General features: G+C 41.9%; 2 protein-coding genes across 2 annotated transcripts; one reads left to right on the top strand and one right to left on the bottom strand.

Annotated features, from left to right (window-relative positions):
- Positions 1–9,391: 9,391 nt before the first annotated feature.
- Positions 9,392–23,123, top strand: KLF9 (KLF transcription factor 9). The gene is made up of 2 exons (XM_057372469.1): positions 9,392–10,249; positions 21,105–23,123. The coding sequence occupies exons 1-2, from the start codon at positions 9,781–9,783 to the stop codon at positions 21,335–21,337; spliced, it is 702 nt and encodes a 233-aa protein (XP_057228452.1). The 5' UTR covers positions 9,392–9,780; the 3' UTR covers positions 21,338–23,123.
- Positions 23,124–29,442: 6,319 nt separating this feature from the next.
- On the bottom strand, positions 29,443–71,709 carry SMC5 (structural maintenance of chromosomes 5). Its single transcript, XM_057372483.1, has 24 exons — positions 71,523–71,709; positions 70,066–70,207; positions 68,916–68,968; positions 66,665–66,827; positions 65,364–65,498; positions 64,629–64,769; positions 61,749–61,910; positions 57,272–57,343; positions 56,182–56,437; positions 54,813–54,967; positions 52,197–52,310; positions 51,136–51,230; positions 50,799–50,931; positions 49,389–49,562; positions 49,097–49,266; positions 43,466–43,589; positions 42,156–42,278; positions 39,345–39,470; positions 38,428–38,523; positions 37,968–38,072; positions 37,645–37,764; positions 34,701–34,880; positions 34,510–34,605; positions 29,443–31,756 (listed from the first exon to the last, which is right to left on the bottom strand). The coding sequence occupies exons 1-24, from the start codon at positions 71,633–71,635 to the stop codon at positions 31,616–31,618; spliced, it is 3,189 nt and encodes a 1,062-aa protein (XP_057228466.1). The 5' UTR covers positions 71,636–71,709; the 3' UTR covers positions 29,443–31,615.
- Positions 71,710–72,089: the final 380 nt, after the last annotated feature.

Below are 72,089 nucleotides of genomic sequence, written 5' to 3'. Positions count from 1 at the left end.
TCATCTTAGGGTTATGATAGTATTTTTCATATTCTGAGGTGAACGTAACAGTTAAGAAAAYGTTAAAGAGCAAGTTAACATTCTTAACTGATTCTTAAATAAAACTTGTGCAGATACAGACAAACCTCAAAACAGGACCTACTATCATATTATAACAGGGATACCTTTTTTTATAAAATGTAATGCAACTAGGAGGATGGGTTTAAGCTCCGAGATATATATCTAGTCTCTCCATTCTCCCTAGAGATGATTTATGATAATGTGGTGCAAATATGAAAGCACAGGCATAGATCCTAAAAGCTGAAATAGTACCAGGGGCATGAGCTGTATACTCCACAAGATCCCTTCACCTGTACCAGTAAGCACAGAAGACTTAATATGAGGACATTACCCAACAGTACCTGAATTTATGAAAGGAAATTAACATGTTGTCTTGGTTTAAGATAGTTGAGTGGGACACTTTGAGTTACCTCCCCTTAGTAAAAATTATTTACCTCCCCTGAGTTTTAACCAATCCCTTTCCACCAATGGGGAGTAAYAAATATGAGCATATGTAAGTGAAAAAAATAACTGTTTACTAGCAAGCAGAAGGGGGCAGCTAAGGTGACCACATCGAGCCGGGCAGCTCTGCTTCTCCCAGCATGGTGCCGTGGCTGCAGATAGGTGTTACAAAATTGAAACGATTTTTGAATGTGAAATGCAGCTTCCAGGGTTGGTGCTGCTGTGAGCAGAGGCAAGAAAAAGCCAAGAGGCACAGCAAGAGGTGGGAAAGGGCCTCTGCCTCATTGCCTCAAGYTCCAAAGAGCCTATGGTGCCCCCAGCTCCTGCCCTGCACTATTTTGTGGCTTCGAGATGTGAAAGGGACAGTAACAATTGTGGGCACAGATAGACACGGAATATAATAACATTTTGGGTTATCCAGGACATATGTTTGAACTCTTTGCTTTTTCTGTCACATATTCCCAAATATTGACTCTGAACCYGCATTGACTGGATCTATCTAGCTACCAGCTCACAGAACCACAGACTGGCTGAAATTGGAAAGGACATCTGGAGTGGAGGCGATGTAGTCCAACCCCCTGTTCAGGCAGGGCCACCTACAGCCTGTTGGCCAGGGCCCTGTTCAAGGTGCTTTTGATGAGTGGAGGCTTCAGGGCCTCTCTGTGCAATCAGAACATTTGYTCAATCACCCTTACTGTGCAAAAATGTCTTCTGATGCCTAGAAGGAAGAACCYGCGCTTTAGTTTGTGCCCCACCAACTGCTCTGTCTCTGTGATCTCCCTTCAGATATTTGAACACATTATTAAGACACTCCCGAGCCTTCCCGAGCCTGAGCAGTCACAACTCTGTCTGACTTTTCTCAAAGGAAAGCTGCTCCAGTGCCCTAAACATCTCTGCAGCCCTTTGCCGGACTTGCTGCAGTATGGCCACGACTCTTTTGTATTTGGGAGCTCACAACAGGAGCCGTCACTCCGGGCGTGACTGACATCACCAGAGCTGAGGGGAGGGGCAGAATCCCCTCCCTCCACCTGCTGGCCACATGGCTCCCAGAGCAGCTCAGGACACCTTCTCCTTCTTTTCTACAAAGGCAAACTGCCGATGCCTGTTCCACTTGGTGYCTGCTAGGACCTCAGATTCTCATCGTAAAGCTGCTTCCCAGACACTTTTGGAAAGAATTTCAACAGATGAAGGATCGAATTTTCTTGTGAGGAAAACTCTCACAAGTGACCTGCGTAACACCTCCAGCCGTTGCCTCCAGTTGTGGCAATTGCCACATGATTGCCATTTAGCTGCCGGTACTCTTAGAGCATCCAGCATGTCTTCCTTGTGCGACAGTGGAGAAAGCTGCAAAGCCACTTTATGCTAATGCTTCAGGATTCCCACTGCTGGAGGATTTGCAGTAGTAGCAACACAATGGTGTGAGATTGATTGCCRAAGTTCCTCACTTCCTCAGCAGAATCGTCCAGGGAGAAAAATACAGGCATCTTCAATTTCAACTAGCACTTCAGGARAGTCTAATGTAAAGTCAGACAGCACCCACAACCTCTCCCTGCCCACCCTCCCCCCCCTCTTTTTTGTTTGTGTGTGCGTGCTTCTGATTGAAAACGGCAATAAAAGATATGGGAATGCGATAAATAAATGAAATACTGTATTGGAAAACATTCTTTTAAAATAAATTTGATTTTCAGGATAGAAGACACAAGCATTCCCTGAGTTGTGTCCCTGCCTCTCACCCTCCCTAAAACCGTTTTTGTCAAGAACTGTTGCGGAGAAAATCTTGGATGATTAAGTTAAAGGAGAATAACCTGCTATCTTGGCTTTGCAGAGAATTAGCAGTTTTAGGAACTACGCATACTCAGAGGCCAGGAGACATGGCAATGTGAGGGGTGTCAGTGCTGTGGCAGAAGGGCGCTGCAGCTTTGCTGCAGCAGGAAGGTGACGCCTCATCTCTTGGCAGCATCTCAAGTTTCGGCTCTGGGTTAATGTGGCACAGTCTCTATTTTTTTCTGGGTTAATGTGACATCTCAGTTTTGACAATGGGCTGCTGAGGAGTTAATGTGACAGTTTGAAGGCCTTTCAGGGATGGGTTAACTCGGCTCGATTTAACCCATTCAGGCGCCTCTGCAGAGAAACGCCACCCTTCTCAAAGATAAATCCACGGCACGCAGCAAAGGAAGCCACAAGCCCATAGAAGTCCGGGGGCCTTTGAAAGTGGATAAAGTGGGATGCTGAGTGATGACGGGGGTACACCGGCGGGCGGACAGCGGGAGTCGGGTCAGCGCCAGTCCCGCCCGTCGGGGCAGGGTGCGGGAGGCGGGCATGGAGGAGGCGGGAGCGGCAGGGAAGGAGGGAGGAAGATGGAGGCGGTGGAGGGCATCCGAGGTGAGGCGAGGCGGAGCCAGCGGCGGGGACGCCCGTCCCCTTTCCGGGGAGAAGGAGAAGGAGGAGGATGGGCTGTGGCTGGAGTGGGGGGGTAGGTGTCGGGACAGGGGTATCTCTGCCGCACACGTACTGGCGCGGGCGCGGCGCTATTAATAAACCGCAGGTGGCTGTGATTCCGCCCCCCAGCTCCCAGGAAAAGTGTGCTCCCGCGGACTGCCGACCCCGGCGCTCCCGGAGCGCCGCCGGCTCCCCGCTCCCCGACAGCCCAGCCCGCCTGGCGTCCGAGGATACGCTCTGACGCCTCCCCCCAAGACAAACAAACAAACGAACGAAAACCATAAAAACGGAAATTTAACGTGCATTTCGCATGTTTATTATTTAAATACGCACTTACTGAATTCATTATATATGAATATGATGTAGGYATTCATGTATATATGCAATAATATATATAATATATATKAATATGATGTAGGCATGCATGCATACATGTAATAATATATATCATATACAATAGGTATATATTTATCAGATATGAAGTATAAAACAAATATATAGCTCTTTTTATATTGTAAGTAATATTCTATACGCCATATATTTTTTATTTTCTATGCGTAATCTAAAGTATATMGATGTATAAAATAACGTGAGGGCTTTTTGGGGTTGACTCGTTTTGTTTTGGGGKWTTTTTTTGAGCCAAAGGGTTGAAAAAGATGACGCCGTTTTTTTGCAGGGGCCTCCCCGCGGTGAATTAAAAAAAAAATAATAATACCGATTCAAAAGGAAAAGAAACTGCAACAAAACCCAACGAACAAACAAAACAATAACATGAAATAGCAGCGATAGATCACGGCGAGGAAAACAGCCGCAGAGCCCCGGTGTGGCGGGGGGTGTGCGTGGGGGGGCTCTCACGTGGGCGGGCGGCGGGCGAGGGGCGGGCCCGGCACCCCCGATCTAGGGCAGCTCGTTCCGTACCGGGAGCGCGATGTTCCCGCAGCGCGGGGATTTCTGAGAACTGGGGCTGTGTCCTCAGCTGAACCCGGCGCCGCGGCCCTCGCACAGACACGGCGCCTTAAAGCGGCGATGCCGAGCGACGGGCCCCACCGCCCCGGCGCCGCACGTACGCCTGCAGCCCGCAGTGCGGAGCGGGGCTGCGGGCAGCGCTGTCCGGAGCCCGAGGGGCTGCGACCGCGCGTCTGGCGAGCCCCTGCCTGCACGGACCGTGTCTCCACCCTCGAGGACTTTACGGTATCCTAGGAGCTCATGGACTGCACTTCAGTTCATTGTTTTTCCATCCCTCTTCTTTTTTTGTCTTTTTCCCCTCGTTGGTTTTTTTTTTTTTTTTTTTTTTTTTTTTTTTTTTTTTTTTTTTTTTTTTTTTTTTTTTTTTTTTTTTTTTTTTTTTTTTTGCAACGCCTCATCCAAGGAGTGTGCTGCCCGACGGTGCTTACTTATCACCTGTATCACAGCACCACTTCCCTGTGACAGCTTTCCAGGGTGGAATGGCAGAAGTGCCACAAGCTCTTGTGCCTGTGTTAATGGGGAAGTTTTGAAGGCCTTGCATTCAACAGCACTCAACAAACCACCCTGATGAGTTTTGACCAAGTGGTGCCAACTGAGGCTCATCTCTAGTTCACATTCCCCACATGTGTTATGGCCATTCTGCCACCAGTTCACTTTTCACTGGATGTCTTCGCTACAGTCAAAGGTAGATGTTCCCAAATTAACTCTAGTCTAGCTTTCTACTTWTGAACTTGAGACTCACACACCCATATGCACACTGAAGGATGGTGTCTGATGCAGGCTGTAAAACCCATCTGGGATCCTGGGTGCATACTCAAGCAGCTAGCCCACGCTGAGTTCAATGCTGCCATGGCTACACCACTATCGACATCCAAACCAAGTTGAAATGCAGATCCCTGGTGCCCAAACGGGCTGAGGATCATCATGCCCTGTGTATTTACCACCTGCAGAGGAGATCCAGGAGGGAGCAGCCATCTTTATTACAGAGGTTCAAGATCAGCTGAATTGTTCACAGTTAAACTGTGATTCAAGAGATATTAGAAGGACCTCAAGACAACAATCAACCCTGTCATGCAGAATATGGGCAGAATTAGACCAGAAGAAGCTAAAGGTAAGAACAGAGAAACAAGGCTTCAAGTAGTAAACAGTATGTCATGCAGAGTAGTAAACAAGGAAAAGAGCACAGCTCTCTATCCACAATTCTTGTTGCTAAAGGAAGTTGAATTTGGGACTGAKAATCCTCATACTCCTGGATTTTCAGACCAGAAGTGCCTTCTGTCAGCAGCTTTCTACTGTGTAGCTGCTTTTAAAATGGAAGGACAGTTTGCTAGCGGATGCTTACCGTGTCTTGCAATCCTTTCTGTAGCAAGCAACTCTGCAGAATCTTTCTGATCTACAAAAGATGAAGATTTCTCTTGCATCACATAGCTTTATAAAGCAACTTTTTGTATGCTCTGAATGTTCAGTGACAGAGAGGCATCTCTTCAAAAGGTTAAAGTACTTCCTTCCCGCCACACCAGGCTTCACAACGGGCATTGTGGCCGTTGTCTGGTGGAAGAGTTTGCTGTATTTCCCTGATAATATATGCTGACAATCYGGGCAACACATTGGTATGAAAAATACCATGTAGTGTAAAATGCTTTACAATGTGCTCACATTTATATGACCACTGAATTACTATTCCATCATGTTGCCAGAGTATCAGTCATAAATTTTCAGCATGTCACAGGCTTTAAGAACACACATCAGCAAACCGGCCATTTATCTTGACATATAATTTCAGCYATTTCTAACTATTGATCAATCCCTCATGATCTTGTCAAATCATTTGGAGCTTATGCCATGAGCCTTGGAGACTGAAAGAAGTCTAAGTAGAATCTGGAATAATGTTTGGAGCCTCCAATCTTGAAAATAATAGGAAATACTAATACAGAAGAAGAATGGATTTCTTCATCTTGTCTTGACAGAAAGTTACCATCAGAGAAGAAACCTCTGTGCTATGTARAACAGCCCACAAAAAAGCAACAGAACAAGGTTTGAAGCAGGACACCTGATTCAGACGGTCCTTACAAGTCCAGTTGTTCCTCAAAAGAAAGTCTTCTTGGCCACAGTGGAGCTAAAGATCATTACACAAATTGGCTTTTGGAGCAAAACTGATTGAGGGTTCCCACAGTCTGGGTCTCTTCCGARTGCTGCCAGGTGTGTGTCACCCTCATCCTCTGGAAAAAGGGTGCAATGTTTTAGGCATGGGGTCAGGGTGCACAAGATTTGGGGGGCATGGAGTAAAGCAGGGTTGGCATGGCTTTTATTTTGAAAAGTTCTGGTTCTGAAAACAGAACACATTTTTAAAAGCTTCAGAAATAATAAATAGCTCTTCTTCCTCCGCAGCCTTACATCTCTCGCAGAACCTGTGCACATCCCTCKGCTGAGGACTGAACAATGGGCAAGTATTTGCCCACCAGGAGCTGGGGTGGAGCCATAAAGTGTGGGTTGAATTCAGGCTTTCACAAGTGAAAGTGCCCTTGGGTGACGAACGGTGTTAGGGTTGCATCAAAGTGCTGCCATGGGTTTAGAATCACAGAATGGTTTGGGTTGAGAGAGACCTTAAAGACTACCTAGTTCCTACTCCTCTGCCAAGTTTAACCTCCCATCTGTACAATCTATGAGAATCATCCATGTTTAGCCTAGTTATTGCAAAAAATTAGCTGTGTAAAATAAACTCAGCTATGGATTAAATTCATGCTCTGAAACCGTATCCCAGTATTACCRTCACCACAGTCAAATCCAAGTGATGGCCCCTGTCATCTGGAGATAAAGAGGTTTGTGAGYACAGTCCCGTTTCCAGGCACATGCGTGTTGCTGTTCAGAAAGCACTCAAGGTCATTTTGATACTCTGTCAAAGTATAAAATTCTGTTTGCATTGCTTTYTAAGTGTTGTTTGGATCTAATTAGCTTGGAGTCTTGGAGTTTTGTACTGATACATACATCAAAAAGAGAGGCATGGCTTTGTCTTCAACAGGCCACGTATTCTTGGAGGCATATTGGAATTATTTTAAATGCTCGATATGCTTCCTTGTTATGGAAATGGRCACAGATTATGTTCTAACCTTTAAATTAGCCAAGAGTTATCTTAAAACAAAACAAGCTCACAAACAAAAAGGTCTGGCTCTTTTTATTTTAATTCATTATTAACACTTTCCTGTCTGAACTGCACAAATTAACTTAAGAGGTATGTAACTGAGGATTTGCTAACATGACAACCTGACATGAAATAAGCAAGTCATTTCTGGGAAGCAACTTGCATGTCATTGAAATGTGGATGAGGACATCTCCTAGCAGAAACTTTTGGACACTGTCAGCCAAAGAAGCTCTAAAAGTGCTGTAGAAAAGGATGACAAACATATAAATTGTTAACTTACATTCTGGATATCCAAATCAATGAACCAGGGATGCAGCCTTTTGTGTAAAATGCTGCTGACTCTCTTGACGGAAACAGAAGGTTGTAGGTACCAGTACTACACAGAAAACAGACATATATCAACAGCTTTAGTGATACAGACACGACAATACCTTCTGTTCCTCCTTCCTACCAGACCTGGAGTTTACACCTCGTATTCTGCCTGGTGTCTCTTAAGCACCAGAGGCAAACGGATGCTGGATCACCTGGAAAAAATGCTGTGAGAACAAGGTAAGAGTGACTTGTCGACTGGTGACTGAGACTGGATGACTGCCTCATTAGGTACATTCATATTCTCTCTTTGGTCTTCATCAACCTACAGATGATCCACTTACAGACCTAGCCCTAATTCTTTTGCTATGTTTGTGGATTTTGTTTTGGGAGGCTTTTTTCTGAGTCATGACATGTAAAATTATTTCAGCCTGATGCCAATTATCCATGGCAAAGGATTATTATTGCCTGAGGTTGCACGTAGCAATCTAGTGTGCAAGCACACAAAATGGCTGACATTACTAATTTTTATCTCCTGCAAGAAGAGAACAACACTGCCTGATTTCGGTAACCACTTCCTCATAATTTCCACGTTCAGTTAATGAGATTAATAGCAATCCATAAAGGTCTTCTCCATTCAGGCCCTGTCTATTTTCGCAAGGAAGGGCGCGCTGCAGCTTGTCCGGGCAGTGACATTCAGTCAGGGACCCTGAGCTGCCGTGGCTCAGTCTCCTCAGGATGCCGCTCACAAAAGGAGGGAAAAGCTCCTCTGTCTGACAGGAGTGGTTCTTCATCTAGATGGTGATGTCAGAGTCACCCGTGTTATTTTGGCTAATGCTGTATAGAGGYTCATGTGCACTATTTCAAACGCAAAGCCTTTCTGCTATGCTCTCTCCCGACACTTGCAAAACAGCAAAACACACTGACATACTTCACACCTCAGTGCTGCTGGTTTAGGGATGATGGTAACTTCTTTCCATCCTTCTAAACAGTGCTTGATCTAGAAAATAAATTTTCACTSTTCCCTGGCCGAGCACAGGTCAGGTAACTTTCACAACATTAAGAACTCTGCGCGTCCGCTAGAGCACAGAGGGGGGTGTGTTATTTGGACAGAGGTRGCAGAATTTTAGGATTCGCTTAGGCTGGATGACACTTACTCGATGACAGGSTTAAGTGTCAACCTGACCTTTATCTGCCAACAGTGGCAACAGGCAGCAAGTGACTTCCTAAAGCTCTTTCCCGGTGGCGCGCCCCGGTGACCTCCGCCGTGGCACCTCCCTCGCTGATCGTGGCGGCACGAAGGCCCCTCTCTGCCCCGCCTGACGGAGCTATCTGCCTCAGTGGTGACGCTGTAATGATGGAGCGCTTCTCCGGGGGGCTTTGCGAGGACCCGCGTCCCGCCTCCCGCCCGCGGGGCCGGGGGTCCCTGTCCCGAGGCGGTGCGGGGCGCCCCATGTCGCGGGCCCCGGTGGCGGGCAGGGAAGGGGTACCCAGTTGGGGTTCGCGGCTGGGTCACGGACACCCTGCCCGGGCGGGGCATCCCCGCCGCCCGCCCTTCCCCGCCAGCCGTGAGGGGGGGCCGCGGCCGGAGCGCGCGCCCGCCGCTCCCCGCGCCTCCAAGCGTTGCGCACCTTTGGGGATCGGGCGCTGATTGGCGGGGCGCTGCCAGTGACATCAGCCAGCTCACTTCCCATTGGCCGGCCCGTTGCTGGGACCGTAGGACTTCCAGGGAGACACTTAACCCCCTCGGCGCCGCCGCCCTACGCCGCCCCCGGCCAGAGACCCGTATCCGAGGCCGCCGCCGGCTCCTCCGGGGCGCCGACGGGCAGGAGGGGCGATCCCCGCGGCGGGGAGCGGATCCGCGGCGCCCACGCTGTCCCGCTCCCGGCGGCTCCCCGGCATCGCTGCTTTAAGCGGTCGCGGCGGGGCGCCCGGAGTAGCACGCGGCCTGGGGAGGGAGCGCGGGGATTGGCGGGGAGGCCGCCCGGCGGACACGCCCCCCCTAGAAAAGGGAGCCGTGAGTGGCGGGGGGAGAAAGTAAACACAGCCGGCCGGCCCTGCCCGCGGACCGGCCGGGGCGGGAGGGGCTCCGCGCCTGACGTGATGGGCCCCGGCGCGGCCGCCCCCGGGCAGGAGCACGCGAGGCGCGGGGCGGGCGGTATCCTCTCCCCCGGCCCCCGCGCCGGACCCGGGCCGGCCGCGCGGGCGGCGCTCCCCCCTCGCCGGCTGCGCGCCGCCCCCGGGGGGCGGCGGTGAAGGACCTGCCCGGCGCCCCGCTATTTATTCGCCCCCCACGCCCCCTTCCTCCTCCGCCCCGCTCTTTCCCGCGCCGCGGGCGGGCCATGGCTGGCGGCGGCACGGTCGGCCCGGCGAACGAGCACTGAGGGCGCACGGAGCCCCCCTTGTCGTCGGGGCGCGGCCGCACCATGTCGGCCGTCGCGTACGTGGACTTCGTGGCGGCGCAGTGCCTGGTCTCCATCTCCAACCGCTCCGCTGTGCCCGAGGCGGCGCGGCTGAAGGTGCCGGGCGAGGGGGAGGCGGCCCGGGAGCTGCGAGACCCCCGCGACGCCTGGAAGGACTACTGCGCCCTGCTGGCCATCGCCAAGAGCCTGCTGGAGCTGAACAAGTACCGGCCGCTGCCCGCCCCCTCCGTCTGCAGTGACAGCGTGGAGAGCCCCGACGAGGACGCGGGCTCCGACAGCGACGCGGCCACCGAGCAGGGTTCCAGCCCGCCCCGGAGCCCCCCGCCGGGGCCGCCCCCCCGCCTGCGCGCCTCCGGGGCCGCCCCTAAGGGGAAGCTGGCGACCGAGAAGAGGCACAAATGCCCCTACAGCGGCTGCGGCAAGGTCTACGGCAAGTCTTCCCACCTCAAGGCGCACTACCGGGTGCACACAGGTCAGCGGCGACGGAGGGAGGGGGGCGGGAGCGAGCGCTTGTCCTCGGATGAACCCGGCCAGCGGCGCGCCTGGCATCCCCGCGCGCCCCCGCCGTCCTGCCGCGCCGCTTTGGCTTTGGGTCTGGTTCGTGTCTCGCCCTCCTTCACGCCCCCCTTTCTTTTCCCCGCTCCCCCCCCGCCATCGTCTGTCCCCGCCGCCCTGCCGGACCGGCGCTCCTCGTCCGGCGGAGCTGGCGGCTGCCCCGGGCGGGGCTGCGGCAGCGCCTCCCGCCGCGCCCTGCCCGCCGCCCACCTGCACCCGCCGGGAACCGGCCTGGCCCCCGCGGGCAGTGCGGGCCGGGCGGCAGGCGCCGGGGAGCGGAGCGAACTTCGCGTGTCCGGCGCGGCTGCATGGCGGCTGAGGCCGCCGAGTCCGCTCGGAGCGTCGGAGAGGGAAGCACAGGGACGGCGGGATTCGGGTTTCCTGCCGCTGTAGGCGGACGAGCGGCTGCACCGGGTCAGAGCTCSGCACCTATTCCCCGAGGAAGGCGASGGTAGCGCAGTCCCTGCCCGAGCCCGTCTCGCTGCACCCGCCGTCGGAACCGGCAGCCCGCACAGTTGCCGGTGGGCTCTGCTGGGCTGCGGGGACTGGAYGCCCGGGGCCATGGCGCCGAGCAGGGCTGGCGGGATGCCGGCTCCCCTCGGCTCGGGAGGGGGCGGCGGCGGCGTCTCCCTGAACTCCCTGAGCTGCACCTCTGGGGCTTGCGGACACACCCCCCTCCGGCGGGCTGGATGGGGGAACTGGGCAAGCGCTTCACCTAAAGCCGGTGTCAGGCCCTCGGGCTAGCGGTGGAGCACCGGTGGAGCAGATCACCGCCGCGCTGCTCCCCGAACYGCCCCGGCGCTGCCCCGCGCCGCTCCTCCGGCCCGGGGGATTGAGGCGCCGTGTGGGGAGGACCGATCCCGTTCTTCTCGGTGGCTATCGGTTATCGCGACCCGGCTTCGGCGCGTTTCACAAGGGCTTCATTCATAAGGCTGTGTGCTCCCACTCCCGGCCCTCGTCCCGGCGCCTCGGAGGGTGTGGCAACATGGAAACCTGGAGGTAAAACGTATCTGCGGCAGCCTGGTCCCAAGGGGACGGCAGCTGCAGACTTCTCTGTTCGTTTGTTGCTTTTCGTTTTGGTGGCTTTTTGTTTATTTATTTGTTTTTAGACCTTCCGTGCAAGTGATTGAATAAAAACCGTTATGGGTCTGAATTGCTCTTGGGATCATAGTGGAGTACAAAAGGCTGGTTTTAAAAATGCTCTAAATTAAAGCGTTGTGTGCAAGAACAGAAAGGAGTGAACTGAAAGAGATAAAAACTGCGAACACATTTCACTTGCTTAAYGTCGGTTCTGTCAAAGATGGTGCCTTTTGGATTTTGTCTGTTGGTGATGGTTAGTGGTATCATACAAAACGAGTCTATCACCCAAGAAATGCACTGTGAGGCACTGCTGTAGAATTTAACACAGTTGGGTAGGATATGACCACATCTGAACTCCAGCTCAGCCGCCATTGCTCCAGTTTGCCTGTGTGCCTAGGTGTACGTGCACTGCAGAGGAAGAGACTCGATGCTGGTTGCCTACCGGTGCCCTGCTGGCACGTCTGCTGGGTGCTTAGCTCGAGGCTGGAGAGAAGGGGATAGGATTACGGGATATGGCTCAGTGATGAGCTCTGTGGTTAGACTTTCTCTGTGAGCTGGGAAAGAGGATGGTCAGTGGTGACCCTGTGCTGACCTCATGACCAGTGCCAAGGATTGCTGTGTTACCAGCTCAGAGACTGCAGCTTAGATGCTGTTTTGGAGGCTGAATGTAACTGGTGTTCTCCAAAATGTTGTCTCTTAAGTGACAAAGAAAATGTGTTAGCATCATTTTCATTTACTACCCCATGCTCAAACATCCACCCCAATAAGGGAACCAGAATAGATGTTGACTGAGATAGCATTCTATGTGCTGACAGAATGTAAATTAATGTACTGTACAACCCACACAGCTTGCTGTAAGCAGTAGTGTTATAATAAGTACTGCTGAAGTGGTATGAGGTATAGCATGTGCTGCTCACAAGTGGGTGGCCTTAGCTCCAAGTATGAGGTGTTTGACTCAGATGCACTAATGTACTGTCATGGCAGTTCTCTGTGATTAAAACCACTGCAGATATCCAGGAGTAATGAACTTTCAGAGCTTCCTAATGTGAAGTTAATTGAAGTTAACTGAAATGCTAAAAGATACAGATAATGTTAATTATTTTTATAAATTACAACAATTCCGTAGCAACAGTGGGATTCAATGAGACCTCTGGATTTATTCATAACTGTATATTGCAAAGCATTAATGTGCCCTCCTTAGTACCAATTTATTTCCCTTTTTTCAAATAATCTCTCTTTCGTCTATCTGCCATTTTTCATCAGGCCACCAGCTAGGTTTCTTGCTGCAGTGTAGCCTTTAGTTGARGCTGGTGCACAGTCACTAGTAGGAGTTTCCTGGTCTTAAATTTTTAATAGTTAATCTCAGTCTTTCTGTCTTGGAAAATGGTTTAAGAATTTCTGTTCACACTTGCTTGTGCATACAGTTCTTTTTTTTCATGAATTTAACAAGAATTAACATTTCATGAATTAACATTTAAGAAGCAAGTTGGGAAGCTGTGGATCCTTTTCTTTCTGTGTTGTRGTTGGGAATCTAAAAATTCACCAGACCGTTTTTGATAACCTAATGCAAAATAAGAAACAAAATACCAAATCAAAGAGTAGAAGGCAAGAACTTGATGCTCAGAGGTTAGAGGTCTGTATCTATTTATGATTCTTTGAACTTATTGGTTCAAAGGTTCAGTATTTCAGATACTAAAAATGTCTGTTTAACTGTTTGCTTAAAGTTTGGGCCTCTCATGATAAAGCCAGTTCAATTTCCAGGAGGCCCAAATTAGCCATCCATCAGAAATTGTCTTTTCAGTTGATCTTTACAGAAAAAGATCAGCAGATGGCACTGCATATCCTATTTGTACAGACCCCTTGTAATGCCAAAGTCACTGAGCTCAGCTTGTCTTAYTAGAGCAGGATTTGTTGGAGGTAGCCAACGAAGTATGAACCCTGCCACTTCTTGGGAGAGTAGTCTTTYCATTCCTCATTAGGCCTACATTCGAAATACATTCCTTTGCAAAGRTGTAGGGATACAAAGAGGGGCATCACTGAAACCGAGCTATTGCCTGACCTCTCCCTTAACTACCATCCAAAAGTGACTCTAAATTTGTGATTTAAGCTTTGGTGTCTTGAGTGGGAAGAGCCCAACAGATCAGGTTGTTCTTCAGCATGAGCTGTGACCAGTAGCATCTCTGAGGCACACRGTGCTTGATGTAGGAGAGGAAAGGTGGCTTTATGCCTGATGGCTCCCAAACCAAAGCTGTTTGCCAGGAAGGCAGGTGGAGGGGTAAGCTGCAACATGACCATACCTGCAATTTCCCTGTCACTTATGGGATGGTGTTACGGGAGTTTGGGACATGTAAACTCAGCTGAAATTTGGAGGTAGCAGGAGGGATTATGAATGGCCTGTCATGCTTAGGAGTCTTGAGCACTGAGATTACAGACTTAAGAGCAGAAAACCGCCTGGGTGAGACCCAAGCCCTGGAAGTGCTATAAAGATCAGGAAACGGTGAAGGACCCATCTGACCAAAAAAATGACAAGTGACAGCAGATAAGCAGGAGTTCTCTTCAAAGTGCACAGAACTCTCTGAATAGGTGGATTTATGTGTTTGGTTTTGACAGATGTTGTGTAGRGTTATTATTAGCCTCAAAGACGCAGCAGGGGAAGCAGCTTAATGGAGAGGGATGTGCAGGCCAGAGGATTTCCAAGGAAAATGAAAGCATACAAGAGTTAACAAGCCATCTCAGGTAGGAAGCCTGGCTGGCRGGTGGAGAGCAAAGGGCAGAGAGAGAGAAACTGGCAGGAGAAACAAGCTGTACAAAATTTACGTCTGCTATGATGGTGTGAATAGCAGTTAAAGGGCACCTGGCCACTGAAACCAGGTCTTCTCTGTCCCTCCTGACCAGTAGTAGTTTGTGAAATGCTTCCTCCTACAGGACTTGCAGGAGTRCACTTGTCTGGGGAGGCTGAGGATTGATGGGAATTTCACATATGCATCAGTGCCCTTAATTAAAAGTTTAGATGCACAAAACCCRAATATGGGAAAGGTTCTCCCTCTTCAGCTAGGCTTTTCAGACAACTGCATCATCATGGAAACTGGATTGAAACAATGCCAGGAGTTTTGTTACACCAGGCAGCCGATGCGCCCTTGAGTGCTCCCAGCATTTGATTCTCACCAGTGCTCAGTAGCAGGGCTTAGGCAGAGATGTGAACTCATAGGCTGACATCTGCACAGGGGAGTTCAGGGGCATTTCCAGCAGAGAGTAAGAATAAACACTGCAGCTGCCTGTCACTGCTATCCAGGTACCATGGTGTCAGACCAGCCCCTGTATTGGTTTGATTTGACTGTGCTGCTTTGTTATTTGTGTTCTAGATTATCTMACTCAACAGACTGTACAGATGCTGGCATGTTGACAGTCATCTGCTCGCTGAGAGCTTTTTTCAGTAATTTTGCTTGAGCATAACCTGAAATTTGGCATTTTAAGCCCCTCCTATGTCACTTAATGTCACTTAGCCAGATCCTTTAGAATAGGACCGAAGAGCAAATAGTGGAGCCAACAAGACATTTTTTGSTAAATTTAGATTGCCATGTGAAACATCATGGGTAATGAAAATGTGCAAATTATTGGAATTCTAATGGGCATGTTTCCAGGTCTCAGAGAAATATGATCATCCCAACTGGGAGACTTGCCAGCTGAGTAAGGTAGGCAAAAATCCTCAAGATTAAATTCAAGGTGGCTGATTCCCAGTTGTCTTATTTTCTGACAAAAATTTAAAATTTTAAGCAGGTGTATGTGTCACTTGTGGCAAAGTGTTCCAGAAAAGTTCATTTATCAATTGAGTCAGCATGACAAAGTTCACATGTAGAACAGAAGCAGTGAGCAGGCCTTATCCATAAGAGCACAGCTCCTGTTTCCAGATGGATGTGTTGAAATTGCAAGTTTACAGAGCTCCTGCACACTGTTTATGCCGTGGCACTGAAGACCATGTGGTCAGTGTCTTTGCTCTTGTTAGCCTGTGTTTCTTGGAGCCCCAGCTGTTGAGATCCCTGCAGGAACTCCTTTGTTCCTCTTTGCTGGCTGCTGTGTCGTTGTGCACCRGGGGCTGCTCCTGTGCTTCTGGCCTTGCACAGCTTCCAAGCCTGCAGCTGGAAGAGCAGGGAAGGGCCAATTTGAGATTAAACAAAGGGGGTCTGAGGGAGTGACGGCAAAGTACACTTTTCACTTGCAGAGCAGTTTACCGTGTTCAGTTATGATGAATGTGCATAGCCTGAGAGCATTCTGTGCATACCTTAAACCTGAGGGAAAAGTCTGTTGAAACACGGGCTAATAAATTCAGAACAAAATTTAAAAAGTTACATTATTTTTTCTGAATGCATGTAAAATTGGATTCCCCCTTTCCTTGTCAAAGCTGTTACCTCTTAGYGAGGATTTGATTATTCGTACAGGACAGGAGCTTAAGCTCAATGTCCTTTGATCCCAGGTAAGTGCCCTAAGCACCAGGTTACGAGTTGGTCTGTCTCTGTTCAGTTAATATTTAAGTTTTACTGCAAAATGGAGGAAGTTCATATGAAGGTAAGTCAGGAAAGGAGAAGAGGTAGCAACCTCCTCCAACCCACATATCCAATAATGTGCTGCTGAGGGCACTCAGCTCAACTATGAAAGCACAGATTTACCTCTGGTGAGGTTTTCCTCTCCTAAGTGGCTTCCGTGACTGATCTCTCTCTGTGAATATGTGTATGGAGGCACAGTAGTCCAGAGAAAGCCTTTTGTAAGGCAGTCAAGGAGGTTTGTGCTCTGGAAGAGAATCTGAAAGGGCATCCCTTACATCTGATACTGTGTCACAGTGGACTAAGAGCAAGACAGAATTTTCCTGAAATTTAGTCTCAGCAGCAGCAGGTTGTAGCAGGTGTTTTTGCATCTGGAATTTTGAAAGAGACTCAAAACACCTGTATGTCCCAGCAGCTGCTGAGTGGTAGTTTTAAGAATGTCAGAACATTCTAAATACTTGCTGAAAGCAGCATTTTAACACTTGAGTCAACCTGTTGTGTTTAAACCTAAGTTGTGGTAGAATAAACCTCTTGCTGGAATCCATCCATCTGTCGCCTGTCCTGTCTGTTTGATCTGTTGTCTGGTTGGATTACCACAGTTTAGGTTTTCCAGAAAGCCTTCCTTTAGGCATATAGTCCCTAACATCCTCATTGCTGATCTCTCTGCACCAGTGTCTGTACCTTGCTGCCATGTGTTTTAATGATCTGATTTTGGAATATCTCAGGAAAGGAAGAAGCATGCTTGAAAGGCCTCCAATCTGTCTGCCCCGAAGATCTATCTTCACCAGAATATCTTGCATGTGGACGCTTGGTCAAAGTCCAGTGTCCTATAGGAAATTGCTCATTGAGGATATGTGAAGCAAACAGCTGGGGAGAAAAGTCAGAGATACCTGAGATAGCAGTTATGCTATGTATTAAAGGCACCATGAACTGAAGCTCCCTGCCTCAGTCATCCATACATAAAGCAACATTTTGTGGTGAAAAGGCAGATGAGTAATCAGGATACCACTACTACCTGTACTTATGTTAATGAGTCTGCTAATGCCCACTCTGTATTCTTTTTTCAGACAGCCTTTCTGCGTAAGACTTCTGTGTGGGAAAATCTGAAATGTCCCAGGGTAGGGGAAAAAAGTTAAATTAGCTTTTGTCTATTCAGAATAAAATGGAAATGAGATAAAGTACACCTGTTTTAAGTAGTACAAAGTGGCTTGGATATAGAGTTTAAGCCTGCACAGAAAGAAGAAACTAAACATTGGGGGAAGGGGGAGAGGAGCAAGTAGAAAATGGCAGGTGCAGCAAGAGAGCTAAGATTATAACGATCTGCAAAGGATTTTACATCCCTATGGGTTTTAAAATAAGCCAGGGTTGCAGGAGCAGGAGTTCTTTAGTCTGCAGAGAAGACCTGTGAAGTACCACTATTAGCTTATAGCTCAGAATAAACTTATGTCTCTCACTATATTCCTGGTGCCACACAGCACAAAGGATGGGAGTCTGCAGACGCACCTGTTCCTAAAACCTATAAATCTGTTTCTTATTCACTTCTTACTTCTGTGAGCTGCCCTGTTATCTGTGTGTATGTATATACACATACTTTTTTTAAAAGGAAATTATTTACATCTTTTATCTGTTGTGTTTGGATCCTATCACACRTAGTTTAAACTACCATGATATACCATTGACCTTTCCTTCATCTTTTGATGGAAAATGCCATYGGAGGCATATCTTAAAATGTCAATAGCATACAGCCACTAAAGGAATCAGTGTATAATAGCACTGGTTCTTTTGGTTGTTCATTCTGCTGTTTCAAGCTTTAGCATGATTACCCCTAACACTAAGGGAGAAAAATTATGAGGAAAATACATGCCTTGCCTGAGCTGACACAGAAATCCCTGTCTCCAGATGGAGGCAGCACTAGCTAGCACTGCAGCTCTCTAGTCCACTGCTGCCCAGCAAGCATATGAGCTGCAAGACCTATTTTCTTAGAGAGAAGGATACCGCAGATACTGGTGCAGCTTGAAAAAGGAAGTGTATTAGATACAGCAGATACAACCACCAGCTTTGTGGAGTGGACAGTTATCGCATCACTCCGTGCCTGCCTTGCACCTATTGAGACTGTCCCTGAGGCACCATCCCTTTGGGCTAGTGTCACCTCTCACAGCTTTGCTGCCAAGGGGAGCAGTGAATCCTTAGGCTCAGAGACAGCCCCTGAGGGCCTGGAAAAACCTTCCTTTGCCTTGTCTCTCTGCTCTGACAAGCCTGGAATTTAATACAGCCAGGTGTCAGGTCTTGTACCTACTTCCATGTAGGCACTTCGGAAATGGCTATAACAGCTTCTGCAGCTTTGTGTTGCCGAGGTGATGAAGCCATTCTCAGCTACTGTACTTCAGAGCTCGGCAGTGGGTGGGGGGCAGTGCTGGTGGCATCCAGGTGTGTCTGAGGGAGCATGGCCACAATCCACTGTGTCCCCATTCTGGTGCACAGTGGCCCTCCTGTTGGTAGCAAGGCATGTCTGCACCACACCAGGCTCCACAGCCTTGATGTCCTTCCCCAGCCGAGCCCAGGGTTGATTCCCTGTAGAGTATAGTGCCAAAGGAACAGCAGGCAAGCTGATCCTCAAGGGATCCTGAGCAAGCCCTGCCTTTCCCTGAAGCTTTGTGGTTACACTGTGTGACCTCAGAGTGCTTTGCCCTGGCATGTGAAAAGGGTGGGTGGAGTAACGATGGTGGAGGTCATGCTGCTCCTGCCATGTGTCAGAGGGCATTCCAGAAGAAAGGCTTCATTTTTTCTTCCCATGTGCAGTTCCAGGAGGGCTTGAGGGAGGAGCTCAGTTTCTTGAAGGCTGCATGAGGACATATTTTAAACACTGCTTTTTTGGCACTCAGGTTGGATACTACCTTGCCCTAAAATGTAGGGGCTGCACCTACATTTATGGTGTGATGCTTGTTATCCAGCTGAGGCATGTCATCTCCCTCTTCCACAGCTGGGCACTTCTGCAGGCTGGAGAGCTGTCCTGAGGTAGGTGGCTGGAAATGTGGTTTCTGGGGATGAGGCAGGATGCCTCAGATGCTCTCACTGTTCTGGGGCGTAAGTGCCTGACACAGAGGCATATACTAGATGGCTCCACACATGCAAGATGTAGCACTCCTCCCACGCTCCCAGGGGGAGCTAGAAAGCTGTTCTGTGCCTCCCACTGCCACCTGCTTCCAGGAGCTGTGACAGAAACCATGAGATAGATTGCAAAAGAGCAGCACAAGRGAAACGTTTGCCACAGATGCTAAGGACAGGCGCTGGGCAGGGCAGTGTTGTGAGGCTGTTGTGGCTCCCGGTACTGCCCCGCTGTGTAGCTGCGGTCACRGCCTTCACGCACGTGTGACCCTACATACTGTTTTAATTAATTTGTAATGGTTGTTCAGCTCTTCCAGCCATGTCCAAAAAGCATACATCAGGGAGCCAAGAAATGCATTTAGCCCTGGCTCAGGATGGCTGGCAGCTCTGCCTGCCCTGGGCTTGGGCACCCAGCTGGCTTGGCTTCCTCTGTGCCATCCTTGTCCCCTGACTGAGGACCATGAAGCAAAGAAGGCAAGTGCAGGGAGAGCAGCCGCAGGGCTGCTGTGGCCAACACAGTCCCGCTCATCCAGCTCAATTCCATGGCACACTGGTAGGTCTGAAATAGGGCAGCTGCCTGTTAAGGAGCAGAAACCACCAGGAGCCCAAATGGTAAAAGCAGCTGCTTTATTCAGGCAGGCTCACTTGGGCTTTCAGAGCCCAAGGTGTAGCTACACCTCAGCTTACCTTGAAAGTCTGTCCTTATCTTTCCTTGCCCTTTTGGATGCCATCAGTGAGTCCCTCCCCATCTCATTTCTCCTCCCTGCAACTCTGCCATACTTTTCTGCTGCTGGTTTTCCTCCTGGCTTCAAGGTGTTCATTTAAGGCTGTAGCTTTTTGTTTCTGCTGTTGTGTCTGGGGAGCACTCCAGGATTCATTTSTAAGTGACTTGCTTTTTGTTATCTTTGAATGTAAAGTGAGCTCACCTGTTGCGCCAAACCTCACAGTACCAAGAAATACTGGAGTTCCTGGGTTTCTTTGCAACTCTTCTGAGCTGGAAAACTCCTGAGATAGTTTTTATATTTCATGGTTGACTGTAAATAGCTGTCACATAGCTGCCATTTATATTCTCTTCAGGAGACTCTAAAGAAAGTAAATGAAGACATCAAAACTGCAGTAGTRCATGGTGTCTGTGGTGGAAAGCTTTTGTGTGAACTTAAAACACCTTTATTTTCCATCTGTGCTGTGTACTAGGGTCAGCCTTGCTGCTCAGGAAGCGCTGTGTATGTGCTTGAAGGTAAAGCCTGTGCAACCCACAGAGGTGAACTGTAGGGATGTGGACTGCCAGGAAGATGACATGGAGTGCTCTTCAATCCTTACACCTTTATTTTGTAAAAGTGAAGTTGTGGTGTGGTTTAGGTTAAGGCGTTTGGGTTTGGTTTTCATTATAGCAAATACTTGTTCCAGTAAGAGTGTGAATAATGAAGTGTTTTTCCTGTCTTGAAATCAGCTGTCTAAAAGATTGATATTCTCTGGAACACCTTGGATTTTCAGGGGAAGGTCTGAGAGGGGAGCATGAGACCTCTGTGCAGGTGCAGCAGTTTTGCTCTACATGTTTGCAGCCTTGAGGTTTCACTGCTCCCCAGTTCCTCCCTTGTCCACTCCTCCTGGCCTGGAATGATTTGTCCTAGGTGAAGGATTTTTTTTTTCTTTTTTTCATCATTTTCTAACTGTTACAAATAATTCAGTAGAATGGAAGAGTTAGAGGAATAATTCTGGCACTTATTTCCTAAACTACTGTAGTGAGACCAACATGAAAAACATACAGGCACAGGCAGAGCTCATCTGTTGTTTTGACAGTCTTCAGGTCATGTAAGGCTTTCACAAGAATGTGAGTTTCATGTATTTGGAGGGGTTTTTGGCTTCTATTGGAGGTGAGACTGAAACCTGATGAAGCGAGTTATCAACAACTCCACAGACGTTGGCACCATGGCAGGAAACAAAAGCAGCTTTTTCCCCTCAGCAGCATGTTCTCCTTAGCAAAGCTGGGATGTGTCGATCTGCATTACCCCTGCCCCCCTAAATCTCGTTATGCTTTCCTCCCCGCAGGTGAGCGACCATTCCCCTGCACGTGGCCCGACTGCCTTAAAAAGTTCTCCCGCTCTGACGAGCTCACGCGGCACTACCGCACCCACACTGGCGAGAAGCAGTTCCGCTGCCCCCTCTGCGAGAAGCGGTTCATGCGGAGCGACCACCTGACCAAGCACGCCCGCCGCCACACTGAGTTCCATCCCAGCATGATCAAGAGATCCAAAAAGTCCAGCTCCAGCAGCTCCTTGTGAAGRCAGGGCTGGCCCTGGGAGAGGAGTGGGGAAGAGGCAGGCAGTGGCGAGGATGCAAGGCAGTGGTGCCAGAGCACGAGCATCCACTGCGGTGCCGGTCACCCTCGCTGTTAAAAAGCACAYGTAGCCGGCATTATTTAAACTAAAGTACTCAGTATCCCCCTCCCTGTCTTCCACCTCCTGGCCCTGCACTGAGAAGAATAGCCTGGAACAAGTGGACTGTGGGGTGAGAGGAGGGAAGGGACAGCCCGTGAGGAGGCCACCTCCTCCACGTAAAGCATTGATACTGGTGTACATACATATGACTGGGCGGTCTGGCCTGTGCCACCACAGTAGCATGACCCCAAAGTCTTTGTGATTGCTGTGTCATGAACATGTTTTGTTGAACAGTGTAATGCTGCTTGTATTTAGAGTTTGTCRAGTAAAAACACTTTCCGAGTCCCATAAATAACTCTCAGATTAAAGCTCCATAGCACATTGTAGAAGTGGGTTTACTTATTAGTATCTTCTGCGATCCTGCACTTAAAGAGACTATTAAGAGAAACATTACATAGGTTACCAGTAGGTGAATTTATACTCAATAAGGCCCATTAAAGTAAATAGGTCTTTTTAATTTTTCTTTGTATTAACTATACTTTTGAATATAAGCTGGACTTTTCCAGTAAAAACATATATGATTAAAGAAGATACTTAAAGCAAAAAAGCCCCACAAACAGCTCAGTTGTTTTCTGACTGTGTGTGTATTTAGGTCTGTTATTCACTTATGTGGAAAAATACAAGTCAGCCTAGATAATGTGGCAGGCATGTGGGAGCTGAAGCATATGTCTCTCATATGATCCTATATTTGTCAATAATACAGTACTGTACTATAGAAATACCACTAACAGTGCTTTATTCTGCTGTGGTTTGTTGAATGGGTGCACAAAGCAGCTACCATCTTTACAAACTGCTGCTTTTTTAAAGGCTTTTTCTTGTCCTACACTTGCCTTAAAGATTTATTCTCTTCATACCATGGCCTAACTCCCTTGGAGTCCTATGGGAGTTGCATGTTTATGAAGAGAGTAGACCTTTCCTTAAGAGCACTCTGATAATGGAAACAACTAAAATTATTGTAAGGAGCACTTTGGAAGGGCTCCTGTATCTCTTGATTGCTCTTTCTCTGGAGTATGGGGGAATGCCACGAGCTAATTTCAAATAAAGAAGGTGTCTTGCAATACTCCTTTATGACATAAGCTTCTCTTGGTACTTTGTACCTGTGTCATGCATGGCATGTCAAATGCGGAGCAGAATGATCACAGAATGAAAACTTTCAGCTGTGATCATTAGCAAATATTTCAGATTTTTTTATGTTAAAAGCATGAAATGTAAGAGGTTATCATTAATACATTTTTTCCCCTCCCCAGCTGCATAAACAGGGGAGAATTCTGTTTACACTTTTTTTTTTTTCCAGAAACATTCTTCTGTTTGATTTTTACCCCTTCCTCCAGAAGAGGAAGGGGAGGTGCAGCCCTATTACAGAGACTTAGGGCCAAATTAATTTTGTGAGTATTTACACTGAAACCCAAAGTGTCTCCACTGCAGATGAATTTAGGTCATCTTGTAAAATTCTGTACATAGAAGATCTTGTTAGCACACCTGCAATTACAGTATGTTATTGTTATATCTGATAAAAAGCTTGCTTCCTAGAAACAAACATAAAGAATGAACTCGGAGATTAGAGTGTTTTCCTCTACAGTTGTATATGGCTTCCAGCATTAGAAATCAGTTTGCATACTGTGTTTTTACCTGTGTAGTTCATGATAGATTTCGTCTATGTGAAGAGAACTCTTTTAAAAAGCATTGGGGATATTGAACAGTCTGTGGAATAAAAAGGGATGTGTTTTCTTCAGTGAAGACATCAGGAAACCAAGCACACTTTCTACCTCCGTTTCAGCTTTTTGAAACATTTATTTTAGAAACCAAACTTTAATTTCTCGTATTCAGATTGAGTCATAGGGACATAGGTCTTTGTAATAAAAACTGGTAGTGTTAGTATTTCTGAGGATCTAGAAATACAGAAAATGTTGTGCTTACCAGTACTGTTAATGCTGCCTTGTGGAGCAGGGTCAGGGGCCATGAGCAGCCCGATAAGATTCAGAGGTGCATGTATATTCATCTTTGTTCTTCTCTGGGAAGATCCAGCTAGATTTCAAGTCTCCGTCCTGCAGTCTGGATTGTTGCCATTTTGTGGGACAAATGCAGCACTTGGAAAATTAAAGCCTGATCCTGTGAAATACTGAAATACAAGAGATCCTCACATCCAGCTGTCCACAACTGAAAGCCACAGGTGATAAGCAGCTCCTAAGTCAGTACATCAATGTTTTGGTTACTTAGCTACCAGGATTAACTGATATATGGAACTAAATGGCCAGATTCATGGTTTCCACATTGTGTATTTGGGGTAGAATGCACATTTAAAGAAATGCTATTGTTCCTGCAAAGTCTGAAAGAGGCGGGAGGTACATTAGTCCATGGGACAATGGGATATGCAAGGCACGTGTCACCACTGCCAGTGACAAAATCCTGTTTCTGAAAAGAACCCTTCCTAAATAGTAATGTGTGCTGTATTTCAGCATTGGATAGACAGGATTAATGCGATTCATTAAGCACTAACAGAATACATTGGGAGTAATCACGTTTGGGGATTGCATTTTACAGTTTTGTTCATTTAGTTTGGGTTTTTTTTTTTTTTCTTTCAGTAAAAGCAAACAATGGCTTTAACATCTAAAACAAACTGCAGGTTAGTTCCTTGCATCTTGAAGTTAAGTTTTGAATAGGGTTGCAAGTGTTGGAAAAGGAAAGGAAAATCAGGTTCTCTAATACTATACGTTCTAGTTGTACTATTTTGAAAGTACTTAATAGTGCTGAAGTTAGGACAGCTCCTCTTTGATTAAGAAAGTCCATTAGTATAGAGAAATCATGGATTTAAAGGTATAGCTATACAACATACTTATTTTTGAACGTTTTTCATGACCGACATTACAGATCTGTTTTCAGCTTGCAGATGGACTTAGCCCAGCATACAGCAGACTGGACACATACTTCAAAATGCTGTTTTACAAACCAGTGATCTGTAACACTGTAAAATACCAACTCCCAATCAGTTTTATTTTTGTACAGTATTCGTATTCTTTATAAGTTATTTTGCTGTCCTGTTTTGTAAATCACATGAAATTGTAAAAAAAAAGGAAAAGAAAAAAAAAGTAGGCATAGATGTTTTTGTACATATGTATATATATATTGTCCAAATAAAGAAAAGAGGAATAAAAAACCCAAATGTTGTCTTGAATGACTGAAGTCAAGCAGTGTTAATGTAAACCAGCCTGAATGACTACAAAAAAAGTTACACACATTATGAAATGTGTAGTGTGTGAACCAGCTTCAAAGGTCTTAGTGTTGCTAGTCATCATTTAGCTGGGGTCTTGTTTCTCTACATTTCTACAGTGTTTKCCCTGGTATTCCTTCTACCAATACAAGACAGAGATAGAGACACAACTTGTATTCAGGTCTCCAGTCACCTATATGCTCCAGATCCCAAAAAGTCTGTCTCCCACTACTCTGTAGCTTTTGAGCTCAGAGCACTGCTCTTCCCCACACTGTGCAACTTCTCAGTGAGCTAATGACGCTTCAGCCTGTGCAGCGACACTGCTGTCTAGAGCTTCCCATCGTTCTGGAGGGGTTGCTGGCTTCTGAAGGAGGTACSAAAGAGCTAAAAGGAGCCAAAAAGCTCCCCAACATCACAATGACCAAAAGMAACTACTTACAGGAGTTAATCTGGTACATGGGCATGGTGTGACTGCAAGGGGTGTCACTGCAAGTTGAGCCCTGGGCCCAAGGGAACATGTAACCTTCCAGCAAGGCAGGCAGTGACAAATGGGTGGAAGCATGCCATCTACAGCKGGAACAAAACTTGGAAGTTGCTTCCAGATTTGACTTGATGCTGAGTTGGAGTTTTCTCTTCTGGGGTGGGATGGTAAAGGACAGATAAAACAAACTCAGCATGTTTGCTTTTTTTAGCTTGTCATTGATTTTAGGAATAAGGGACACAGGGCTGTGGATTGGCATCATTCCCTTGCAATTTAATTATAGAAGACTTTCTACAAACTTAAAATTTTTCATCTTAAACCCTTTAATATTAATTTGGTTTCAGTGCTGTAATTTGAACAGCTACCAAAATCTTCCTAGTGCAGAGGCGGCCTTAGGAGGATGTCTACAAACACTGAGATCTAGTACACTGTACAGAGGGGTCTCACCAGGAGTGGTGTAAATTTTAACTAGGAATGGGTATGTCATGCAAACCACACGGGTGCTGGCAACACTGGCATGGGGAATTGTGACCCTGAATGCAGACCTCAGCTGATTCTGAGAKAACAATTTCTACAAGGCTGTGAGGGTCTCCAGTATTTTCATTTTTYCTCTCTGCCAAGGACAAAAAAAGGAAACATGCCACAATTTATCTTAAAAGTCCAGTTAAATGCCTGCAGAGTGGCTCAGAAAGCAGCACACAAGGAAGGTTGGATTTCTGAATCCGCCTGCTGGGTGACCTGGATAACTTTGATCTTCATAGGAGTCTGTAACGGTGCTGTTCACCACTGACTCTTCCAGAGCTGCAGAGTCTGTGAGGTTTCATTTATGCATCAGGGCTCTGTAACAACCACTACTTTCCCAATGGCTTTTGCTTTGGAACCAAAACCTCTTTCAGGTTGAGCTCCTCACACTGCTCAGGCAAATCAGAAAAATTTCATCAGCAATAACAATGCAAATGCACAATTGTCAGAACACTACTTACCCAAGTACTCTTTGGGAGACTGCCTCAAAGTAGGGGAAGCTTTCCCAATGGCAGGAATTTTTCAGCTCTCCTGCTTTTCCTACCATGCTCTCCTCAGCTGAGAAGCTCTCTGATCCCTAAAACACCTCCTCAAACACTTCCACARGCATTGTGGACATCTTCCCATTTCAAAAAGGGAACATCTTGACTGGCATTAGCTCTAAATCCTTAACAGACATTTATTTCTGTATGATTACATTCAGTGTTCTCCTGGCTCATCTATGGCTTCTGGGGCGAGCTAGAGTCCCTATTGCTTCCAGATGGTATTTTTGAAATGGCTACAACTATTCCTGTATTTTTACTGGCTGGTGACTTTCACCTGATAATTGATAAACATCCTATCACTTTCCATATCACTGTCTTGGTTTGAAAGACAGGTGTCTGCCAAGGAAGGAGCCTCTTAATTCTCCCTGGAATGGAGAATATGACCCCCTTCCCCCCAAATCATTATAACTTTGAAATTAGGGGGTGTTCAGGCAAAGCATTGGGAGAAAGATTACCCGACCTTTAATACTGTATACAACAAGGCAACCAACACCAAGGGCAGCGACAAGAAGCAAAGCCATAACCCCAGCGCAGCCCCCTCCGGGCTGTCCCCGCCCTCCCCTGTGCTGCAGTTCCGCTCGCGGCCGGCAGGGGCGCTGGGGGTGCCGGCGGGGCGGTGATTCCTCCGCGCCGGCAGGGGGCGCTGTGGCGAGCGCTCAGCCGCGTCTCTCCCTCACACGGCAATGGCGGGCGGGCGAATGGCGGGAGTGGCGGAGCGGTGGCTGGGGGCGCACAGACTGGCTCGCCCGACGTAATGAGCAAGAGGCCGCGGGAGCCGTGGTGTGTTCCGGCAAGCGGCAAGTGGAGGGTGCGGGGTTACAGTGTAGCAGAAAGCCGGAGCAGTGGCAGGAGCAGCGGCAGCCCGATCCCCACACCGGGAGAGGCTTTCTCAGAGGCGGAGCGGCTCGGAGTCTCAGGTTTTCCCTTGCAGCACCGAGTGGATGGTAAGAGTCCTTTTCGGTGAGGTATGGTGTGAATAAGATCTCGATTCAATGGCCCGCTCTTAGGAGCAGAGCCTTACTCACGGTAGAAGAAGGTGACGGAACTCCGCAGTGGTGCTGGATTCTTCCCACTGCAGCTGCACCTTGTCTCCCCTCCGAATGCCCAAAGAGCAAGAGCTAGGAGCTGCATTCAGCCCTTTAGCCCCAGCCCAAAATCTCAGTGTCTCCGCCCCTCCAAGAGAAACCCTCCAGATAAGGGCATAGCCAGCTGCATCCCTCCACCGGAGCTGGGCTACTTTTGTATTTTCTTAAGTACCAGTCGTTATTGTCTCTTAGCAACAGATGGGACAAAATTCCCCAAGAGAAAACAAAAGGAAAAATCCTAACAAACCCTATCAGTCTCTGTTTCATACTGTTGCYTCTTAGGCCATATAATGCCTGTTTCGGCACAGCAAAGCACAAGACACAAAGGAAATGGAGTGTGTAAACCACAACATGAGAATTCCTGAGTAGGTAAGGGCAGTTCACCATCACAAGATCCAGAAATGCCCTTTTGGAATTCAGAACACATGGAGAAAGAAACCAGAACATAGTATCAGTGCCCTCCCAGCACTGCTAAAAAGGTGCAGAGAGATGTCTTGGACTTTCTCAGTGGCTTTTTCTTCCTCTTCTGGCTAATGGGCATGGGCCACAAAGACAGCAGCAGAAGTTTCAGAGGACACAGGTGTAAGGTATATTTGAGCTTCCTAGAAGCACCGTATAACAGTGGTTTGGGCTCTTCTGCTGTTAATGACTGCTTTGGTGGCCKTGGACAGTATTTCCAAGCAGAAAGCACCTTCTGAGGCTCTGCGAAAAGCCATGCATAACTGCTGTCAAAATACACAAGGGAAAACCACAGTGGTTATGATTAGTTTGTGCAATTTGCTGGKGGCAAATCACTGTCTCTGCTTTCCTGGATTGTATAAAATAATCCAGGCCTTATCTAGAAGCTAAACTACATTCAACTCTTATATCTAATGAACTGTATTTCTCAGGTGTATAATTTTTAAACAAACAAGGAGGACAGCCTTGCTGTAAAAATATCCAAATTGAAATAAAGGATTCTTTCAATATACTGCAGTGATTTTCCATGAACATACTGATTTCTGACATATTGATGCTTAGGAATTGCATGTACACTGGCATCTGTCCCACTTTAATTATGTTGGCACAAAGCCAGTATATTTTGTGCAGCAAAGTGCATTTTAAACACCACAAAAATTCTGACCAGGAAAGTCCTTCATGGATAGATAGTACAGTTCAGCTCAGAAACAGACAAAAAGCAGAGTCAGATTCTTCCACCACTGGGGCCTACAGAAAACTTGAACATCAGTGGCTTTTCACCTAACAGTCTTTTAAGCATCACTGCAGGAGCAAAGTGGGGCTGATACTGTTGGTGGTATCYGAGAAGTCCCTTTGCACTCCTTGTACAGACCATCTGCTTTGGATTTATGCTGTTTGTAATTCCTCAGGAAAACCAACAASGAAACCAACCAAATAAATACCCCTGCAAAAAAAAACCTCAACCACCAAACAAAGCAAAAAGCCAACAGAAAACCCCCAAAACCCAACAATAAAAAAACCCCTTTTGTTGTCCATGAAAAAACTATTACATGATCCCAACTGAGGTAAACCACTGTTAATAGACTGCAGTTAAGGTCAAGCTTCAGAATGTTCACAATCTACAGCTTTGGATACAAACTGGGAAGGGGGAATTGAAGATTTTTCCTCTTTAAATTACATGATCCAGATTCACTTTGAACCATCCATGTTAACGTTACCTGTACAATCTGCTGCTGTTCTTTTCCAAGGCTCCTTGATATCTTCTGCCACTATCTTCTGAATTAACATCTTTCCCCTTATTGCTTCCTGCAAAATCAGCTTTGTCCACTACTGTGCATGGTTCCTTATCCCCAACAAAATGAAGTCTGTCATTGCTTTCCAGTTCACTTGCCATGTTCTCATCTCCCTGCTTCCCAACGAGCTCAGACTGTGAGCAGGTGACTTGCTCTTCTATGAATATACAAGCCAAGATATTTGCCAATATCTCATATAGCTCCAGGTGCAATAATGACAGGTGTAACATCACATTTTGAGACCAACATACACTGTCGTGGTTTAATCCTAGGCAGCAGCTCAGGGCCACACAGCCATTYGGACACCCTCCCCCAGTGGAATGGGTCAGAGAATAAGAACGCTAGAAGTGAGAAAACTTGTGGGTTGAGATAAAAAGTGTTTAATTGCAAAAGTAAAAGCTGGGTGCACAAGCCAGGCAAAACAAGGAATTCATCCATTATTTCCTATCAACAGGCAGATGTTCAGCTATTCCTCCAGAAAAGCAGGGCTCCATCACACACAGTTGTTACTTCAGAAGACAGAACTCAAAACACCCTTCCTTCTTCTTCCTAGTTTTTATTGCTGAGGACAATGTCATACAGCATGATATAGCCCTTTGGTCAGTTGGGGTCAGCTATCTTGCCTGTGCCCCTTCCCARCTTCCTGTAAACTTGTGCTAGTGGGGCAGTGTGAGAAACAGAAAAGGTCTCAATGCAGTGCAAGCACTGCCCAGCATTAGCTAAAACATCCCTACACAACCAACAGTGTTCTGGCCACAAACCCAAAGCACAATCTCACACAAGCCTCTATGAAGAAAATTATCCCAGTCAAAATCAGTACAACAGTCAAAAAAACCCCATTGGCCTAGTGGGCCTAATGGATCAACAGAAGACTGGAAACTGGGGAATTACCTCAAGAACAATAGGGGAGCAGATTAGTGGAGAAAACCTAGTGGAGTCTGGTGGAAAGCATAAAGATGGGAATAGGTGTCAGAGGACTGCACCACAGGGCAAGAACTGAGCTACAGGAGAGGCTGGTAGGTTAGCTGCTGTAGTGCTGCTTATCCCCTGTTACTTCTGGCCCTGCTGATGCCACTGACCTTTATTTTTGATGCTTTCCCTGCTGGCTTTCACCACTGCTACAGTCAAGCTGGAAAAGCTTTCAGTGGCTAAAAATATCTGCTTTCTGCAGTCATCTCCCSTCTCCCTACTAGTTCAGCCTTATCAATGGTTGAAGTTAACACCAAAATAAAATAAGGTACAGCAACTACTAGATCAGACACTGCTACAAAAAAAAAATTGCCCTTCAGCCAGGCTACTGCAATATGCAAAGGACACTGCATTAACAAGCCTCATAGAAGCACTTTTTCTGGCAAGCCTAGTCTGGCTGCACTAGCATAGAAACATTCATGTGATTTTCAGATGTTCAGACAGGAACAGGTGAAGAATTCTTGGAGCAGAGGAGGATTAACTCTCTTCTACATCTCCTTTCTCTCCCAAACAATAGCGTACTGAACCATGGTTTTATTCTTAATTAGCAAGGTATGGGGAAAACAGAAAGTTCTAGGAAAAGCAATTTTGGACCCTGTATTAGTGAGTCAGAAGTGAAGAGAGTAATTCTTTTAACAAATTTATGTAACAAAGCTGGAGTGCCAAGGTTCCCCACTCCCTGCTTCCTATGATGTAGGTCTCTTGTCAGACACCTCCCATCAGATACTGTGCCAATCTGCCTTGGTTTAGGAATGGTACTCCCCACTGGTACTCCTCCACCAAGGCTCTCTAGACGGGACACTGCTCTCTCGCTCTGTTTTCCCCTCCTGCTGCAGTGTGTTGGAGAGGAGAACTGGAGGCACAAAACACAAAGATCACAGGTTGAGACAGATAATTACTGCAAACAGTAAAGTGATATAAGAACAAACAGTAACAGTAAAAATAATAATGGCAGAGAGTACAGGAAAAGAAATTCACATGGATAGATAATAGTCAGTTTTGAAGAATAGTTTTAAAATCAAGTTCTTTCAATACAGTGAACAGAGAGACCTGTAGCCTCAACTACATTGAAGATACTCTGCTTACCGAGAGCCTGAATTGCCACACTTTTACCTTTTCTGTTAAATACTTGCGTTGGRATACTAATCAACTTACTCCAGAAACTCATTTCACAGTCAGATAATTCCACAGACCAACAGTGGCCTGCAGTAACAAAAATGTGTGGTTCTCTACTGCACTGAAGGCTCMTCTATCTATTAAAAAAATAATTACAGCATTTACCCTTTAATACATAAAACCTTTCAGATTCTAGCTCGTATTTTGTACTGGGTTATTTTATTTTGGATACGTGAATATCAAAGCCTGACATATCAGTTTCACTAGCAAAGGTCATTGCCAGGATGCTGTTAAGAAAAACACGTACTCAAAATAAAGCAGTCATTAAATTGTTGAATTTTACTTTTTTAATACTTAACTTAATAATCAAGACTTTATTTTAGGTATTAAACATTCTGTTGATGACCTCTATTTCCAAATGTTTAACAGTTATAGCTATAAATCACTATTCTTTCATGCTTGCAAGCCGCCGCCGTTGCCGCCTCTTGATGTCCTTCATATTCCATCGGTATGTCTCCAGCATAAAAGGCCCATTGTAGACAAACAGCATAGTCATCTTGTCATTGTAAGTGAGATTCTTCAGGAGCTGGTGAAAAACACAGAAACAGAAGTCAAGATAGCTAGATGTTTCCCATTGTCTAAAAAAGGTGAATGAGATCTATGTAAAATCTTAGACCTCAAAATTATCAATATAGTAGGATTACAGCCTGACAAATGAAGTGTATTTGTTCCTAGGATCCCCTTCAAGGAGAGTCATTCTTTAGCCTATTTCCATGCATCACTATTCTTATTAGAATAAAATCTTCCTATCTAATCTATACCTTCTTGCAAATGATCTCGCTGGTTTTTTATGTATCCAGAGAATTACTCCATTCTGCTCTAGGCACAGAATAATGTTTTTTCCTTTTTCCCCAGGAGAGGGCAAGAGACAGTAATTGTACCCAAGTAAATATATGTATCTATTTAGCCTTGTGCTTGTCTGAGCGAAGCAATTTCCCTTAGTGGAAACTCAGAAGAAATGAAATTACCTAGAAGTTGCACTGCTATATTCAAGAGTAACTTCATCTCCTGTACTACTTTTCTGAAGTGTAACAGCCAAAATGGATACTTAYGATAATCCAAATCTTACCAAGCACAAGCCCAGCAAAGAAAGACATCATGCTAACTGTAGATTACAAGCAGTGCTCAGGATGACATTTAACAATTTACCTGCAACTGATGCTCAACTTGGTACTTCCTTCTCCCCAGTCGTTCAGGCATTTATGCCTTACAACAGATGCTGTTATTGATTTTTCTCACTTAAATACTAAATTTTGTTTTTCTGTGTTGAAATGAATCCTGTTGTCAAATAAAGTTACCTACCTATGATTGCTTAGAATTCTAATCTTGCTTTACAGCAAAAAAATGAACTCCTAACAGGGTGATTATATGTATGTTTAATAAATGTAATCCTAATATTCGTATTAAAAATACTCATTTTCAAACCCACTTCTAAGAACATATTCAGTTCATGTACTCATTATGACAGCGAATTATAAGTATTCAGAATACAGTATTCCTCATCTACTTTACTGCATATTAATTTATAATCTTCCCCTCTGTAGCTTGCTTAAAAAACGGTCAGGGAAGGTGTCAACATACTGAAAACAAAGGGCCGCAGTTTCTCCTGTCTCCACTGGGTACACACATGGAACTCAGCTTAATATGACAAACTGCCACACTTTCTAGTAGGTGACAACATATTTGTTTTCTAGTAAGTGGTGACATACAGCACAGGCTGAGGAACTGCCACTGGAACAGCAGAGTCTGGTCTTCTCCTGAGCCTGCCCAGTCCAGCCTTTAAATCATCCTCTGATGCAGCCCACACAAACAAACTCTTCCGCTAAACCTTTACATGAGGTGCACTCTCACTAATTTTTCTTGTGACAGGCCATTATAGCTTGCCATATTAGCTGTGGAGATAGGTGGCACGAAGAATATCTTCAGCCACTTCTTCATAACTCTGTCCCTTGCTGCTAAATAATGGTGCAACATACCCCTTCAATTTGCTCTCACCATGATGTTGATTTTTTTTTTTGCTTTTTTTAAGCTTCTGAGATGTTTTTTACTTCTGCTTTTGTATTTTTATTTTGATCTTTCTGGTTAGCTCCGCAAACTCAAATTTTCCCTGTCTCTGCTCTTAGGAATTTGACAATTGACTCAACTTTAAAACTGACTCTGAACCCAAGAGACTCATTTTTTACAACTTTGTATATYTGGAAAGCATTAGTTAGCTGAGTTAGTTCAGCACAGAGTTAGTTGACCCATCTGTCTTTCAACATCCCAATCATTGTGTTCTTTAAGTAGGAGAATGCACAGACAAGCTGATCCAATAAGAAGAGGAATCACAAGAAGACAAAAGGGAATAAATAATACAGAACAACAAAGAAGTAATGTGGTCAGGAAAAGACCAAACTGCAAGCATGTAATCATACTGSAAGGTAAGAAGGAACAAGAACCATCACCTTTTATCTTCTTCCATTAAGATAAAAATGCTATGAGGTAGCTTTACTCAGATCCTTCAATTGCTATTTACTGAAAAAACAGGCCATACCAGCTAGATTTTGTAAAATACAATGTCCAGCAGGAGCAGAATTGCTTTATCTTCATAAAAGCCACTACACTGCCGACTGCTTGTCTCCCTGGTGTAAAAGTAACCTTTACTGGTTCAATTTGTCTAGGAACAAGCTGAGCYTCAGATCAAGTTGAATGCAACATTAGTCTCCATTAATGGTGCAGGTGAACAGCCACCCTATTTACCCCTTTCAAGCCCTGGCATTGCTTCATTAGTAAGACAACAACCTTTTTTTTTCCATTTTGATCGGAGAGTACAATTAAATTGGTCACTCTTAGAGCATAGGTCTCACCTTTTCTAAGCCTGCAATACAGGAAAACTATTCAAGTAAAAATGTGGGATTCCTCCAGTTCTTCAGCACTAGGCCTGCTCTTCCTTCAGAATCATCTGACTTCTTGTTTAGGACTTGATCTCTGCTACAGTCTGAATTCTGTGTTATCCAGAATCATTACCTTTTACAGCCTTTTCCATGGTAACCCTATCCACTGGTGGTTAACACATGATACTTCCAGTGAGACCACAATTCCAGAATGGGTTTTTGAAATAAGCGTTGGTCTAAGTTGTCTGAATTCTTGCCTGACTGTCCTTAAATCCTCTCAGTTACCCTTTAATCTAAAGTCCTCAGGTAAAACAGAGTTAAGTTATACAGTGTTTATTGGTATATTACCATACAAAATCCAATTCTCCTACACTTTAAACCTCCCCTTTAATTTTCTGCCACACACCTTTGGTGTAATGAAGAAGTACTGAGATGTGCTTTTTTTACAAGCAGTTTCCACAACCATTTCAAAAACTCTTCTCTCATTCATTGGGTCCATTCCCTGAAAAGAAAAGAAAAAAAAAAAAAAAGGTCTGCTCTCTCCACTGTGCCACATGCATCACATAGAAAGACCAATACTGCACTACTGATTCTCACCTGATTTATTTCATCAACAACTCTGAAAGGACATCTGTTGAGTTCTTGCAGAGCCATCAGGTACAACATAGTGGAAACAGTTTTCTCACCTCCACTATGATGATACGGAGTCAATTCATGAAGTTCAGTGCTATTGTGGAATTTGACTCTAATGCGAATCCCATACTTCTCGTACTCCTCCTGTGAAAGCCAGTTCTGTTAAACTCATTTTCTTTATACTACAGCTTATTTTATGATGACGCAAACTAAAGGACACTTGCACAAATGTACTGCAGCAGTCTACCAACTACTCAGGTTCAACTTATAGTGATATATTAATTCTGCTTCATCTATATATATTAATTCTGTTTCATCTATTTTCCTTAACTCTCATCTACTTTTGTTAAGAGAAATTTCAATACYATTCTTCTCCATGACTATTTGTTAATTGCTGAATCCCTCTTAAGAAAGGCTTCATATGCAGTAAGAGTATCAAAGGAATATAAAAATCTTGCCTAGAAAAAGGGGAAAGCAATGCCCCTATCAATCCCATGCATCAGAAAAATAATGCAGTAGGATACATAGTACTATCAGTCTGAACAGTGGAGTAACGGTTTGTGTGTAGGTTGAGAGTCAACCTGAACCTCTTCAAGTACAAGCAGCCCAAAATTCACCAGGACAGCCATTTCTTTTACATATTTCAAAAGGAGAACCACACACAAGGATTCCAACCCTAGCTTCTCTTTAACAGGAAAGTGACACTTGTCAGCAGCTCAGCCAATGATGCAAGGTATCAGGAACACAGATGTGGTTCAAAAGAATGACCATGCATTCATGCTAAAGACTAAAAAGAAATCTTCAGAGTACTCTCTATTCTTCCTGAAGTTGTATTCAGTAGCCACTGAGCTAGCTTGGTTGGTCAGAGCATGATGCTAACAACATCAAGGYTGTGGATTCAATCCCTATATGGGCRATTTACTTAAAAGCTGGACTTGATAATCGTTGGTCCTTCCAGCTAAGAATATCTGTGATTCTGTGAGTTGTTCTGATTAGAACTTCATTGTAAGGAGAAATAAAACCCACAATATAAGGTCTCTAGGCCCACTGTAATTTCAGATGCACTGGCATAGACTGAAACTAGGTTTGAAAAAGTGAACATGACAGGCTAGCAAAACCAAATAAAAAAGATTCACATCCAAGACAGCTGTGATGGCATCGAAGTCAGACTTTGATTACTGCCAGACTACTTCAAATGCCAGTTCATATAACTGACAGATACTCTAAAACCTGACAAAAATGATGCTAAAAACTCCTATTGAAACCAAGAATGTGAGGGCTATCATGGCTAGCAGTCTGAATTCTGGCTACCAAGTGTTACCAAGGAAAGTCACAAGGTTCACAAAGACTTCTGCCAGGATGTTAAGGAAGAACCCAGTGAAGTGTTTCACAGTGTCAAGTTGGAAATCAATCAGGTTGGAATCAATCAGGTTGGAAAAGCCCTCTGAGGTCAGAGACCAATCCGTGACCGAACACCAACCTGTCAAATTGACCAAGAGTGCTCTGTCCAGTCATTCCTTAAACACTTCCAGGGACAGTGACTTCATCACCTCCCTCCTCAGTTCATCTATGTTTCATCACCCTTCCTGTGAAGAAATTCCTCCTAATGTCCAATTCCTCCTATTATCCAATGGTGACAACAGGTAGTGTCATCAAGGACATCCACAGACAACAAGATTCAAAAAAGGCAGATTAACAGAGGCTTGAACATCAGTGTCACAGAAATATTTCTAATAAAAAGTTCTTCTGCCTCAAGAGTCTCTCTCTTTGTATCAACAGGTGAGGCAAAAGATTCTCCTGCACAGCAGGGTAAGGAATAAAAAACTTGAGAATAGATTATCCACCTTTCTGGATTGCAGCCATTGATCCTTTGAGGAAAAAAGTTTTACAGCACAGTATTGCTAGCTAATCTCTTTGTGACACCTTTGCTATAGAAAAGCAAGACCTTCCAGAGATTCAGAAAGGCACTCCAGATTCCTTTTGAGTTTAAACTGCTTTACTGTTTCATTTTCTCCCAATGAACTTTCATCTAAAAGATARTTTTTGTGTAATATAGATCTGTCTAGGTGATTATAAAAAGACCTCAAAAGTATACATTTTAATGTCCTACTGTTTCATATTACTAGTCCCCAAATAAACATTTTTAATGCAGTTCATATAAAGAACCTTACCAGTCACATTTCTGTCCTGAGTAATAACTGCTGCTGCTATTTTAAGAAAAGCTGTGTAAGTAATTTACAACCGCAAAAAACCCAGATAAAAAATGTGTTAACTTTCACTACTGTGTAGTCTATGCATTAATATATGAAAATTTTGAAATAATCATTTCAATTTAAAACAAAATATCAAATTCCTTTCTTCTGTTCATTGCACTGAATATTTCTCCTCAGGTTCTACTGATGCTTTAAAATCTTCACCAGAGATAAACCCTACCTATAAAGGTTACTGAGAAGGTAACAGGATGGGCCAAATGACACCTGCTTTCAGAACAGACAAAATGCCCTCAGACTCCAGCAGAAACTACATGTAGAACCGAATCAATTCAATGCCTAATAACAGAAGATTTAGATTGAATCAGAAGACACAACTTAGCTAAAAATGCAGAATTAAATCATGAACTTCAAAAATCTGAGTAACAGCTAAGTAAAATACAATGTTTCCAAGCTCTGTAGGTTACAGGTCTATTCTAAAAGTCAGGATGTGAAGACCTGTGTGTCTGGATAGATTCGCTTGCCTTCAATGAGACTGCTAAGTCAGTTCTAGTACACCAAAAGTGTTGAGCGTGTTCAGTGTTTTTTTAATAAAGAACATCTCCATATGACAACTTGTTGTTTTTTTCTAGCAATATATGACCAAAACATTATGCAAGAAAATACATTATTCTTCTATACAAAAAAATCAAYCATACCTCTTTTTCCACATGAAGATCAACTTCACCAACACACTGCATAGAACTAAAGAACTTACTGAACTTTCCATTAATTTGTTCAATCATCACTTTCACGAGCTTTAGCCACTTTTCTTTGACCTAAAAGTAGACATATCCATGTAAAATCAATTTAAGAACTGATTTTTCCTTTGGAATTGAAAAAAAACATTGTAATTAGGGAAGCTAACATCTCAGTTTACCCTCAAGACTATTTGAAATGTTACCTTTTATTTCTGTACATACATTCCTACAATGATGTAGAATTATAGTAATGATACAGAAGGGATAATTGGAGCTGTTACCTCTGAAATGTTTTGCTTATAGTTATTCAACTCAGTTTTCTTTTTTTCTAGATATTCTGTCAACTGCTGTATTTCTTGTGTTTGCTTATTGTATTCTTCAACAACCTGCCAGAACAAAAAACAAGGAGTCAGCAAAATATCTGCCAATTCTAACTTTAACTGTAAAAATACCACAGTGTACCAATRCTGTTCAAACACAATTACACTGACTACTGCACTGCAGACTAAACAAGATACATTTCTAGCTTTAATGCAAGGGAATTTTAAAGCTTTGTTTCTCTCAGATTATCACAATTTTTTTAAGGCACATTTTTAAAGACCCTGATTACTTGAAATCTGAATAGATGCAGAATCTGGCATTCACAGCACATTGTTCCTGCTATCTAGTACAGAGTGGGAAGCAAGAACACTGTGGGTTGACATGGAGGGAGAGAGAGTGGAGGGAAAGCAGTGAACATACYGAAGCAGTGAGGCCTGTAAAACAGGAAGCCCTGGTTTTCTCTTCATTCAGAAAAGCATCAATTTCCTCCAGTGTGTTTGGAAGAGTCTGAAAAGCCTACAAGACAAAGGATGCACGTCACAAAGCAATACTAATGAAGGACTCAAGTTTTCTTAAAAATAAATAAACAAAAAACCAACCAAAATAACAAAAACCCAAAACAAACAAACCAAAAAGAAAACCAAAACCAACCAACCAAAAGAAAAAAGCCCCAATACAAACAAACAAATCCCAAAAATCCAAAACCAAACCAAACCAACAAACAAACAAACAAACAAACAAACAAACAAAACAAATTGAAAAAACCATAAAATATTCTGTTACTTTTTATCAGAGTGTCACATACTCTAATACAGCAAGATTCCCTCATAAACTCCTGTGGACACAGAAAGAAGATTCAAAGTGCTATTGCATAACTAAGATACACAATCAGCTGCTCTTTAGTTGCCTACTGTGTGCAGGCACAGATATTCAGAGATTTGGTGTAAGGCATGGACTATGCTAGATAAGCCATGCAAATGAATACTTCCTAWAAGGCTGGGAAGACCTCCAGGGACATAGACCAGCCCAGGCTTCAGTTCTTTTCTGTTGCTCCACTGGAGTAGAAAGCTAGACATATATATGGCCACAATTCATTTCTGAACATAAGACTGTGGATTTCAATTGAAATTGCCAATCAAATTTGCTCTCTGTGCACAAAACAAAGTGGTAGTCAAAGCGTATCACAGTACTATTTCAAATGTACTTTGAAAGGCTAATAACATTAAGAGAAGTACATGTGATCCTTTATTGGCAGACTTCTAATAAAAATGTAGGATATTCTTTGCAGGAGAAGTTAGAAATTCAAGATATATGTGGAAATTTCTTTTTGTACATACGATTTTAAATTCTTCCGGAAAACCTTGATCTGGACCCAATCTGCAGACCTGTCGAGCTTGTTTCATCAACTTCATGCATTTCTCATAAAGAAGTTGCTTCCTATTAGCCAGTTCTTGAAAACGTTGCTGTTAGAAATATTAAAAGATATTAAAAAAATCCACCACCATCTTTCTTTTTTTTTTTTAAACATTGTTGTGAATTTACAGAGGTAACACTAGCAACAAACCACACCTGAGGCAGAAAAAGTAGGTGAAACCAGACTGTCAAAATGAAAAACAATTTGCTTCAACTAACGTAACTATTATACCTCTCTGCTCTCAAGTCAACAGATGCCAATCTGCTCAAAAGCAAGCCCTTCTAAAATAGCTACATTTATTTTCTCTCAACTTAAAAAGTGTACATGTAATTCAACAGTTTAATCTCCCAAGTTTCATTGTTGTGTACTTCAGTTTAATATAGGTGAAAATGGTGAAAATTCAGTTTTCATTTGGAAATCATACAGTTAGAGAAATGCTTGTTCCACAGTTTTAAAATACAAGACACAGACATTGATAGTAACCCTCATTACCTTCTGTAAATTTAATTGATCTTTATTTACTAAACACAACAGAAGCAATTGTAACAGATATCATCATTAGTGATCATCTCACACTCAAGTTAGGGCTGCTGTTCTCAGCATGTATCAACTCAAAAAACCTGTTCTTCACTCACTCTACTTTACTTTACTCCTTTCTTTAGAGCAAAGATCTCAAGTTATACTGAATTAGCATAAATGTATCTGATACAGAAAAATTGTTACATCCCATTCCATATGCCCTGTAATAGTATTCTGAATCCTACTAATTCAAAAGTCAACTGGCTTCATGTGAAATGTTTTTACATGATAATGAAGGCAAAAGATCCATTGAGAGGCACCCATTCTTTTTTTTCTTTTTTACAAGAAGCATAAATTTTAAAAGTATGTGATCATTTCCAGAGCCCCAATGAATTATGCATTATCTGAAGTAGAGAATCTCAATTCTTAATTGTACATAAAACGCCCACTTGAAGGGAGSTCTGCAGACCAACATGAAACAAGATTTCAAGTTGAACTGTAGACACTTAAAATCTGACAGATTCAATACTGAATATGTCTGATCCAAGCTAAGGTAAGTTCTTCAGTGAGGATGAAAATGAATGTTTGGCAAGAGAAATTTCAGTATGCAACAGAAAGACTAGGAAGCAATAGGTATTTATGGTATTATGAAGTATGTACTTGAAAAAATGCACTGACAGTTCAACAAGCTAAGTTTCAATTTTCACTCAACTTTGCCAGTTTACTGTCAATGGCCACATGCAAAATAAAATTTAAATAAAAATATGCAAGTTTTGTTTCTTTATTTCTTCTGTATATGAAAGAATACATGGCAATGCTGATGTTCCTGTTAATTTTCTGAGGGGGCCTTGGTGGGATTCCATTTGACTTACACACACCTTTTACTAGGAAGGAAGCAATTTTTAAGAACTGCCAGAGCCACATATCCTGTCTGCTGATCTGACTAGACATCTAACTATGCACCAACCCAAGCTACTCCCTAAATGATGAAGACAAGTGCAGAGACAACCAAAATCATTAAATTCATTTCCCAGTGATAATACCATTACTGACATGGGGTTCATGTCCTTGTAATACATTCTTACTCCTTAGTGAGCTTCATCAATTAAGTAATTTTCACTGAACTTTGATAAGCTGAGTAACAGATGCATCACATGTGAGAACTGATGCAAGAGCCATGTTCTAAGTAACATGTTGGACTTATCTCAGTTTTCAAGATACTTTCTGCTCCTCTTAGAAAGTTCTCCTGTGCCTAATTTTCCTGTAAGTGATGGTTACTACAACCTTAAGTGGCTTTCTAACTACATGCCAAGGCCATTCTTTTTGGAAATACCTGTCTATGCAAAAAAAAAAAAAAAATCTACTTTTCAAGCTGCTTTACAATTTTTACTTTTATCCTTATAATCAAATTGAATCAGTAGGTTATAACTGACCAAACACTTGCAAGGTAAGGAAAAAACCCCTAACTTACTGCCCTTTACTTAGACAGTTTGTTCCCCAGTGCATTGGAAGATTGTACTATGACATAAATGCAAAAATTGACCTCTGCAGCAATCCATGAGTAATCACAGCATCCTCTGCTCTTAGAAATGCATACTTGCTGTGGAATTAACTCCTCAGACCTTTTGGCAGAACACAGCATAGCTTCCTAATATGATCTACCAAGAGAAAGACCATTCAGCCTCTTTTGTGACCTCTGAAGAAGGCATGACAGTACATTACAGTAGGAAGAAATGAGCTAAGAAAGAAAGGTAAATAGCTCTGTTATGCTGCTGCATTTTCTGGTTCATCTTGAGCTTGTATTTCCCATGCGGGCTGGAGATACTTGACTAYGGACACTCAGAAGAAAAGTAATCCTTTGAGTAAACAGCTGGCCCTTTTACACAGACTATGCTTTATAATAAAAAGATCCAGGATAAGATGACTATTTGGCACATTTTCACAGCAGCTTAACTGTCTTAATTGAGGATGGCAAAGCTACTATTCAGCTTTAAATGAAGAGGCTGAAGTCAAATTACTTCAAAATCTACTGAACTTCAAAACTATTTCAACTACTACTGAAAACAAACCTAAATTTTTAGCAGAACTAACATCCACTTATAAATAAAGACACAGAAGCATCCTTTTCAACACCATAAAGTCAGATATTTCCAGTAAGATGCTTCCCAGTAAGATTTTTTTCATAGACGATATCCCACTATTCATATACGGTCACCTGTGCATCTCTTAGCTGCCCATTTCCTGCTTTGTAGTCCGCTTGTAGTCTGTTCTTCTCAGAAGTCATTCTGGTCATCTGAAGAGCCAAAGCTACTTTCACGACGTTCAGTGGTATGTTCTTCTACACACAGGAAAACAGAGCAGGGTTTTTTCACCTGACTCAAAATCAATGTAATCACTACCAAACTTTGGAAACTACCCATCCTTTTGGTCATAACATACAATCTCACACTGTGTTTAAGTCATCAATACTGCTGTCAAATTCAATGAAAAAGTGGTGATCCAAGTTCTTCAAGATGTATAGTCTTCATGTACTTTTAAGTCTGTATCAATACATATACATATGTATGTATAATTTCAACCAAATATATATAAATATATGTGTAGATATATGTATATCTCACACTTTCAACCCACAATTTTACATTAACCGTCTATCCTCTGATTCTCTTTCCCTTCCCTACATACCAACACTAAAATATCAGAAAAGTCAAGGCCATCTCAATTGTTTCTCAGAAAGAAGAATCCAACAGGTGGATATCATATGTCACACAAAGAGATGGGAAAGGTCCAAAAATAAACACAAAAGACATACGCATCTCATAACGACAATGCAAGCTGATTGACCAGATGACAGCAACTCTAGTACCTGATGTCTTAACTGGAACAGCATACGACAACAAGAGGAGGCTGTTTGGGAAGTTACATAACAGGCTTTTGTGATCACTAGAACCTGGTTTAACATTAACATAATTGGGKTTTTTTTAAGTCAGCCTCAGAAACAGTCTAGAGACTTCAAAATCAGCAACAGATTCTTTACTGTCTAAAGGGTAACTACAATTATGGGGCACTGAAAGCAACTGTTTACCATGTTTTATATGATCAGCATATAAATACAAACAAGTCCTCTCTCTTAATGAAGGGAAGAGAATAGCTCAACTGTAGACCTAGGGCACCTACAAAATAAAATTTCAAGAGTACTAGCATCTGACCACAGTGGTGAGCCAAGGTATCAGTTCTTTACTATTTCCATTTCGAAACTAAGTTTCTACAGTGTGAACTTCGTCACAGGGAAGAGTTTGCTTGTTTCCAGTTCTCTTAAGCAATTTAAAAATAATTATCAAAAATGCAAACTGAAAAAAAAAATTAAAATGAGATGAAAAATAGGAAAAGTTAAGATCATTCAATAATTCAAGAAAGCTAGCTTGAAAACAAATAACACATCCAAAAGTTGCATGCCTCCTACTTAAATTAAAAGAATTGGACTTTTCATAAAAGTGCAACACCTATCAAGTTAAAAATACATACCTTCATGAGATGCGTCAATTCAGTCATAATTTCTGCTTTCTGTTTATTTATTTCTTTGATCTTCATATTTGCCAGATTAAATTCCTTCTCTAGGTCAATAGCATCTTGTTCAAGCTGTCTTAAACTGTGGGAAGAATCAATATTTGATTAACTGTGATTAGAAGTAAATTGTACCAAAAAATACAAAAATGCTGAAAAATTTGACGACAAGCCAAAAGTTAGAAAGAACAGGAATTTGTAAACCTAAACATTCCAAACACATTAGAGACATTCCCAAACAATGCACTTTAAATCAAAGACAATCATTAAAGAAACTCTGCTTTTGACTACTAACAGCATCACTCAAGAATAGTCCCTTCCTTCTGTAAATTTCAAACTAGAGGTTAAAAAAAATCAGCGTAAGGAATGACATTTTTCTTCTGGTAGTTCTTTGAACAATACAACATAGGAGAGTTCAGGAAGTTTACTTAATTCTTGTTACATATTCTAGAAAAAAAAAAACAAAACAACCCTGTATACTCATCTTAATGCAGAAAAACAGAATTCTCACATGTTTTAGACCTCCAGAACATATAAAAGGAACTATGACCTTCAGCGAGCTGCAAAGCATTTGGAGATCTTCCAGAACTGCTAAACAGGGAAAGAGGATGATACATRAAACTGATCATTCTCATTTTGATCCCTGGGAAAATTGTGGAGCAACTCTCTTTCGAAAGCAATTCGAGGGGCATAATGGAGAAGGTGATCATGGAGACTCAGCAAGCATTTACAAAGGGCATGCCATATCTCATTAACCCGATTGTAAAACAATGGCATGACAGGAGATGAAGTGGTTGTCACTTAGATCAATTTTAGCTTTCTGTTAGGGTACCTGATAAAAGCTCACCAGCAAACACAAAAAGGAGAGACRACAGCAGCTGGCAGAACCTGAAATAATATCATACATATTGCTAAACCTAGGCCCATCACAGGAGCCATCAGTCCATGAAAGCACAAGAGGAGCACAGGGCCATGGGAGCAGATGGAGACCCAAATTCAGGACTCAGAGAAGGGGGCATCCGGTCCCAGGACAGCCTCAGCACCAGAGTTCGTGTGTAGAACACAATAAGGTAGTTATCATCAGGTCAAACTGTGGACTGAGGTGAGTTGCTTTCTTGCAGTACAACTGAATTATAGATTTGTCTAGGTTGGAAAATACCTTRAGGTCATTGAGTCCAACCACTAGCCTAACACTGCCAGGTCCTTGACTAAACTACGTCCCTGAGAGCTACATCTACATGTCATGTTACAAACAAAAAAAAAAGGCAACTGAAAAAAAAACAGGAAGTCACTCTGCCAGGCCATGACACTGGTCTCACATAATTTCAGGCTCTGAAATGGAAAAGTAGTATCTGAAAATACTATTGTCAAGTAAGGATACTCCCAGTRGTACCACACAGGGCTTCAAGGAGATGAGTGAGCACATGTCTGTCTGTGACTTTATCTGTGAGACTGAACAGCAGTGTCCAACCCTAATTTAAGTGGTGGGACAACCTATGGTGACAATTCTCCTGGCAAAGGGAGATTCATTCCACCTTCCCACCTTATTCTCTCTGTAATAAACCAATTACTCCCCACTGACTGCAGGTTACCTGGAAACCCTGTGGTTTCATGGCTCTTTCATATGTCAGTGGGCATTTCTGTCTGCATTAGCATTACTGTGAATGCACCAAACAGGCCGCAGTATATTTCAGGAGCACTYTGAGTGACCTGAATTTCTCAGTGTGGCTGAGCATCCTCACTGCTGGGTAAGTCCTGTGAAGGTTCACCCGAGACTACCAATTGCTCACTAGCCATGAATACATGCAGATCTGTTTGAAGCAAGAGTGCAAAAATTACATTGATAAGACAAAACAGTGCTCCTACTTACAATACAGAAGATACCTAAAATAAAGGTAATTATGCAACGTAACAAATGGCCTTGTTTCTGACAAATTTGCTGATATCTCAGTGGAAACTGCCCTGAATCTCTGCTCCTAAAGGCCAAGCCCTCCAGCTTCATCAACTCAGTGTCAGAAGAAACCTCAGTCTATTGTGGTTAACACCCGTGTCTCGGACTGAACAGAGTCCTTTAACCTCTGCAGTCAAAAAAACACTATTGGCTGCCTTTAGTGAGACTCTTCCCAAGATGTATAGCCCCCAGCTCTCAGTCCTTTGCACCTCCTGTGGAACAGCGTAATCCTGGACACTGTATTATAAATAGACATCACAGGATGTAGCAGAAAAGCATTTTGTGACTGTACAGGACTATTACATATTCAAGGGGGCAAACGAATGTGAGGAAAGGGAGGAACCAGGTAACTTGGAAAGAAACATGTACAGGGAAACAGGAATAGGAGGATAAGAGGGACAGTAAGATGTAAATAGTTGCCAGGATGCTACCCTTGTCCAGCTATGCCCAATTGGCACATTCTATTTTTACACAACTCCATCCCTCCCCTTTCCTTGGACAGGGGACTCTACTCAGCACTTGTCTGTACGGAAGTCTAAGTGCAAGCAATCAAATCACAAGTCATAGGGGGGWCCTACTTGTGTGTGATGGCTGCACCCAGCTGGAGCGACCAGAGTGAGTGTACCTAAGTGGCAGCCACTTGAGTGGGGTGATGCAATCGTCCACGTTGCCAGCACTATGGTAAAAGTCTGCAAGAGAATGTTTCACCCCTTACAAAGACCAGTGCACACTAGACAGTGAGCGGCCTGGGATCCAAGAGGCTCACTAAGGATGGCACCACAGAATAAATGGCTATTGGAGGGACCAGCCTGGCTGACACAAACTGCTGCCATCTGCATGTATTTATGGGTAAGATGACAAGGGTACCGGCTAAGGGGTAGGGACTGGGGGAGTCATGGCTACCTCTGTACATATGTATTACCTTTGTATCTCTGAGAGAAGCACCACAGAATGAGCTACTGGGAAACTGGGAAGTCACAGCCAGTTCAGCATGCAGGCACACATGGGTGAGAGAGGCAGCCTGTACAGGCCAACAGAAGCAGGGCTACAGCCTCAAGGGTTGGCATTTCCAGGTACCAGCAACTCAGGAAACTGAGGTTCAGTGCAGATTCCGAGTGTCTGGAACCAGCTGCCAATGGGATCCACATTGCCCATAGGTATGCACAGACCACACCAGAGTAAGCCCATCCTGCTCAGAGTATTCGCACAATTTGCACTGGTGTTGTATTTGCACAATTGCTATGTGTACACTGTGCTATATGCAACTACAAACACATAGGTTTAGGTGTGTTCTCTGTATGTCTAGTGGGAAGTCAGGTTTAGCTTGTCAGACACTGGAATCTTACAGTTCATGGCTTAAACATTCTTATTAAGGATGTTAGGGACCTTTTTCCCTATATATATAATAGCAAAACTGTATAAAGAAGCTGTGACCATCAAAGCCCTCCCCTTCCTGAAAATACCTGACTTCAACTTTGGACTATTAGTTAAGCAGTCTAGGTAAGATAAAAGGGGACACTATTGCTCAATGATCTCAGGTCTAGGGAGGGGTAAACAAGGCTGAGGGAAAAGAATGCATCCACAAGAAATCCAAACCCAGCAGAAAATCATACCACCTACTGAGTTTAGGGTGGGAGAGGCCATATCCCACAAGAGCCAGGTTTGCACAAACTCTCCACCCCCTCAAATGAAGGGGGCAGGGGAGAGTTTTGGCAATAACCTCTTGTCAGAAGCACTGAAGATCCATCCTCCCTTAGACAAACAGGCCCAGCTGTGAAATCCCCAACCCCACAGGCCACATCCACAGGACATTCACATGAGAGGCAGTTGAGGGGATGTCATGATCCATTAAAGACCCCCCAAAAGTGCTCCCCAGAGACCTTGCACCAGAGGACTGCATGTGATACATGTTTTACAACAGACCCAGGCTGTTCTGCAAGGGACTGTGTCAAACTTGCTTTCCCCCTGGGTGAGGTACTTGGGCATTCTCACCTGCCTGAGCATCTCTTAATCCATTGRATTCTGTGTTTTCCAGGAGGCCCTTACCACCAAGACGACCAGTGAGAGAGGATCATTGGGACACTGGTGGAATCCATAGAGTGGTGATATTTTCCCTTATCAGTCCATCTTTCTGACCCCACCTCTTTTCCCCTTCTTTCTCTTCCTTTTTCTCTGTCTCATATTTACTATTTAATAAAATCCGTACTATTGACTTTGGCATTTGACAGACCTTAATTCAGGCAGAGGCATTTCTAATAATTTTAAGAACTGACTGTAACAGGCTCGCTAATGGGTATGTGTAGGAGCATTAACGTGCATCAGCTCCATCTTCCTCTCAGTCTGCTGAATCCAGAATAATCTCTCTAAGTTTTTCATTGCTGTGCCCCACACCATTTATGCATTCAAATTTCAGGAMCACAGTCTCCATTAATCAAAGACTAGTCAGGTAAAAAAATGTGGCTCTAGGGTCACTCTTGGTTTGTTGTATCTTGCCTGGAAGTCAGTACCAAGAAACCACAGGATAATGTTCTAGGATCCATCCTGTTTTAACACTCTTGCCAGCTGTCAAGTTTTCAGACACTGAACTGGGGGGGAGCAAGAGACCTGAGGTTCAGAGAGGTCTGCTGAATCCTGTCTTAGGAAGACAGCGGGTGTGGCAGTGATACAAACTCAGGACAGATGGATGCAGCAAAGCTCTGCAGGAAGGGACTTAAGTGTGTGTAAGAGAGCAGTGGTGGACAGTGAGCTGTGTGTAAGAGAGCRATGCACCCTAAGAGCAAACTCAGTCCTTGCTTGTATGAAGCACAGGCAGGATGAGTGATTTTTCCTTTCTGTTCAGCACTGCACACAGCTTGGACCACTGTGCCAAACTTAAACAACTCGGAACAAGTGTAAGAGAGCAATCAAGATGGTTAGGGGCTACAGCACAGGCTCTGCAAGGAGAGGAAGCTCCATTTGTTCACTGTAGACWAGAGACGGCTATGGAGCACCAAATAACAACAGCCCAGTAACATTCCACCATGAAAACCATCGACAAGACGGAACGAAGTTMTCTTAGGAGGTACACAGTAGAAGAACTGACAGACAGTGCTCCTAATTTGAAACACGAGAGATCCAGACTAGATGTTAATGTTGTCTAYGCTGCCTTCTGGTAATGTGCGCCTAAATGAAAATACCTGCTCAATCATGGCCAGATTCCACCTAATGACAAAGAGTAACAGAAAAACTTATTGCAGTGGCCCAAAAAAACAAAACATATGCCATGAAAAATACTATGGACAATTGGGGTCTAACTCAAACCCTGACATGCTTATGTAGTACCATTTATGCACATTATAGTATGATATAGATACTTGCTACAATATCAGAATAATATAATAATATTTGGGTACAATAATGCATTGATTTCTAACTGGAATCATAGGATTATTAAAGAAAACCATGTGGAAATTCGAGAATCATCCATTGCTACATACTGTCTTAATTTCTAAACACCTTCCTTGTCTCGATTAGCACCTGTATCTGATGCTCAGCTACTGGTTACTTTTCACGGATAAAAGCACGCTGCAGTAAGAGAAATCAAAAATAGCTTTGCTTTTAAAATGGTTCTTTTTCCATAGATAACATAGCTTGTTTCCTACCTATCATACTTCACAGCAATTTTTGATTCCAACTGTCTCCTTCGGTTTCCTCTCTCTAAAAGCTCCTTCTTCTCTTGCCTGAGTTTATTGTCTTTGTGTTCCAGATGTTTCTGTTTCCCGAACAGTGAAGCCAAACGTGCATCCAATGACTTTAACAAGTTATCAATGGCCTGAAATAAAAGAACACACACCACATGCATTCTTACTACATACCATACTAACAAGTGCAAGTAGGCTCTGCATGATAAAATGGGTAGTAGTTTTCACACACAGCACAGAAATACATTTCTACCTGTTTCTGGTTTTCCAACTGTCCTCTTTCATCTGCATCCACTGAACTAGAGAGAAATTGTGCCTCCTTCAAGCATGTGTTGCTAGAGATGTTTTGTTTTGTGTAACAAGATACTTTAATGACATATCTTTCTTCTGCTGTGTACATTTGCCTCAGATTGGTTTCCTGTAYGACCTAAGAAATACAGAAAAATATTAATCTGACAAAAGCATTACTTGAGGCAATACTTTTCAGAACAAGGAATAAGCTTGCTAAAATCCACAGTAAAGAAACTTCAGCTTATGCAAGACACTGACTTAGTGACAACCTTAATAAAAAGATGCTAAGTTTAATGCAGCATTATACTTGTAATTCAGACTGGTCAGCAAAGAACTGCTGAGATACTGTCAGAGAATGTTACCATAGCCAGTTAAATAGGTTCTAATTGTTATGGTATTACAGGCCTCAATAAAAAAATGCTAATACTTGTACTGCATCATGAACAAGGATTGTATTTGCTTCAGATATGTACATTACACATGTAGCCTGTGTAACAAGAAACAAAGTACTCAAGAATTAACAGATGAAACTATTAAGTGAGCTGTAATGTATTAGTCAAGTAAATGCATCTCTAGAAAAAAAGAAAGTATAAAAATACAAGAATTGCTAGCTTCAAGTGACTCATGTCAAAAAGGATATTATAAACAACCAAAGATTTACCATAACTCAAGATAGAGAAAAAAATTCCAGTAAACCAGAAACAGCAAAAAGCCTCCATAGGATTATGCACACTTGACTAAAGATGCTCCGTTTGTATGTGCAGCATCAGCTATATTCTGTCAATTAGGTTTAGTAAACTGTGTTTACAGCACAGACTGTTCACAACTGTCTCAGTTTCAGGCAAGGACAGGGTTAATTTTTTAGAGTAGCTGAGGGAGCACGCCCCATGACAGCCTCAGGTCATCAAGGAGGAGATGTAAAATATAGATGGGCTCATGGCCATCAGGTGGACCTAACCACAGACACTATTTCCCAGATTATCCTTAACTGTGAAGCATGCACTGCAACTAAGCAGGTAAAGCCCCTTTGGTATGGGGAATGATGGTCAATATATAAATATGAAGAGATCTGGCCCATTGATTATTCAGCCACTCCCCCTCTGGGCTGTAGAAAAAAAATCAACCCTGTCCTTGGCAAAAACCAGAACACCAATTCAGAACTTGTACAGGAGAAAGACACATTTAACTTTCTGTGAAGTACAGTATTAGGTGATTGAATTTGTTAAAACTGTTCCCATTTCTACAGGGCAAATAAAAAGAATAAATAAAATTGAAAAAGCAATTTTTTGCATTCTCCACATTTACTTGCTAAATAATTTCCACAATAAAACTCCACATCACAGGTGCATTTGGGCTTCTTCAGGTAACTTACCCTTTCAATCATGTCTCTTGTCTTCTCTGTTCCCACAGGAACATCATGAACACGGTACTGGGAACAAAGGTAACTGATCACAGGGTGAGGAGCATCAAATAATTCTCGTAAATATGAGTAAAATCCATATTGGCTGAAGAAGAGGTAAAAAAAACAAGCATCGCAAATCAAACTCAACAGGTAAGCAAGTTGGAAGTTACTGAGGGATCAGAAAAAAGTCCCACTAAACCRGAACTGAACTGGCGGAAATTTTATTTGCACAGAAAATTTTAATACATAACAAAAACCCAAACCCACTGCATTTAAAATTATTTTCCCAATACAATCAGATACATACTGTAATTCTTCAATAGGTCTTGAAGGTAGTTTTTCAGCACATGATTCAGCAGGTGCACAYACAGCATTCACTCTTAGTTTCTGATGATCACGCATCTACATTAAGATTATATTACATTATTTGGTGAAGACCAGAAAAATTCATTGTATACAAATAAAGAATTTATCACTGATTCGCAGAGTCAGATTTTTTTAAACTGACAACCTCAGGAAGAACTCAACAAATTGACTCTGGCTCAGGAAGAACCAAGTTCTCTAAAAGCAAACTTTACTAGCGTCTGAAARCACTATGCACTAGAGAAAATAAAAGCAATCAAAGAAATCCAGAGTCTGGTGCTCAGTTTGAAGAGCTAATCATATAAATCAATTAAAAAAAAAAGGTGAAAGATCAATTTAGATGATTAAAGCAGCCTTGAACTAAGTTGCACAACCATACAAGCAAGATAAGTCCCCAGAACCTGAGATACCACCATTATTRTTCCAGTATACAAAAATAATTAGCTTCTGTGAAGGGCAGATGAGTCTTCAAAAATTGCAAGACAGTTTCTCACTGAACACACTGTTGTGTGGGCTGTAGTCAGGAAGCATTGTGACAGTTTAATACCATCTCTTCTGGCTTTTTCCTCCTGCATCATCTGCCTGACTTTCAAAATTAACTAGCTCTTCAGTGATTCAGGTAACAGCAATATTAAGAAACTATAAGCTTTATTTGCTGCTTGGATCACTGCATGCCACAAAAGATGCTCTCTTGCCTCTTAAGGCAAAGGTTTGGAAGTTTTAGTAATTAAGTTGCAGATTTCTGCTCTAGTCTTTTTCTTGCACACATATTTTCTACTGAAATGACTGCTGCCTTGTCAAGGAAGATAATCTAAAACAACAACACTCTCTCAATATTCCTGCATCCCTCCAGTTAATCTAAGCTTTGGGCAAACCTTAATTCTAAAGAAAATCTTTGAATACTTTGCGTTATTTACTGCTTTGATATATATTTAGTTGGCAGTCACCAGGTTCAGGGCTCCTACTTCAGTACCTAATAAATTTTTAAAATTGGTGCCAACTTGCCTCCACCAGAAATGTCTCCATATCTTCTTGACTCTCAAAAACGAAAGCCCTCATGTCATTGGACGAAATGTGGTTTTCAATGTATTTAGCATGTCTGTTGTCTTTCACATTTATCTAATAAAGAAAGGTAATGAGCAAATGTTTTAATATAATTTGACTTACCACCCCTAAAAACATTTTAAATAGTCAAGATGCTATTCAATCTTACATTTAATGAAAACAAAAATAAGTTTTTAAAAACATTTTCCCTGCCTTTTTTACAACCAATTTTTTTGGGAGGAAACCTACTGTAAGTCATAGGTAATTGCTGTTAGTTTTTGGCTATCCATATCCTTTTTCAGCACTCACGAAGTTATCACTGTCTCTCACCATATCCCTCTCCTACTCCACCCTCACTTTACAATTGCAACCATCCCCATCTCATGATTCTGCTCCAGCACTAATAAAGCTTTTTCAATTAGCATAAGAAAACACCACACTCCTCAAATTGAGGCATCTTTGGATTCCTAAGGGAAAAAATACTCCATACTTAAAATGGATGAAGCTTTTCAAATCTGAATGAAATGTTAATGTTGGTGTTTTTCRGTTAACTTTCACTAGTATATAGACATTATGTCATTACATATGACACACAGAGGCAATACACAATAATCTCAAGTTTGCCATAGCCTGGGTAAAGTCAGCAGTAATTTGAAAGCTGGAGTTTGTAAGTACATAAGACTAATTTACATGACACCAAAGTTACTGGTTTTGGCTGAGGTAATTTTCTCCACATTCGTTAGTATGGGGCTGTGTTTTGGATTTGTGCTGAACAGAGRGTTYGCAATACAGAAATGGTCGCTATTTCTGAGCAGAGCTCACACAGAGCCAASGCCTTTTCTGCTCTCTGTGCTGCCACAGTGGTAAGGGGAGACTGGGGGGAGTCACAGCCAGAACTGGAGACCCAAAGGGATTTTCCAGATCATCRTGCTCAGTATCTAACATGAAGACAAGGAGAAGAAAGAGAACACACTTGAAGTGATGGATTCTCAAATGTCATATTTTAGGAACGGCATTCTTCTATTYAGAAAGCCCACTAAAACCATGCCACTGCTCATTCCCCATGTCCCCCCTTGCTTCTGGCTCCATCAGGATGGAATTAAGAACTGGAGGCAAAAAAGGTGAAAATCACAGGTTGAGATAAGAACAATTTAGTGCAAACAGCAGTAAGATAAGAAAGGAACCAGTAACTGCAACAATTTTAATAACAAAAGGTCTGACTAACAATTTACACCCAAAGCTCCCAGCTACTGATTGCCTCTTCCCMACTATGACCTTTTCCAATCTGAAAGGGATGCTATTCTCAAAAGCAAGAGTCCCTTTCTCCCAGCCCTAGCAATGAGGTGAGGTGGTATGGAAAAAAAATAGGGTGTGGCAACACCCCTTCAGCCACACAACCTCTAAARTATTGCAAAAAATTTAACCCTTGGCCAAAATTTTCCTTGGCTGAAATCAGGATACCAAGTCACCATCACCATGATGGGCCCTGCTCTCCTGGAGATTGGTGTTCAGCAATCTGCCAGTRGGAAACAGTGACTTAATTCCATGTTTTGCTTTCCTCACATGCATGGTTTTTGCTTTCCCTATGAAATCGTCTTTATATCACCACATGAGTTGTYTAAACTTTTACTTTTCTCATTCGCTACCCAATTCTGCAAGTGGGGCAGTGAGGGAGCAGCTGCCTGGGGCTTGACTCCTGGTTGGGGTTACATCTTGACACAGAGAAAACAAATTCAGACATCAACTGATGTTACAGAGGTTAATGAGGTCATACATAAAAGTAAACATATCCTTAGCAAGGCATTTGTAAAATTATCTTGATRTGGTCTTTCAGGAAGGATTCAAAGTTCTGGTAATAATAAGAAATACTTGGAATTCTATTCTAAACAACAGTTATTTTGGGCAGCTTTGTACATGTACAAATTGTAAGAATTTGTATATACATATTCTATATACTCATTTAAATTGTAGCAATACATTATTAAATAAGTTTGCAGTTCTGAAAAGAAGTGCAACTGGAGATTTCATCCTCTTCACATTACATGGAGCATATATTGAAAAAGGAGGAATGCACTAAAAAAATATCCTCTTAAAAAATGTAGCCCTGTTATTCCTAGCTAGTACAGCAGCAATCAAATCAATCCAAAACACAAAACAAAAAACAAATCCAGGGATGGATTTCTGTGTCTCTAGGTGGCTGGGCAGAGCAAACCAAAAAAACACTCAGATCACAGAGAAAAGTAACCACACCTGAGTAGGTTGTGCTGCAAGCAGAGATACTCAACTGTCAGCTACTACTGCTTTTTAAAGCAGCAACTAAGAATTAGTTAAGTCTTAAGTAGTATGGATAATAACTGGTTGCACCCTAGAGGAAATCTGCATTAGGCATGTTCTTGAGGAGGAAAGAAGCCATCCCACCTCACTCCATTAGTACACTGCCTATGGAACTAGGAGTATCCTGCATGTACTTGGCAGGACATTTCAATGTGAGTCTTAAAAGTCYTTAATTCATTCTCAAAATCTTGCAAGACATAAATAATCTATCCGTTAACAGAGTGGTATGCAAGTAAATCTTACTTCAAGCATCATGGGTTCACAAGCTTTTTTTTTAAACTTGTCTTTGTTCTTTCTTAGCCACATAAGAGCAGAGTGTGTGTCTCGGAATTTCACTTTAAGGTTCTCTTCCTTCATATGCATTATATTATTAAGTTGTCCAAGGCGATCAATTATTCCTGTAATTTAAGGTAATTTCTTAATCAGAGTCCACAGCAAATACACATTATAACTAGCATTTTCTGGTTATCTATTGACTACACTCCTCAAAAAATGAGGTTGTTAGTAAATGATAAGAAATAAGTTTCTTTTTCCAGAATTGAGATGCTGGTACTTCTGAAGAAATCTCAAAAACTATGAAACCTTTAAATCTAAAACCGAATTAAAGACTTACTCAAAGAATAACAGTGTGGTAGGCACAGTAAAAAATASAGGAATTTTCCCCCAAAAGTATGTTATTTCAAGACTTGTTCTACTTTTGTTCTTAAAAACAGACATCCCCAGAGGAAAGAAGTAGTAGGACAATATATATCTGAAATATCTGTGAATATATAGCTGTGAAATATCTGTGTTACTTCATGCTGGCAAAACCCAAAATGTGTGACAATAGACTGTGCATGAAAGCATTCACTATTTAGAAGTGACAGAAATCAAAACCGGAGATTTTTGCGCTGTTCAAGATAAAATACACAGCGTCTCCCTCCCCAGATCACTTGGACTCTACCTCAGGTTCTTCTTGGATTCTACCTCAGGTTCTTCTTGGATTCTATGGCAAGTTAAGTGCCAGACAGACAGCTGTGTGCAAATGAGCAGCATTCACTGAGGCATATTTACACAACACCCTCTCCACCTGCCAAGCTTCAATTTTTTAAATTTAGTTTCTTAAAAAGGACTAATTGCAAATCCCAGACTAGTGTAAATAAACTCTGGAATTAAGGTTAGCCAAAGTTCATCTAGAAAGGAAAATTGCAGCAACAGCAGTTAATATACTGCATATAATATATGAAGGATGTGAAATGCTGAATCTTCAAAGCAAACTGCTTTCTCCATCAGGTTTGGGATTGTTTTTCACAACCTGCTAACTATACACCTTCTTCCTTTGTAATAAAAAAAAATTCCCCAAACGTCCAAACAAAGGAGTCTCCTTAGTTAGAGATCAGAAATACTGATTTTCTGAAGGACAGTTTTAAGGTCAATTGTTACTTTTGAATCTTCTTGTTCGATTTTGGAAATGGTTGTTACTTTTAATAAAACTGGTAACTACAAAGGGGACTGCTATACATGTAAGCCAACTATGAGGTTTGAGGTAAAGTTCTTGAATTATTTCACCCCAGTTGGACACGTAAGGTCATTAAAGTAAAATTAATTGACAAAAAAACCTCAAGTAACTTACTTTTCCGTTCCTGCTCTTGGTTGTTTTTTTCTGCTTTTAGATCACTGACATCATTATCAGTATTTGCCCTTTCTTCTTGTAATTTTTTCAGCTCAACATTAACAGCATCAATTTGTGGCTGAAGATTCTCACAGACTGACATTGTATCCAACTCTTTCTTCCACTCCTCTATAATTTTTTGAGTTTGGTGTATTTTCTTCTGCCTGTTTGTTTCTTCATCTTTTTTCATTCTGAATGCTTGATTTATTTCTTCAATCTAAAAGTTTTGAGTATTTCCAACAAGAAAGGAGTTTAGTATACAGAACCTACAACAAATACCTAGGATACCTGAGCAACTGCTATTAAATGCTGAAGTAACCATGCACCAAAACCCTTTGTCTGTTACAGTTCCAACAGCACTACGACAAGTTCCAATAGCAMTACGGCAGTTGAAGAGCATAAGCAAAAATACAATAAAGCCTAAAAATCAATTTTTCAAGTTCTTTATTTCCACAGAAGCAGAAGCTTAAAGACTAATGTACTGCTTAAGAGCTGCTTAACACATTTGAAGTTTAGTCTATGATTAAGTAAAATCTATAGCCCGAACACAAATTTGAAGTTTTGACTCTGCACTCTCCTTGGCATAACATTTAGTTTTAACATTTCTTGACCAAGTGTTAGATGAGGCTGTTTTACAACAGATCCTTGCAAGGATGTTTCTTTTTATAAGCTGCTGGAAGTACATACTCAACAGAAGCAATAACCCTAGCCTCTCATAGAGGGCATGTTTAGTGCTGAGTGAATCACAACAGAGGCTGTAGCTTTTCAAGGAAACCGTATCACAAACATCGTGTGTGTATGTACGTACGTATCTCATCTATCTGCATATAGAATTGTCTATTCCGTAAGGCGACTTCTTCTATGCAGTATACACCTCTCCCTTAGTAACTCCTGTTTGATTAACAGAGGACTAAAGATTCATTTTGTACTGGAGGGAATGAAGAGTGCAAGTACCTGCATTTTCACAGAAATTTGCCTCTCTGTTAACAGAACAGCAGACAAAAAATCCCGAATAAACACCAAGASAAGTCACAGAAAGCAAACCTCTTACTTGTTTATCTTTCATCTCCAAAGCATCTTGCTTCTCTTTACATTTCTGGGAAATATTTCTGATTGCTTCAGTCTGCATAGAGCAAGATACTTAAATTACAGTCATCAATACAGTTAATTTGTAAAAGGCAGTCAGATTTTGAAAAACATTGTGTATGCATAACTAAGTATTGACTCCATATTTTACTACTACCAAAGTCATACTCACCCACTTCTTAACTCTTTGTGTAGCACGTAAAATTTCAGCAATTTGTGAAGACTTGTATAATGGCATACATACTGCTGCATGTCAACCATTCAGCTGCATGTCTGCAAATTCAATGATGACATACAGAGGAAGCCTTCTAATCTGAAATTAAAATAACTACATCCTTGATTTCAATACGCATTACATTTAGATGCCTACAATTATAGAATGCTCTTGCTTCCTTCCCCAAACCAGCTTTGCAAAGGTAATACTGAAGAGCAAGCAAGGTTTAAGTTCCTAAGCACAGGATGACAAAACCTGGTTTTGTCCAAGTAATCCTACCTCTGAAGTGCACTGCGCTAGAGCTAGATGCGACACAGCTGAGCACGGCAATTTGCTGGCTCATGTGTAGGCATCCAAGTTTCTGCTCCTTCTCTATCCTCAGCTTCTATAAAGTGGAAGAATAATATAGGTTGGAAGGAACTTCTTGGCATCACTCAGACCCACTCCTCCTTCACAGCATGTTTTATTAGYTGCCCAAGCACTTACATAGCCAAGTTCTGAATACAGAGGAAGTACACTATGCTTTCTCTGCAAACTGAATTCCTCCTTCCCTGAACCCTCAAGGCTGAAGCAAAGCAAAGAGAATACTGGAACACTRCAGAAGGATGGAAGGACTGTAAGTAAATTCCAGTGCAGACACTGAAACAAACACAGCACTTTCAAYGGAAAAAACTTCTTCTACAGAGTCATACTGAAAACACTAAGATGCATCAAAAATGGAGAAAATAAAACCATGCAGAATCTTTTCCCTACCACAACCTCAAAAACACACAAAAAATTTAAGACTTTATGCAGGTGTTTGCATAAAGACAACACAAAAAAAATACATCTGGGTCTTGCAGTTGACCCAGGTGTGAGGTRTTGTTTCTGTGATGCTCTTCCCAAAGAGACCGTCTGAAGAGGAAGCTCTCTCCCAGGAAACTGATGGACAACATTCACAAAACAATTCTGAAGGCTCTTGAAATCAGACACTAGTAAGGAACTGGAAATCTGTTTTTCAGTTATCACTGTATTTTCATTTTATTATATGTTTGTATGTAGACCTATGTACAGACCAGATTAACAACTAGAATTGTCCTAATGATTTTCATGGTGCAACCACAACAGATTGCTTTATACTGGTAAGTATTGCTAAAAACAATGCACTGCAGTTAACTCTGTTCAAATGCCTTTAAGGAGCTTGAAGAAACTATTCTGGAAACCACCATTTTATCAAACTCCTTCTACAAAATGGGTCATTTTTTTTTTCCACGTTCTACACATCCTACCACTTAAACCACCAAGTGTTACAAGAAATCTTTTAATGTAACTTAGAAATTGAATCAGGTTTAACAAAAAGAGACAGAACAAAAAGCCAGGCAGTGTTTGGATACATTAATTTCTTCCCAGATTTAACACCACCTTTCCTTGCCTTTAAGCTCCTTCCAGGGTTAACTACGACTCCGTGCTGGGCTTTTGGCTAACGAAGTGCAACAAAGACAAAATGAAGAGGTGGTTTATCTCTGCTCTCACATATGTATCCTCATTCTCATAACCAAGAGAAAGATCTCAAGAACCAGTCAGAATTCAAGTCCTTTGATAATGAATGTAAGTCTGGACCAAAGGGTCTGAAGAGAATTATAATACCTACAGGTCTGTGCCCAGAAGAGCAGATTTAACATACAGAACTGCTTTCCCTTAACGCCAAATTCAAACTAATCAACTCCAATTCTCACCAAATGTCTGCACTGATACAAAGATAGAATCATAGGTTACAGGAAATTCAAGCAGTCTATGAAAAGGTAATAAACGAATGAAGCAGTAGCTACTTGTTATTTTAAGGTACTGAAAAGTCTCACACTTTCACATTAGGTCAAAACTAGCTCCTGACTGTGCAACCAGCACTGATTTTCCTCTCAAGGACATTTCAACAGCCTAACTACTRAAGTATGTGTGGGGCTAATCAATTTCAGCACCTGAAAAAAAGCAACTCTTAAAAAATTTCAAAAAGCAGCAATACAACTCTAAGATCTTCTTAACTTGCCTGGTATCTTACAAATCACTCATGCCATAACCATATATTTAGTATATTCCCTTATGTCTTTTTTTGCAATTCTGGACAAAAGAATAATCATTCAAATTCGACTTGGACATATTGTTTAACATCAGAACAAAATAGGTTTGGAAGTGTCTTATTATAGTATGTACTATATACCTATATATAATAGGTGTATAGTATATATTGTAAGTTATACTATAGTTATATAGTACATACACCTATACTACATAACTATATATAAGATATATAAGGTTATATATATAATACATATTTATATACATATACAGAACTATATATAGAATAGCATCAGTTATAAATAAAATACAGAATTGTAACTAATCGCTGGAAAGAGGTATTACAGTACCTCAGTAACTCTTCCATAAATTATTTCTTTCAAATTTATCCTCTTTCCTTCTTCCTGTATTTTTAGCTCTGAAATATTGTAGAACAAATGTAACTACCTAATCCATTCTCCAGATCCAAATCAGGCAACACTTCAGCATATGGTTAACCTTGTGAATATATGAAAGCCTTAATCAACAAGTCTAGATTTAGCAGAAAAATATGCTGATTCAAGAGTACAAATCAATCACCTCACATATTCTCTCAGGTTTTCTTCCACTTTGAAGGAAGTGGCTCATGCTCACCAAGCTCCCTGTAAGCTAAAGCTAAAATGATCACTGTTTGTACTTTGTTTCTGTGAAAAACCTAGGACAATCTTTAACAAAACGGATTACTCCTATATGAATACACCCCAGTATTTCCAAAAACAGTATTACAAATGGTTAGGTAGAACCCTTTCCTGTTTGAAAAAAATATAGTAGTTTGAAACATATGAGGAAAATCTATCAGAATAAAACCAAGTAGTAAAAACAAAGCYAAGCAGTTCACAAACATGAAGGCATTGTCATATTATGAAAATTAATTTCAAGCTTTCAGTTGTTAACTTTCCTCTAAGAAAGTACAATTACCCTTAAACAAAAACCTTCAAAACAGAAGCCCAACCACACCAAAAAAAGGCCACTGCRATGAAACTTCAACATTTTTGAACATTTAGGTATTCTGATTCACAGAACAGTAAACTCTTGTAATAATGTGGAATGCAGTATCTAAATAAATACCTCTACCAAAGAACTTTCTTATCATTATGAGGCACTTGAGTACTTCATATTGTTGGTACAGTGTTCATCACAACAAAAACACGTTGTGAGCAACAACGTGGTTTTTTGTCTGATCTTTCTGGTTTGATTTTGGGTTTGTTTTTTGTCTGGGGCAAGGGTGTGTGTTTTTGTTTTTTTTTTAAGAGGAAACAGATGACTACTTTATTAGTAGTGCATTCAATGMCACTGAAGTTTTCAGACCATCATTCCACAAGATGCTTCAAGGCAGCAGTCCTCTACACATCCTCTGAGTGGGTCACTTATCTTCAAAGAGAATTCACTGCAGCAAACAGTGTCACTGACCATCTAATTTTGGCTATCCACTGCAAATTTGTGCAGCTTATGCATACAATGACGTCTGCAGTCCAAATAGTAATAGTAAAAATCCTGTAGAGAATTACAATACTCTTATTTTTCATATGGAAATAGTATTTTTCCATAAACCCAGGGAGAGTAGTTGTTAAAAAAACTTACATAAATGGTAACACATATATAGGTTTACCATTAAATTTCCATATGCATACAAATATTCGTAACAGATGGAAGATTACTGTCTAAGTAAAAAATCAGGTTCTACTTGTGGAATTATGTTCAATATTAGTGGAATGATTTTAGGCCAGGAAAGCTGTAATTTAGCTTAAATAAACCACATTTTAAGAAGATAAAAAGAGCATCCACAAACCCAAACTACAGAACAGATGAAAACAGATATCTAATGCAACAGAATACCTAACTTGGGGAAACAATATATTAACATATTATCTCTGAAGATTTAAAAGGTACTATGAAGAGAATTACAAAAATTTTAATGAAACCACGAGCAGATTAAAGAATTGCTTCTAAAGGTTTCCTTGAATATATGAAGAGAAGGCATTGAGAACCATGGGCACAGGCACTTCAGAAAAATGTCTGATGAAACATCATTACGACACACTATGAGAAAGGGTTACTTCACATTTTACTGTACACACAAGCTGCACACAGAACACCTGAAATATTACCTATGTTAAACATGAACTTCAATACCTACATTGTCTCTGATTTTCATATCCAGACTCTTTAAATTTTCTTCAGCTTCTTGGATTTTTTTTGAGCATGGGGCCTGCATTTCTTTCAGACGCTTCAATTCTTTCTTAACTTGGTTTCGGCTTTGTTTCACTTCTTCATGCTGCTCACGAACATTTTCATATTCCTTGGAGAAGTTCAAAATAAAGCAATAAAAAAACTCCTGTCTTCTGTTCCAGTATTTTATACTGTCCAAAACATTTTATTTAATTGCTCGTGAGTTTTAGAACAAAAACCTCCTTCAGAAACTAGTATTAGAGCAACTACTTTAGTAGTAATGTTACTAGTTCCAATGATCAGGAACTCTAGGGATCATTCAGTCCCTGGTGAGCGASGACACATAATTAATGCTTCTTAAATAGTATGCTATTTAAGTAGCAGAAGAAACATCCCATTTGTCTGCAGTTACTTTGCCTCTGAGTCCATCTGGGAGCACTGTGGAAAAAAGTCCTTAACCCCTCTCCCATTCATAGTTTGAGACTACGTGAGCTAAGGAGCAAATAACCACAAACAACTTTGGGAGAAACAAAAGGAAAGGAGCTGGACAGATCATCAGAGCAAGTAGTAGACACAACCACGGCTGAAGCAAACCATGGGGACAGAGGGGAACAGACTTCTGGGAAACACAAAAAWAACACCACACACCACAAACACCAAAGCCATCACTATCTAGGAAGTTTAACTGCAGATGCATTCCTAAGATGAAAGAGAGGGTAAACAGTATGGTGACCAAGAACCCCCACTTGGTTCTTGGTGGGAATCTTGGTGGGAAAAACTGAAGGAGGCATTATTAGCGATTTTTTCCTCTGGAGAGAAAAAAAAAAAAGGATGAAAAAAATAGAAGGGGAACCTCCCCCAGCTCCCTCCAAACAAAGAAACATAAAAGTATATTATGCTCCATGACAGTGAAGCACTCATGAGAAAAAAGTAAGATGCTCAGAAGACTAGACCAAAGAGTAGTCATGTATGCAGGGAGACAGAGGAAGGGGAAGCTGATTGTAGGCACTAAAGAAAGCCCCTAATTCACAGCATATGCCTAACTTATTCCAAGACTTAAGCATAATAGAGCATAATAGTAATAATAATAATTAAAAAAGACACTCTGGAAGTGCTRTCTGTAACAGATGACTTGGCTTTATCTGCTACCACTTTTTCATAGTTACKTAACTAACCTGATTAGGCACAGATAAAACAACCTATGTTACAAAATCCAAGGCCTTTCTTCATAGAATCTTTCTCATAAAGTCAGAAAGTATTTAACAAACATGCTGTAACTCTGTGAAGCACAATCAGCAGCCACTGTTACAAAATTACAGAGGTAAAGGGATTACATATTCACTTAGCTGAAAGATTAGGTTTAAAATTTAGCTCTGACCTTTGATTTCAACTGTAAATTATGCACGTGGAAATCTCATGTTAAAATTTCTTACAATTTCCCTACAGCTGCTGCTCTCTGCATTTCTAAAGCACACTATTTACCCCCAGTTCTCTTTTCCCTCAAACTATTATACACTACTGATCCTCTACTGTCAAGTAGAACTCCACCCAAGCAACAAAGTACATTGTTTCTATGGATTCAGTGGCCAAAAAGTTACATTTAATTAACTGCACCCATTGAAAGCCTTTAACATATGAGCAACACAAACTGTACAGAACACAGGTGTGACTAAGTCTGACTGAACATACTTAAATAAATCACAACTAACAGCAATGTTCTCTAACTTGTGGAAGCCAATTTAATTTACAGCAGATAAAATTCTTAGCTTAGCTTTCTTCTGTCAGTTGCCAACCAGCATTTAGAGTTCTGTACATGGAAGTATCTTACAAYAGAGAACAATCCGTATCAGTCTACCCTAATTATGCAATACCAGGTTTACACATGTGTAGTTGGAAAAACTCTCATCATTCAGCTAAGTACTGGTATCATGGAATACATACCCTAGTTCCTTAGCACCTACCACCATCTACTACAAGTGCTATTCTCAAATCCCTCTACTGTCAGCAAAAAGATTTTAAGGTAATGATGGGATCCCTTGAACCCAGGTGCTCAAGGTGCATAGGCCATAATGTTCTTTGTACAGCCATGTAAGGTTTTGTTACATGCAAAATTGCAAAAAGTAAGTTTTCCACATTCTTCACAAATAATAAATCAAGCTTTCTGAAAGTTCTAGATCTGTATTTTGTAAGCTCTATAAAGCTCACAAACAAGGCAAACAACATAATGTTTCAGTAAACTGAAATCCTCACCAGACTGAACTGCTTAGAATAATTTAATCCGACTGACCATTCAACACTAAACTAATATCAAAATGCTCCTCAGAAAGACTTACTATGCTTTGTGTAAATTACCTGTCCTTTACTCAAGGTTCTTTCAAATTCGTTTTAAAATTTCTCTGTCCAAATCTAATATTTTTGAGATTGGCAACTTAAATACACTGACATATATGTCATGCACACCAAACTTCAACTAATAAATTAAGAACACAACCTGTAGAAAAAAATGAACAAAAAAAAAAAAAGTAAAAAACATTACAGCTGAAGAATTACAGCTGGCTAGCATTTAAACCACTTGTCTCTGCACAGGATAAAAAGAGTACTGCTGGCTTTCCCAAGTGCTTTTAATTACTTCTGAAGCAACTTATTCAGTACACTAGGTATGTAAGCAAACATCACAGTTAGGCCAAGAACAGTATTTCAAGACCTGGGCTCTTTGCACTGAGAAATTGTAATGCTATTCAAATTATTCTGGTCACACTTCTTCTAAAGCAACTTCTGGCCTATTCACAATTTCACAATCTTATGGAATAAGGGTTAGGCATAAAAAAACACTAAAAATGAAACTTACCACCCATGGCCTTTTCCTCTCAAGCATCTCTATTAAATATACATGGCGCTTGCATTCATGGTATCTTTCAACATCTTGTTTGTACCGTTCAACTCTCTGTTTCATTTTCTCCAGTGAGGTGGTTTTTTCTCTGCACAATTTCTGTAACATGTATTTTCATGTTTTACAATATCTATTTTGTGAAAACACTTCTCAAAAAACAGTCTATATCTCACTTGTACATTAAAGCAGATATTTAACACTAGAGGAGACATTTTAATACAGCAGTAAATAGAGGGGAACCATCCAAAAGGGATAAAAATAGGAGAATAAAGGAATAGAAGAATGGCTATGGACAGACACCGTTCCCAGAATACTGCTCCTTTCCTCTTTGTCTATCTCTTCGTTTTCAAGAAAGTGAGCACCACTAAAGCAAAGGACCGTACTATAGTAGCCAATGACTTATAAAATGCATAAAATATCTGTCTAGGAAAGTTGCTCCTGTCAAGAATTCCAGAGAAGTGAGGAGTACTTGACAACAGGCATCTCTTGTCTTTTGTGTCCAGATTATTCGCACGTCTTTGTACTTAAAAGCATGTGAGCATCAGAGTGAATGAGTTCTGAGGTAAGATAAGCATTATTATAAAATCAACTTACCACAGACTTTGTAAATAAATACCACCTTCTAATTCTGTAAAATTTCAAGGTAAAACTTTACTTTTCCTACAGTCACTGCTCTCTAAAGCACATATTTACCTCCAGTTCTCTTTCCTTTTCCCTGAAATTTTTCAGTTCACAATGAAACTGGTACATTTCTGGAGAACCAATGGATTTCTCGGTGGCTTCGAGTAACTCAGTCTTAGTCAGTTTTGTAAATTCTCCAACTTTGTCCTACAAAATTTTTAGAAGTTACAAAAATACAGAATTAGCTGTAACAGTGCAATACAGTAATACCTGACTTACACATTGCAACATACTTATATACTTATCACAAACACCACATGACTTGCAGTTGTATGGTAAATAGCTCTGGCATAGCTAATGAGCACTTTATAGAGCAGCAACCAAATTCTCTGGAGTATTTGTTCTCAGGCTGCTGAAGCTATACCCTTGCAGTATAAATACTATGACTAACTCAAAAATAAGCCATGAAAAGTTATTATTAAAGTGGGGAGGCAACACTATTAGGAAGTATTGCTGTCAAACACAGAAGAACCCAGACTGATACAAAAAGTGCGCTTGCTGATGATATATCGGGAGAGAACAAATAAACCAAAACAACCAACACAGTAATACTGGCTGAAATGACATTTATGTGCTAAATGAAAAAGCTGTTTTGAACACCAAGTTATGTTACCGGAATATGCTGAACGTCCCGAACAAATACAGCACATAAGTGAAAATGAACCACCAAACATCTGGTGTATTTTTGTTTCTGCAGTATTAGCTTTCTAAACTTTCATAATTTTTTGCAAGTCATCTTGAACTCAACAGTAAGCCTGTGGCTAGGCCCTGAAAAGATTTTCTTTTTCTACCATTCCTGATGATCCACATGAACTGGGAAGGTACCTGTCACAACTTTAAGGTGCAACRTGAGGCAACTTAGCTACCTGCACAAGAATCCTGACCTGCTTGAGCATGGATTCAAACACAGAAATTGAAAGTATTCTTTAATCATGTCTCCTTTAAGATTTATTTTCCATTAGGATGGTTTGACTCTTACATAATTTGATCCTATGTATCTTTATCCTATTCTCAAGAAACTGCTGGTATTACCAAAAAGTGCTGCTACTTGAACACCAAGACAGGTGTTCATCATCAGCATCTTTCCTTGCAGAGTCAACAGATACAAAACTGCCCAAGAAGCGAGCTTAAAAGGTCACATGGCTTCTCTTCTCTTTCACCATCACATGAGGCAGCCATGCTGCCTCATCCCTCTTGTTCTTTGTGGCGTCCTATCAAATCAGCTGAAGTGCTACTAAATATAACCAGAAACAACATCCTCTCTAAGCACAGTACTCCATTTGCAACCACTGTCTTTCAAAATTAAGTAATACCTGAGGAAGAAACTGGCACAAATTGTCCACCTGGATGTTTAAGGCTGCAATCTGTTCTTCTACTGCTTTCAGGGTTGCTGGCTTTCTGTTGATAAACCACACCGAAGCGTTGCTCACGACATGAATCTCACGGCCGATAATAATATTCTCTGGTGACTTACACCTGATTAATAGGAAGAAGTGTTTACACTTTTAAGTGTATGGGAAAAGTGTTGCACTTTCAAAAGTTACCAATTGTCACAGTGTAATTAGACTTCATAAATAGTTAAATATTTAATCTAAATTAACTGGACAGTAGCATCAGRTTCTCATTTTCATGCTTCAGAAAACATTGAGTGATGAACTAAATTCACATGGGAAACATGAAGAATATCTGCAAATCTTAACTCAGAAGAAGTTACTTATACAAATGAGATGGTCGTGTTGAATGTATGAAACTCTTGTAAGTTGCTAAGAATGTGAAAAGTTTCTATAAAAGCATAGTTTGTGTGAGATTTACTAAGTTTTAAAACTGGTATGAAGGAGGTATAGTATGTCTTTTATTTAAGTATTAGTGTMTAGAAATAAATCAGTAAGCTGTGTATATATACTCCATTTGAGAACAAAATTAGCATACAGCACAAAAAATACATATTTATTTTAATTTTCTGCTTTTAAAAACCAGTAACGACATATTGTCATTTGGTTCTTCAATTTGATACCTATTTCCAAAAATTTTGTCTGGTTAAGATGCAGCAATAACAAGTCAATTTCCTGGAATTTTGGTTCACCATTCTCATTTAGAAAATTGTCTAGYACCTATTAAGCACAGTGTTAAGGATGGAGGCTATAGGTTTGTAGAGTGGACATGTACCTCAGAAGATTTAAAACCAGAGGTCAATGTAGAAGTGAGTACACATCTGCTGCCTGCGTTTGGATTAGGCACCAGAGGGGTATGATCCTGTTTCTTGATTACTGAATATTATTTGCTGCTCCACTTCATTTTAATTTACCAAACTTCCTTCAAAAGACCTACAAAGCCATGCTCCTCTCTTTCATTAAATTATTATCTTTTTACTACCATAATCTGAGTTTAGCTACATTTCAAGAACCAAAATCAACAAAAGCAATAAAGAATTTCAATTTTTAATTCCTGTCAAAAAAGCCATCTTCTGCATGATTGGTCTCCCAGCCTAGATGTTGTATCTAAATATTTTCTACCAATCAGACAGAGGACTCAGCTACATTGCAACCATGACTTCGTAGGTCTAATGAGTCATGAAAYGCTCAATCTTCACAGACTGCCAGATTCTTTCCAGACTTTCAACTAGCACCAGGAAATACCTATGTAAAAACAATCACCTACCTGAAAGACATCCTGTCCCCTGAACCCACTGCTCGGCCAATAAAGAAGGTCTTATTTGATCACTCCCACAGTAACAAAAATCGACAGGACTTTTTGCAAGGCCTACTGASGCATTTTTTTCCTCAATAAAATTTTCTTTCTAGAGAATCTGATCAGGGTGGCCAACTGTTATACAAATTCACACAGGCTATGAATCAGTTGACTGTCTCTATTTTCTGCTTCATTAGGGCCAACAGACCACGTTAAGGCTTATTAAAATCACCTGTGCCACAGCATCCACAAAAAATGAAGTGTGCAATATTGCACTATGCCAGAAGCTACTAACGGAATTTTACAGTCCAAATTATTTCCAATTGCTATTTTTCAACAGCTTATGCACAAGACTGTACCACACGGAATTAGATCTTTTTTTTTACTTCTTTTGTGTCAATATGTGATATTTTCAGTGAGAATGTAGGGAAACCCCTCYAACCAGCAGTACCAGTATATGGCAGAAAAATCTGTTTCAAAGGCTAGACTTGCCTTTTTTTTCCGGTAAAAAGAATTCCAAYCACCATGTAATGATGGCAGTACAGACTAAATTTGAATCATCTGAATCTTACATGTAATCAAAAGCTAAACATACCATACACAATATCTATCCTTAGCTATACATTTTTCATACTTAAAGACAAGATGAAATGCTTCAGACAGATCAAGAGTAGCCATCACTGCTTATGTCTTGTGAAATAATTATTTAAACTTAATATTCTGAAGTCTAGGAGAATAAAAAAAAAGGAGAAATTAAAGCACCAGCTTAAAGACAGACCTCTGTACACCAAAACTTTTTGTCACAACTTTGTGAATGACTGTGTAGGGAAATGATCCAATTACAAGTGCACAATGAAACACAGTTTTACTACTTACAGTTCAATCTCCACCATGCCTTTCATGCAACCCTGCTTCACAAAGAGACTGATCTACAAAATTAATTTAGAAGTTGTTATTGCAGAATAACAGTGTATTAAAATGTAGTATCTTACAAGAATATGCATTTGTTTAACAGAGCTGCTGTAACAGGGTATTTTATTGAAAACTTAAAATTAAAAGCAAAATAAAGCACTAACGAAAAATAAAGGAAGACACTATTATCCTCCACGGCAATAGAAATTCCTCCTCTAGTAAACAACTTCTGTCAATTTCAGCCTCCAAATCTGAACAAATTATGGTCAGTAGATCCACAGACAGGAAGAAGTTCTCACAAATTTGGAGAACAAAGGCAAAACAAGGGAAAAAACACTGCCAAATATCTGTACTAGAACCCTCAATTCTAATAGTACAAAAAAAAAACATGAAAAGAAAAAAGAAATACCAACACACAGTACTGCTAGGCAGTCAATTTACAATTCACATTTACTCATGACTGAGCAGATACAAGAGAATATGTACAATCCTTTAGGCATCCATATTTACTGCTTTAAAGACCTACTCAGATAAACTGCATTCAGCAAGGATATCCAATAAAGCAAGTGYAAAACTTTGAAAATTTCAAAATACAAACTTCCTATAATGGTGACAATGAATGATATCTTGAGAGTAAAAAGTGAAAACAGAGCAGAGCAATCCAAATTCCATTTAAATCAAAGATCAGTGCCTCTATGCTTTTAGCTGAATTCTCCAGACACATTACGAGTATATTATTTCTACTGGTACTATGTATTTGGGAATTTATTTTAGACTTTGTCTGCTTCTCCTTTAGCTGGTACTTCTTATCAAATGTTTAGACCATTAAGTGGCATTTTCCTACCCCACTGTGGAAGCTTAGCTATCTTCAAATAAAACCTCTAGTCAACTCAAGTTGCAGTACAATTCAGGTGTTTCCATTTCATAATTTATCCAAGACAGCAAGTARTTAATTAAGACAACCTCCCTTTGTCTCTGTACCAATTTATGCTTCAATTCAGACACTTTATTTTTTATAAAAATAAAAGCAAATCAAGGAAGACAATCTTTCCCCCCCTCTGCTGGACAGCGCTCTACTTCACTAAACATGAAAATCACAAAAACCAATAGTTACCTTATCAGCTCTCCCTAGGAAAGAAGGTTTTCCAGCCAGTCCCAGGCAGATGGCACAAACAATGCTTGACTTGCCTGTGCCATTAGCACCTACAACCACGTTCAGGTTGGGCCCTGGATACACTTCACAGACATTGTATGTTCTGGAAAACACAGCAAGTTTTAGGATTTTAAAACACTACATTATCTTTTAAGAAAGAGAAGTTGCTTAGAAATACTTCATTATTTCATTAAACAGATAAAATTACCTCATCTAGACTCAATCGTGAAATACTATGTTGTAAGAAAATACCAAGAGTAAAATCTAACATTGCAGCGAAACACGATGAAATACATTCCSAACAGCCAGAACACTCATTAGAAGTTTCTTTAAAATAAGTGATCATAAATAATTAAATCCAGCAATATGATGACACTTGCATTGAATTCACTAGAGTATAATTTTATTTATGTATCAAAAAGGAACACAGAAAACTGACCATGCAATAGTTTTCTTGAGTTACCATATTAGCCCATCATTAATGCTTGGTTTTTTCGTAACTGCATGGTTTTTTCCATGTGCACCCAGCATGCCTACTGCAATAGTAACTATGGGAAGACACAAAACCCACACAAACTCACATCAAGTTAACACCCTAAATTTATAAAGAATTCCATCAACTGACATTCTATTGCTGAACCGTGGAGCTGAAACACCAAAGGAGGAATACAAAGCAGTTAATGGCTTTATAACACAGTATTATAAACCCCGCACTTGTGGAAGCGAAGGTATTTGAAAATGAGAGTTTACACTGCTCTCTAGGAAGATTCAATTAACATCTAACATGTGACCCAYGCACTACACAACTGAAGGTTTTCAGGGCTGTCATAGAGCCGTAAAAAAATGGCCTGACAACTTCTACTAGCAACCACATCAGGGCCAAATAGAACGGTATTTGCATTACATAGCATCCGGAAAAAAACACGTGCAAAGAGCACTGACACTTCATCCGTATAGTTCTCAAGGCCTGTCCTCGCCTAAGATGTCCTAATAGCATCTAAGAAGATGTCCTAAGAGCATCTAAGAAGATGTCCTATGAGCATCTAAGAAGATGTCCTAAGAGCATCTTCTGCACTCTCCCCTGCCCCACTGCTTGGCAACCACTAGTTGAGAGACAAAGAGCACGCAGAGACTGCACGAACAGGACCCATCACCTGTGGCGAAAGCGGGCCGGCATCATGGAACGCGCCCCCAGGGAAATGACACTGCGCTGACAACCCCTGGAGCTCATAATCCACATAGCAGCGTCTCCGAGCAAGGTATCAGCTAACAGGGGACACCGCTTCCCGCAATCCCTCCTCCAGACTCCGCAACTCCCGGTACCCGCGGCGACCCCGCTCTGCTGCCTCGGCCCCTTTACGGCGGGGCGGAAGGGACAGGCCGCTCAAGGGAGGAGAAAACGCCTCCCGCTCACTCACAGAAAGTTCTCCATGAAGATCCTCACAATGGAGCCCAGGACGAAGGGGCGGCGGGACTCGCCAGCTTTCCCAGGCATCCTGCGCCCGTCTCTCATTCCCTGCGCCGCCGCCATGTTCCCCYCGAGCCCGGCGCTTCCTCCCGCGGAGGCCGAGCCCGCGCTGCGCGCCCGCTGCCCGAGGGGGCGGGACTAAGCTCTTCTGAGGCTTTTGATTGGCCCCAAGAGCGAGGCGGCGGCGGCGGCGATTGGTTGGCGGAGARCGGCGCGGGGCCGGACGTTGCGGCGGTTGTTGCTGAGGCGGCGCTCCCTGCATGGGGCCGGGTTGGCCTGGTACCGMGCTCCGCGTTCCGCTGCGCGTAAGTGCCATTCGCCGGTACATTTCATGTGTTCGGTTACGACGTTATGAGCGGCTGGCCTCACAGATTAGAGACGACTGAGCACAAGTCTCATTAATGCACACAACTGTCACAAAGGCGGGTGCCAAGAGGATGGTGCCTGTCTCTTTACAGTGGTGCGCAGTGGGAAGACAAGGAGCAATGGCCATAAACTAAAATTCAAGAGTTTCTAC

Source organism: Malurus melanocephalus, unplaced genomic scaffold (genome assembly GCF_030028575.1).
Source record: "Malurus melanocephalus ecotype Western Australia unplaced genomic scaffold, MMel_1.1 scaffold_7, whole genome shotgun sequence".
In the NCBI taxonomy this organism is placed as follows: domain Eukaryota; kingdom Metazoa; phylum Chordata; class Aves; order Passeriformes; family Maluridae; genus Malurus; species Malurus melanocephalus.
This window is presented reverse-complemented; position numbering and strand designations above follow the sequence as displayed.

Excerpts from the sequence above, each read along its gene's own strand:
- KLF9 (XM_057372469.1), top strand. The coding sequence starts at position 9,781 with ATGTCGGCCGTCGCGTACGTGGACTTCGTGGCGGCGCAGTGCCTGGTC. Across the intron at positions 10,250-21,104 it reads GCACTACCGGGTGCACACAG|GTGAGCGACCATTCCCCTGC; the intron begins GTCAGCGGCGAC and ends TCCTCCCCGCAG.